Source organism: Lactuca saligna, chromosome 5 (assembly GCF_052625555.1).
Source record: "Lactuca saligna cultivar CGN05327 chromosome 5, ASM5262555v1, whole genome shotgun sequence".
Lineage (NCBI taxonomy): Eukaryota > Viridiplantae > Streptophyta > Magnoliopsida > Asterales > Asteraceae > Lactuca > Lactuca saligna.
Window position 1 is genome coordinate 38,368,003 of NC_136421.1, and position 72,089 is coordinate 38,440,091.

General features: G+C 39.7%; 2 protein-coding genes and 1 pseudogene across 2 annotated transcripts in view; 2 read left to right on the forward strand and 1 right to left on the reverse strand.

The window, feature by feature from the left end:
- Positions 1-19,515: 19,515 nt before the first annotated feature.
- LOC144997841 (bax inhibitor 1-like) lies at positions 19,516-21,094 on the reverse strand. The gene is made up of 5 exons (XM_078957704.1): positions 20,934-21,094; positions 20,217-20,360; positions 19,996-20,139; positions 19,757-19,912; positions 19,516-19,667 (listed from the first exon to the last, which is right to left on the reverse strand). The coding sequence occupies exons 2-5, from the start codon at positions 20,331-20,333 to the stop codon at positions 19,614-19,616; spliced, it is 471 nt and encodes a 156-aa protein (XP_078813830.1). The 5' UTR covers positions 20,334-20,360; positions 20,934-21,094; the 3' UTR covers positions 19,516-19,613.
- A 1,216-nt stretch (positions 21,095-22,310) lies between these two features.
- On the forward strand, positions 22,311-40,003 carry LOC145045218 (chaperone protein dnaJ 13-like; annotated as a pseudogene).
- A 31,863-nt stretch (positions 40,004-71,866) lies between these two features.
- The window catches only part of LOC145045221 (uncharacterized), a 1,041-nt gene continuing 818 nt past the window's right edge, over positions 71,867-72,089 (forward strand). The window contains exon 1 of the mRNA XM_078993564.1: positions 71,867-72,089. This exon is cut by the window's right edge and continues 818 nt beyond it. Coding sequence (XP_078849690.1) covers positions 71,867-72,089 — 223 coding nt within the window.

The following is a 72,089-nucleotide window of genomic DNA, read 5'->3' on the forward strand; positions in this document are numbered from 1 at the left end:
ATCATCAGCCCACTATAAAAGAATGGATGATTTACACAATCAACCCCATATATTTAATTAGTCTCTTTTTGTTTACTTAATTAATTCCATATTAATTCTTTGATTAATACTAATTAAATAATATTATTAATATATTAGATCTTATAATATATTAATAATCCTTGAGTGTCCTTTCTCTCATTTAGTCTATCCAAGTGTTGCAATGCCATGCAACCCAAATGGACCATGTCAACCGGGTCAAGTACATCCCAGAAATAGTTATGAACTTAGACACCTAATCCAATACGAGTACCATGATTCATAGCAGATTGGGAGGTGATAACATGATTCGAGTACCATGATTCGCAGTAGATTGAGAAGAGTAACATGGTTCAAGCACCATGATTCGTAGTGGATAGTACTTCTGACTTTACTAGTTGTCCCGTTGTGATTGTTTAGACTGAGGACAGATATGATAGAGTGTGGGGCCAGAGGGCCATGTTGAATGAGTTTTAGTGGGGCATACCTGGAGAGCGAAATTGAGGTAGTTCTGAGAGATATTTATTGGTGAGATTCTAGTTGGAGTCGTAAGACTTAGGGATGAGTAGTTTTGAGACTTTATGGAGGATTGCGGCCTGAGTTGAGCAATCGGCCGATAGTTGAGACGTCACTTTCTGTGATGAGAGTTGAGTTGTTCCCATTTCCTGTGAGAAGCAAAAGAGATATCGAGCTTCCGGTTTCAGAGTTGGAGGCAAACCCCTTGTAGTAGCATATGGTTGCGACCTTTTCACTAGAGTATTTAAGCAGCATGTATACTATGAGGTATTTCTTATACCATGAGACAATCATTAGTGGGGATTGAGATGGAAGAGAACAAGGAGGTGACTTCGTGGGTGGGGAATACTTTTTAGCAACAGTTCCAGGTGATTAAGAGGAGTAGACTGGGGCGGCGGCCCTCGTTTCTTATGTTGTGTATTTGTAACACCCGGATTTCCAGGTATATTATTTTAATTATTTATTTTTGTGAATCATTGATCTACTCGACGAGTTGGTGCTATAACTCGTCGAGTAGAAGCGGGGTGGCCACATAAGTTTAATGAAGTACTCGACGAGTCCAAGAGTAGACTCGTCGAGTAGGCACTGTGGGTGGAAACCTTAAATCCTTGGGTCCGTGCCCTATTTAAGGGACCTTATGGCCCTCATTTGCGGCCACCTTCACCCTTGAGAGCACCAGAGCACCTGAGAGCGTTGAGAGAGAGAGAAAGAGGAAGCTGTTTTCATCATTCTAAGTGTGATTTTTCAAGAAAGAAGGAAGGAGGGCAAGCAAGGAAGGTTGAGCAGCTCCGATCTACCACCATTTGATTAGAAGAGGCTGCTAAAGGTATTAATTTGTGCTCAATCTCGTGTATTTGGTGATCTACTTGAATCTGGGGTTTTCTTATGCCTTCTTTAGCTTGGATTCGAAGTATGTGAGGTCCCAATGTGGAGTTCTTCTTAGATCTGGACCTTAAGAGGTCCAGAGAGTCCTATCTATCTTCCTTTACGCTATTCCATTAGAGATATGAAGCTAGGTTGCCATTTTAGAGGCTATTTCACCAAAAGAAGCTCTTTGGGACATTGCATGAGTGTAAAGGTCGGACCTTTACGTGATTTTTGGGTATGGAAAGGTCAGATCTATAGGTTAGAGAAACAGATCTGACCTCAGAAGGTCATTTGAGTGTTTCCATGGAAGGAACTCGCCGAGTCCATTAGTGCACTCGACGAGTTGAGTCGGGGTTGCCCCGCGATTCATGACCGGTGGTAACCGTCGAGTGAAAGGTTAACTCGACGAGTCGAGTGAAGATCTATGAGGATTCGGAAGATGCCTGGACTTGCTGAGTCACACGAGTGCACTCGACGAGTCTGGTCAAAGTTTGACCGTTGACTTGAGTTGACTTCAGTTGACCATTAGGGTTTTGGTAAAGCTGGTTTTAGAGAGAGATTTGGGAGGGGTAGAATGGTCTTTTACCCACTCCTTAGAAATGAGGACAAGAGAAAGTATTGATTAGAGATGTTATTATGTTAATAGGAGGAGGCTAGGTCGGGTTATCGAGCATGAGAGGTTATCCGACATCGTATGAGGTGAGTCTTCTCACTATACTTTACCTAGCGTGGTAATTATGTATGACCGGAAGGTCTTATATGCTATGCAGAATATGTGATGCATGTTTTTATGTGCTATGTATGTGCTATGTTATGTTATGAGTAGTATGGTATGGACCGGAAGGTCATTATGATAATGGGCCGGAAGGCCAGTAATGAATGGACCGGAAGGTCAAGATGATGAGGATCGAAAGGTCATTATGGGTAGGACCGGAAGGTCTACCAGGGTTGTGGGACGGAAGTCCTCTGAGACACAGTGACCGGAAGGTCTTATAGCCTTGAGTGGTGTATGTGCGTATGTGGTATTTTGGGGAACTCACTAAGCATTCATGCTTACAGTTGTTGTGTTATGTGTTTCAGGTACCAGTGAGGATTGCGGGAAGGCACCGACATGATCTGTACACACTCATGGGGTTTATGTTTTGAGATTCTGGGATATGCTTTGTTACGATACATTGGATACATTATGTTTTGATATTACTTTGTGATTAAAAGTATGTTTTAAAAATGAAAATTTGTTTTGGAAATTTCCGTTGTTACAAGTTGGTATCAGAGCCTTGGTTTGAGGGATTCGGATGCACCTTCGGGCATATCTGAACTCAAACTGAGGATTTGAGAAAGTTTTTCATAAAGGAAACAATTTTTCTAAAAAGTAAAAGAATTTGAGAAAAGCTGAAGGAAGCAGTGTGTATGATCAACCAACACCTGAATGGTGATTTCCCAAAATACCCTTACATTATGTGTTATGAGTTATGTTATGATATGTTACGCATGCTAGAGTAGGCTAAGTATTCATATTAGGACAAGGGTGGCCTGATTTGTGATGCCTTAGCCTAGGAAGATTTCTGTTGCTATGAGATGCTTGAGAGGGAGTAGGTAGTAGTGAGGAGCTTATGAGAGGTCTACCGAAGGGTAGCCTATGCTAGCGAGAGGTAGAGTACTTGTAATCTGGGATCCTAGGAGGAGGACTTGGGATGAATACTGATGCGGTGTGGATGGTAGTATAGGGCCCGTACTACTGAAGACACCGGATCAGTGCGCAGTCTAAGTAAGAATCCTTAGGGTACTAGGGAACAAGTAGGGTTGAGTTATCGAGTGCGAGTATGCTCGAGCGAGTCTCTAATATTTTATGTTTGTATTACAGAGACATCATGGTTGGGACACGCCACAGACCTGAGACGAGCGGCGTGAGTGACGAGAAGCTTTGTCAGATGATCCACGATGAGGTGGCTGCGGCAATCTGAGCCAAGATTCCGGAGATGTTTGGGTCTATCAAGACCACATTGATTGAGACCTTTGATTAGCGGTACACAGCGGTTACTGAGGTTGCAGCTACTTGCAGCTACTGCAGCTGTTGTGGCTACTAGACCACAGGGGGGCGACTCGTTGTTGTTCCGGGAGTTCAGCAACACAAAGCCACCAGATTTTAATGTGACGCAGGATCCGATTACTGCGATGAGATGGATTTCTGATATCGAGGGATGCTTCTACACTTGATCATGTCTGGAGCATCCGAGGGTTCGGTTTGCACTGAACCAGCTTCGCTTGGGGGCGAAGGATTGGTGGAAGTTTGTGACGGCAGACTTCACCATGGCGGAGCTTACTGCGGTAACCTGGGAGAGGTTCACCACGATGTTTCGAGATGAGTATGTTCCCCCTGTGGAGAGGGAACGTTTAGCCTAAGAGTTCTTGTCCCTCATGCAGGGAACTGAGTCTGTGAAGGTGATTATAAGGATATTTCATGAGAGGCCATTGTTTTGCCCCGAGCACGTGTCATCTGAGCAGGCACGTATGAGCCGGTACTTGAGCATTTTGAGGAGGGATATCAGGGAGTTCGTGGCGAACTCATCATACCAGACATTTGCTGAGCTCTAGCAAAATGCCCGGAAGAGGGAGATTGAGCTGGAGACTCAGGCACGGGAGGAGGTAGAGTCTCAGGGGAGGGACCAGCGGCCGGTACAGTCTCAAACGGCAGCCAAGCGGGCAAAACCCGCCGATTCGAGATTTGGAGGCCAGAAGGGCCGTACTTGTGGGAAGTGCAGCAAGGGACATGATGGGGTTTGTCGATCAGGTGTTTGCTACAAATGTGGCAAGGAGGGGCACATAGCCAAGGAGTGCCCCAAGGGGTTCATGGTTTGCTTCCATTGCAACCAAACCGGACACCGGAAGGCCGAGTGTTCGCAGCTGCGGGGGACAACATAGGGAGCACCGCAGGGATTTTCCCCTGCTGTCGTGTGAGCTACTGAGGTACGGTCAGTGAAAGCCAAGGCACCAAAGGCTTACGGGAGAGCCTTCCAGTTGACAACGGAGGAGGTCCGCGCAGCGCCCGATGTCGTGGTTGGTATGTATTCTTTCATTTACTTATGCTGAGGTTGAGATATTGTGCTTATATTATGGTATGCATATGGACTTTTCTTGTGAGTTTTGTAGCTGCTTTGGTGTTATTTGACTCGGGTGCAAGTCGGTTATTTGTTTCGTTAGCATTTAGTCAACACATCAGTATCCAGCAAGAGGTGTTGAGTCAACCTCTATGAGTTTCCATAGCTAACGAGCGAGCGTTGTATGCTACGGATGTGATTCGAGGATGTGTACTCGAGATCTTCGGTGTTGACTTTCCGATAGATCTAGTCCTGATTTTGATGGGGAACGTGTGTGTCATAGTGGGCATGGATTGGTTGAGCCGATTTGGGGATGTTATACACTGCGAGCGACAGTTGGTGACGATACGAGACCCTAGTGGGGGAGTACTTATGGTGTATGGAGAGGGTACCCGTTTTGGGTCAGCGTTCTGTTCGGTTGCTAGAGCAAGGTAGAGTCTACAATAGGGCTGTAGTGGGTTTGTGTCCTATGTGATGGACACACAAGTAGCAGCGGAGAGGCCGAGATCAGTTAGTGATGTGCCGATAGTGCGTGAGTTCCTGGATGTTTTCCGCGAAGAGTTGTCGGGTGTGCCTCCCAAGAGGCAAGTGGAGTTTCGCATCGATTTGGTTCCGGGAGCGGCGCCTATCGCCACAGCTCCCTATCGCCTTGCACCACTTGAGATGCAGGAGTTATCCTCACAACTTTAGGAGCTTTTGGGGAAAGGATTTATCAGGACGAGTAGCTCACCTTGGGGAGCGCCGATCCTTTGTGTCAAGAAAAAGGATGGTTCACACCGGATGTGCATTGATTACCGGGAGTTGAACAAGTTAACGATCAAGAACTGTTACCCACTACCGAGGATTGATGATCTGTTCGATCAATTGAAGGGAGCATCTTGGTTCTCCAAGATAGATTTGAGGTCTGGATATCACCAGATGAGGGTGTGAGGGGAGGATATACAGAAGACAGCATTCAGGACTCGTTATGGGCATTACAAGTTCGTGGTGATGCCTTTTGGGCTCACCAACGCTCCGACAACGTTCATCGATCTCATGAACATGGTGTGCAGACCAATGTTGGATCATTCGTTGATCGTGTTCATCGATGATCTACTGGTGTATTTGAGATCGAGAGAATAGCATGAGGAGCATTTGAGAGAGATCCTTGGAGTATTGAGGTCGGCGAGGGTTTACGCCAAATTTTCCAAGTGCGATTTCTGGTTACGAGAGGTCCAGTTCTTGGGGCATCTCGTTAACCAGAATGGGATATTGGTCGATCCGGCCATGATTGAGGCTGTGATGAGTTGGGATGTGCCAAGATCCCCCACCGAGATCAGGAGTTTTCTGGGGTTGGCCGGCTACTATTGAAGATTTATAAAGGATTTCTCCAAGATTGTCATGCCTCTCACCAAGTTGACCCGGAAGGGCATTGATTTTTCATGGGGTTTGGAGCAACAAACCTCATTTGAGACTCTTCGCCAGAGGTTGTGTGAAGCCCCGGTGTTATCTCTTCCAGAGGGAATGGAGGTTTTGTGGTGTACTGTGATGCATCGATATCGGGGTTGGGTGCAGTGCTTATGCAGAGAGGGCATGTGATAGCTTATGCATCGAGGTAGCTAAAGCCTCATGAGATAAGATATCCCACCCATGATCTGGAGTTAGGGGTAGTGGTGTTCACCCTCAAGATCTGGCGTCACTATCTGTATGGGGTTCGGAGTACCATATACACGGACCACAAGAGTTTGAAGTATTTGATGGATCAGTCCAACCTGAATATGCGCCATAGGAGATGGTTGGATTACGATTGTGAGATCCTATACCACCCGGGCAAAGCTAATGTTGTAGCTGATGCTCTGAGCCGAAGGACAGAGAGCGCCCCGATTCAAGACACTTTTATGCGATTGACAATGATGACTCCGGTGCTGGACACCGTTCGGGAGGCCCAGGCAGAGGCTATGATACCAAAGAACCGCAAGAGGGAGCGGGTGATCGGGCAGTTGTCTGAGTTCGTTACCGATAACCGAGGGTTGATGACCTTTCAGGGTCGGATTTGGGTGTCGTATACAGTCGTGGCACATACCATTCTGATGGAGGATGCGCACAGATCGAGGTTCTCGATCCATCCCGAGGCCACTAAGATGTATTTGGACCTGAAGAGAGAGTATTGGTGGACATGTATGAAGAGGGATGTCGCGTGGTTTGTTGAGAGGTGCTTGACCTGTCGTAAGGTTAAAGCTGAGCACCAGCGTCCGCATGGCAAGTTGAAGCCACTTGAGGTTCCCCAGTGGAAGTGGGAACAAATTTCTATGGATTTTATCACCAAATTACCGAGGACCACGAGGGGCGTCGATGAAATTTGGGTGATCGTTGACTGGCTGACGAAGAGCGCTCACTTCCTTGTTATCAGTGAGATCTCTTCCGCAGAGAGGTTGGCCGAGTTATATGTGAGAGAGGTGGTATCGCGTCATGAAGTACCGATCTCGATTGTGTCAGATCGAGATATACGTTTCACTTCCAGGTTCTGGAAGTCATTCGATGAGGAATTGGGTACGAGGCTGCATTTCAGTACCGCATACCACCCACAGACGGACAGGCAGAGTGAGCGGATGATTCAGATGCTTGAGGACATGCTTCGAGCATGTGTGTTGGACTTCGGAGGAAGTTGGGACACGTACTTTCCGTTGGCTGAGTTTTCCTATAACAACAACCACCATTTGAGTATTGGTATGCCTTGATGGGCTTTGAGCATTCTAACACTTCCTAAGTGTACATGCAACCCTAATAAACCTTGGATCTATGTTTGTCTAAGATACATGCAAATAATTATTTTTCCAAGGTTCATATCCTAACTAGCATGGCATGGGGAACATGAATCAAATAAAGCTAGTAGAAATACTTACCTTGTAGTAGTAGTTGATTGCTTGGAGTTTTAGAGCCTAGCACCAATAGTGTGGATGCCTCAAATGGAAATCACAAATCACCACAAACTTGGAACTTTGAGAGAATAGTCACTACTATCTTGAAATCGGCCCTCTTGCTTTACTCACCTCAACTAGTGTGATTTCAAGAACCAAAGCCTCCTTTATATAGTGTGGTGGATTATTGTTACATCCATGTAAACCCTAATACCCATGTCTCTTCATTTCCATGAGATCCATGGGTTAAAGCTCCATGGAGTATCCATGGACTTTCCATGCACGCCTAGCCCATTCCAAATAAGCATTAGCCCACACTATATAAATGTAGAAGCCCATATTTAATTAGTAATACTTTTGATCTCTAAATTAATCCTAGATTAATTATAGATCAATACTAATTAAATAATATGATCTTATATTAATATATTAGAGCTTATAATATATTAATAAATCATAACTTATACTATTCTCAAAAGATTATCCATAAATTGTTCGGGTGAAGTGCAACCCAAATGGACCATGCCAGGTCGGGTCAAGCACGTACCAAATATAGTTATGGACTTAGACACTATATCCAACAATCTCCCACTTGGATAAGTCTAATAACTATAGTTGCAAGTATGACTTCAGGAACCGATCAGCAATCGTAGCTCTTTAAACTCTGTTGAACTAGAATGCGCCATTTTATATAAGTGATCATATAATCATCTGTTCTGGATATCAGCCGGACAAATACATGGAACATGGTCTTACTTATTGTCCAACATTTGTTTCCCAATTTCCGATTTGTTTGACATAGAACTTAACTGAACACATCACTTTAGTTATGACCGGGCCCGGTACATAGGTCAAAACAAAATCATCGAGGGGCCCAGATATCGCTTCTAATCCTAGAAGGAACAGATAAACTTCGACTCATATGTTTGTTCTACTACTCATTGAATTATACACAAAATCACGTTTTATAACATCGAGTTACCAATGCGTTTTCGTACAATCAATGCATAACCAACTTGTAAGTAACAAATCATATCTCTAGGTTTAAAGACTTATATTATTTTACCGTCTCACGATCACTCGAGATAAATTCCATGAAGTGATTCCAGTGAGCGTGGGTTGAGTCTAATGCTCAGAACTTATGAGCACTCATGATTGTTGTAGCCTATGTCCAGCACTTTAGACCTCTGTAACCAATCATGACAGTCTTGATTCATACCTACTTCCGACGTATGACCGACTGTAGAGATTCGAATAATATGATATACCAAACATAATTATTCTGGAAGTCAAAACATGCAAAAGAAATACAGTAAACAATTGACAAGTGATAGCAACACTTTACTCATAAATAACAGCTTTTATTTATGATCAAATGTCAATTACATTTTACAAATTTCAAGATTATCTAACTACTAAAACTAATATCATCCTTCAGCCCTATGCTTCGAGCATGCTGGAGATGCTTAGCCTGAGTCAGTCCCTTCGTGAGGGGATCTGCTGGGTTCTCATCCGATGATACCCTCTTTGCCACGAGGATTCCTTCTTCTATTCGATGTCTGATGAAGTGGTATTTTCTGTCAATGTGTCTGGATCTCCCATGATCTCTTGGTTCCTTCGCTAAGGCAACCGCACTATTGTTGTCATAGGAAAATCTCCATTGGCTCCTTTATAGCTAGTACAACTCCAAGGTCTCCGATGAAGTTCTTTAGCCATATAGCCTCCCTTGCTGCCTCGCTTGCTGCTATATACTCTGATTCACAAGTGGAATCAGCCACTGTATCCTACTTGGAACTTTTCCAAGTAATTGCCCCTCCATTTAGGGTAAAGACCCAGCCCGACTGAGAGCGGAAATTATCCCTGTCAGTCTGAAAGCTAGCATCACTGTACCTTACAACTCTCAAGCTATCACTCCCACCAAGGGTAAGGACCCAGTCCTTATTCCTTCACAGGTACTTGAGGATATTCTTTACCGCAGTCCAGTGTGCCTTGCCAGGGTTCCCCTGATACCTGTTAACCATGCTCAAAGAAAAAGTGACATTAGTTCGAGTACATGTCGTAGCATGCATGATCGATCCTACAGCTGAAGCATAAGGTAGTCGACTCATTTCTGCTATCTCAGCCTCAGTACTAGGGCTTTGTGTCTTATTCAATCTGGCATTACTCTGAATGGGTAACTCACCTTTCTTGGAGTTATGCATGTTGAATCTTTTCAACACTTTGTCCACATAGGTGCTTTGACTAAGTCCAATTAGTCTTTTACTCGTGTTTCTCAAAATCTTTATCCTTAGGATATAGGCAGCTTCACCAAGGTCCTTCATAGCGAAACACTTCCCAAGCCAGGATTTTACTTCCTGCAGGGTTGGGATGTCATTTCCTATGAGTAGTATGTCATCCATATACAGTACCAAAAAACTGACTATGCTCCCACTAGTCTTGATATAGACACAAGATTCATCTTCACTCCTTGAAAAGCCAAATTCCTTGACTTTCTCATCAAAGCAAAGATTCCATCTGTGAGGTGCCTGTTTCAATCCATAAATGGATTTCTCGAGTTTACACACTCTATTAGGGTACTCTGTACTGACAAAACCCTCTGGCTGAACCATGTAAACATCTTCAGCCAACTTTCCATTAAGGAAAGCGGTTTTGACATCCATTTGCCATATTTCATAGTCATGAAATGCAGCAATGGCTAACAGAACCCTAATAGACTTTATCTTGGCCACTGGTGAAAAGGTCTCATCATAATCAACTCCCGGAGTTTGAGAATAGCCCTTTGCAACCGGTCGTGCCTTATAAGTGTGTACATTACCATCCATGTCGGTCTTCTTCTTGAAGATCCATTTGCACCCAACTACCTTACGATCAGGTACATGGTCAACCAAGTTCCAAACTTGATTGTCATACATGGAATGTATCTCGCTATCCATAGCCTCTTTCCATTTAGCAGCCTCAGGGCCTGCCATGGCTTCCGTGTAGCTGTTAGGCTCATCCATACCTACTAGTGTCTCATCACTAATAAGTGTCTCACCTTCCGCAGTAATATGGAAACCATAGTAATGCTCAGGTGCATTCCTAACTCTCGTGGAACGTCTCAGAGGTACAGACTCGTCAATTGGCTCAACAAGAGTTTCCTCCTCAAGTTGAGGGCTAGGGTTTGAAGTTCCTTCACCACTTGACTCTTGAAGTTCTTCAAGGTCAATTTGCCTCCCACTGTTTCCTTGGCTTATAAACTCTCTCTCTCGAAAGACTCCTCTTCTTGCTACAAAGACCACATTATCACTAGGTCTGTAGAAGAGGTAACCAAAGGATCTTTGTGGGTAGCCGATGAAAATACACCTCTCGCTTCGTGGTTCTAGCTTATCATGAGTCTCGCACCTCACAAAAGCCTCGCAACCCCAAATATTGATGTGGTCTAGTTTGGGTACTTTACCAATCCACATCTCGTGAGGAGTTTTGGCAACTTTCTTGGTAGGGACTAGATTAAGGATATGGGCGGCAGTCTCTAAGGCATACCCCCAAAATGAGATTGGTAGCGAAGCTCGACTCATCATGGAACGAACCATATCCAACAAGGTTCGATTACGCGTCTCAGCTACACCATTCAACTGTGGTGTCCTGGGAGGTGTCAATTGTGAGACAATCCCACATTCCCTAAGATAGTCGAGGAACTCTGAACTAAGATACTCACCACCTCGATCGGATCGAAGCATCTTAATGTTCCTACCCAATTGATTCTCGATTTCCTATTTAAGTTCCTTAAACCTTTCGAAAGTCTCTGACTTATGCTTGACTAAGTAGACATATCCATATCTACTGTAATCATCAGTAAAAGTCAAATAATAACGATTAGCATCCTTTGTGGCATGTTTGAAGGGTCCACACACATCTGTGTGTACAAGATCCAACAAACCTTCACCCCTTTCACAAGAACCAGTGAAGGGTGACTTTGTCATTTTTCCAAGTAAGCATGATTCGCAACTCTCATCCGACTTTAGGTCAAATGACTCCAAGACTCCATCCTTTTGGAGTTGGCCTATGCGTTTCTTGCTTATATGTCCAAGATGACAATGCCATAATGATGCTTTATCCAAGTTATTATTATTAATTGAATCAATACACATCACATTATTTCCTAAGTTATCTACAACAGACATAACTTCATACACACCATCAGAAGGTAATGCTTTAAAATAAAGAACGTTATTAAAGAAAGCATCAATAGAACCAACTTCATTATTAAATGAAAAGGTAAACCCTTGTTTATACAATGCATGAAAGGAAATAATATTTCTTGCCATTTATGCCGAGTAACAACATTTATTCAAATCTAAATTAAACCCACTACTTAGCGATAAAGTATAAACTCCAATCTTGGTGACATGTGTAACTTTCCTATTCCCCATGATTAAGTTTATCCTTGCTTTCTCCACATTCTCACTTCTTCTTAGTCCCTGCAAGTCACAACAAATATGAATACCACAATCGTATCAAGAACCCAAGAGTTAGAATTAGGTGAGTTATTAGAAATGATAGTGTAAATACTTGCATGGTTGGGTTTAACTTTCCCATCCTTCACATCTTGCTGGTACTTTGGGTAGTTCCGCTTCTAATGTGCCTTTTCATAACAATAGAAACATTCAGCCTCTTTTGGGTTAGAAGAAGGAGTGATGAAACCTTTCTTGGTTCCACTTGAAGAAGAGCCATCAAGGGTCCTAACCTTGGTACCCTTCGAAGAACTCTTTCTCTTCTTCCCTCGTCCTTTCCCGATTGCCAAGACAGGGGCGGAGTTGGTAGGAGTAGGAGTAGTAACAACCGCCTTACCCTTAATACCGTTTTACGTGGTCTTTAAGAGTCCTTGAAGTTTGCTGAGTGTGACTTCTTCCTAGTTCATGTGGTATGTCATGCGGAATTGATCATAACATGAAGGTAAGGAGTGCAAAATGATATCTATTGCAAGCTCCTTGGGGAAGTTCACATTAAGCTTCAGCAAACGGTCCACAAATCTTTGCATTTTCTGCATGTGGCCCGTGATGGGTTCACCATCCTTCATGCGAGTTGTTATCATGGAGGAGATGATTTCATACCTCTCTTGACGAGCACTTTGATGGTATCATTCCATCAAGTCTTGGTGCATCTCATAGGGGTAGAAATCTTCATAGGATTTTTGGAGATCCGCGGTCATAGTGGCCATCATGATGCATGCCACCTTGGTGGCATCCCTTTCATGTGCCCTAAACTCAGCGATCTCTTGAGGAGTAGCAACTGTCTCATCAATCTCCTTAAGCTCCTTATCGAGGACATATTCCTTGTCCTTGTAGCGAGTAATCATTCTGATGTTTCTGATCCATTCATTAATGTTGGATCCATCAAAAGTGACTTTCCCACACAAGTTCATAAGAGAAAAGGAGCCACTAGGATTAGAGCCAGAAGCAGCGTTGTTTGCAGACGTATTGTAAGAGAAGAACGAAAGGATTAGTTTAGATATAGAGATAGTCCTTAATAAAACACCCAAATGTAGTATTAAGGCTAGGACCCAATCACAATATATTATACTTAGAAGAGGTATGCCGTAATCTAAGTAATAACATATTTGAAAGGTAGGTGAATGACGATTCACCAATTTCCACCAAAGACGAAATATTAAGAATATTTAATTTGGTTCTTAGAAACTCCTAGATTCTTTTGAGATTCAATGAACTTTTCAAAGGCATGTTTCAATCTCGAGTGTGCCCTCCAAGTTTTGTGACTGGGATGCCGATGATCACAAAACGAGGTGTGAAGTAACCATGCAAATCACTTGGTACCCTTAATGTTTATCCCTCAACCGATGTGCCGGTTAACCACACACGCTCCATCGATGCTATGATAAATATTAAGTCACCCTTTACTTACCTTGTTAAGTCCAAGTTAGTGTGCCAGTCAACCACACATGCTCCACTAACGACTTAGACAAAGTGTAAAGTGTAATTTCATGGATTAGCACCTTATTCACATTTTTCCTAAAGTAACTAAGATTGGGAATTTAATAAAACATTTAGTTAATTTATAATATTCATCATACTTTTAATGAGAATTTATAGGTCCTTGTCCTACCCGTTCGGCTAATGACCCTCCACCAGTCAAGCAAGCAGTGGGTGAGAGTGGACACCCATTAAGTTTCCATTTTATAGGTAACAACCTTATACCCACCTTATAGACTAGCTTCGTGAATGAGGCGTACTAGCGGTAAGACGACTTTGATCTTATACATATATATATATATATATATATATATATATATATATATATATATATATATATATATATATTATTATTATTATTAACTTATAATATTATAAGTATAAGGGTTGAATTTTAACTTTTAAAATTCTAAGGGTTGGAACTAAAGTTTTTAATATGACTTTACTTGTTCCAAAACTTGAGGGCAAGTTTTGTAAACTTTCAAAACTTTTCATTCTTGTAACTTATGAGTTAAATAGAGTAATAAAAATGAAGACTCTTCATTTTTCTAACTCTTGTGTTCTTTTAATGGTTTTAATTCAAGTGTGACTCTTGGTTTTCCATAACTTGAGGACAAGTTATGGACTCCATTAAAACACATTATGATCAAGAATTAAACTACCAAGTAGGTTGCAAGTAATTTCTATGATCATCTAAATTCATAAGATCAAGAACATGGATATCCATATCAAAGTTTCAAGACCATATGAACACATATAACCATGAAAAATTGATATTAGCCATTGTAAATGGATTAGAACAAACATTACACCATCTAAAACAAGTTTTATAACACCAAAACAGTTTATGGTAATGTTTTTAGTCCATTTCCAGCAGCAAAAGTTGAAAATCTGCATTCTGTGGCTCCTACTCGTCGAGTGCACGAACCTACTCGCCGAGTAGGATGAAGATACACATGAACTCGGTGAGCCCCCCCCCCCCCTATGGACTCGGCGAGTTCATCAGGCAGACAACAAGTTTTTCGACTTTTTCCAATATTTTGCATCAAGTATCAAACAAACAAGCCTAGGCTCTGATACCAATGATGGGTTTTGAGCATTCTAACACTTCCTAAGTGTACATGCAACCCTAATAAACCTTGGATCTATGTTTGTCTAAGATACATGCAAATAATTATTTTTCCAAGGTTCATATCCTAGATCTATACTGGATTGACTATCCTACACCTTGCTGCTAGCTACAGCCGGACCTGCAGGTCTGCGGGTGCCAAACGTCATTCCGTTATTACGACCATTCATATGTCGTTGTTACCAGTCGATAGTATGGTGCAATTTATCACATGATACCTTAATATAAATCCGGTTTAAGGTAGTTAGTACAACAGTAGTTCTTATAATACAAAACTACAGTACTACAATGATTTACCCATTACATATTTTAGTGATAACCTCATCCCTTAAAGGGAGTTTACGGCCAAGGAACATCTCTTGGGCCGTAAACTCCAAGTAAAGGCACAAATGTGTGCCTAATGTCCCCTTTAGCCTTAGACAAAAGCATAGAAGCTATCCTATTCACTACTATCTTGAAATCGGTCCTCTTGCTTTACTCACCTCAACTAGTGTGATTTCAAGAACCAAAGCCTCCTTTATATAGTGTGGTGGATTAGGGTTACATCCATGTAAACCCTAATACCCATGTCTCTTCATTTCCATGAGATCCATGGGTTAAAGCTCCATGGAGTATCCATGGACTTTCCATGCAAGCCTAGCCCATTCCAAATAAGCATTAGCCCACACTATATAAATGTAGAAGCCCATATTTAATTAGTAATACTTTTGATCTCTAAATTAATCCTAGATTAATTATAGATCAATACTAATTAAATAATATGATCTTATATTAATATATTAGAACTTATAATATATTAATAAATCATAACTTATACTATTCTCAAAAGATTATCCATAAATTGTTCGGGTGAAGTGCAACCCAAATGGACCATTCTGGGTCGGGTCAAGCACATGCCAAATATAGTTATGGACTTAGACACTATATCCAACATGCCTCCCTTCGAGTTGTTGTATGGGAGGAGATGTCGGACTCCTATTTGTTGGGGAGAGGTAGGGCAACGCGTGATGGGTAGCACCGAGATAGTGCTTCAGATGACTGAGCAGATACAGCAGGTCAGGCAGAGGTTGTTGACAACTCAGAGTCTCCAGAAGAGTTATGCAGATAGGCGACGACCGAGCTTGAGTTTCAGGTGGGAGACTTCGTACTCCTGAAGGTGTCTCCTTGGAAAGGAGTGATCCGATTCAGGAAGAGGAGCAAGCTGGGGCCCCAGTATATTGGTCCGTTCAGGGTGACCGCGAGGGTGGGTAGGGTAGCGTACCATTTGGAGCTACCTGCGGAGTTTAGCCAGATACATGATACCTTCCACGTATCCCAGTTGAGGAAGTGTATAGCTGACGAGTTGACGGTAGTGCCACTAGAGGATATTCAGGTGGATGCGAGCTTGAATTATGTTGAGAAGCCGATCGCGATCTTAGATCGGAAGATCAAGGTTTTGAGGAACAAGGAGGTGCCCCTAGTTCAAATCCAGTGGCAACATCGGAGAGGGTCCGAGTTGACTTGGGAGCCGGAGGTGGAGATGCGGGAGCAACATCCTGAGTTATTTGCGCAGCAAGAATTCAAGGGCGAAGTCAGATTCTTGTGGGGGAGAATTGTAACACCCGGATTTCCAGGTATATTATTTTAATTATTTATTTTTTTGAATCACTGATCTACTCGATGTGTTGGTGTTATAACTCGTCAAGTAGAAGCGGGGTGGCTACGTAAGTTTAATGAACTACCCGACGAGTCCAAGAGTAGACTCGCCGAGTAGGTGTTGTGGGTGGAAACCCTAAATCCTCGGGCATGTGCCCTATTTAAGGGACCATATAGCCCTCATTTGCGGCCAACTTCACCCTTGAGAGCACCAGAGTACCTGAGAGCATTGAGAGAGAGAGAGAGAGAGGAAGCTGTTTTCATCATTCTAAGTGTAATTTTGCAAGAAAGAAGTGTAACAACGTAAATTTCCAAAACAATTTTTCATTTTTAAAACATACTTTTATTCATAAGGTAATATCAAAACATAATGTATCCTATGTTATCATAACAAAACATATCCCAGAATCTCAAGACATAAACTCCATGAGTGTGTAGGGATCATGCCGGCGCCTTCCCGCGATCCTCGCTAGTACCAGAAACATATAACACAACAACTGTAAGCATAAATGCTTAGTGAGTTCCCCAAAATACCACATACACACATATGCCACTCGATGTTATAAGACCTTCCGGTCACTGTGGCTCAGCTGCCATCTACCTGAATATCCCCCAGGGGTACCACCGCTGAGTCGTCCACCAGACACTTTCGCAACTGAGAAACATGGAAAGTTCTATGTATTTGACTGAGTTCGGCTGGCAGATCCATCCTATACGCCACCTTGCCCACCCGGGCCAGAACCCTGAATGGTCCAATGTATATGGGGCCCAACTTGCCCCGTTTCTTGAATCGGATGACGCCCTTCCATGGCGACACCTTCAGGAGAACCATATCCCCGACCTGGAATTCCAGGTCTGATCGACGCTTGTCATTAGAGGAGTGACATTTGTGACCCTAAGCTTTCTAAAGTCAATACAAGGAGATTTGGGATTGTTATTGCTACATAACAATCAAGGTAATATCTTAAACCCATTCTTATGTTAATATGATTACTTGTATTCTAGAATTAGGGTTTATAGTCTTGGATAACTTGCATGTACAATAGAGAAACCTAGATCCAAGCATTAGGGTTTGTATGAGCACATAGGATGTTCTTATGACCAAAACCCATCAACTGGATGGTTATGGGAATTCAAAATGGAAATGGTAGAGCCTATTGAGTAAAGGGTTTGGATGTCGAGTTGCAGGATCTTGTGGATTAGTGGTATGTGACGCAGTATGGCTACGGCTGGGTAGTCCTGATTTTTGATTTCTTGGGAACCTAGTGGTTGGACCAGGTGAGAGACTGGTGGTCTCGGGGATTGGCTAAGGGTAATTACTTATCAGTCATGAAGGGGACGTCAGAAGTTATGGTGTATTATGGATCTCGAGGTAGTAGCGGGGTATCGACTCGTTTCGGAAAGGATTCTGAATCGAGGTTCATGCATGTTCAGTACAGGATTTTGTTTTAGTGTGATGAGATTCGGGAGCATAAGGATGCCAAGGGCATCAAATGCAGGATACCAGGGTAATGAATGGGTTTGGTTCGATGATACCTCAAGCCATCACGATGTGACTCGAGTTGGTTCTATCAGTAATGGGATAGCGGCATGTTGAACCAGGAGAAGACACGTCAAGGGAGGTAGGGTATGATGTAAGACCACAATTGTTTTTGTAGAATTCATTTTTGCATTTTTGGTCCCTTGAGTACGCTGGGCGTACTATGGGTACGCATAACATACTCTGCCTCAGTGATTGCGGAGGAGCCCCACGTATGTTGGGCGTATGCGTCTGAAGGACTAAACCCTAAATATCAGACCTGTTCCCTATTTCAATGCCTTTTGGCCTCTTGGATCAAACCTTATTAGTCTCTTTAGCCCAATTTCGTCTTCCTTCAGCTGAGTTAAAGTGTGAGAGAGTTTTGGAGCCTAAGAAGAGGGTTTTTGTGGTTACTTTGGAATTTAAATATATATCTATTTATGACTGGTTGTAGTAGGTTACCGTACAATTTGCATATATGTTGCATCTACAGAAAATGTATATTGAGAAACTAACTTGAGAGGATAGCTAATTGTCACTTTTGTTCACATTTGATCAATTTTTTTGTACACCTTTAGCCATCAAACTCTCATTTTGTGTTTAAATTATAACTTATGACCGGCCAATATTGTCGGTTTATCTCTTCAAATCGTAGAATACAACTAATACAGCCAAACCCTCACTAAATATGACAACCCCCAAACAAGATAACTGTCAAACGCATTTTAATGTCGTATCAATTTCATGTCAAAGTTTGAACACACACACAAGACCTCGCTTTTTTTACATTTGACAGCAACACGAACACACAAGAAAATTGGAATAAAATTGAAATTGAAATGTGTAGAAAATAGTTGTGAAGATTGTAAAAAAGATATAAAGAAGACACTAATTTTTTAAATACATAATAGAAGTTGCAATAATATAATTTTATTTGGAAAAACCTTAAGTTTTAAAAAACATATAAAAGAATTAAAAAAAAAGTAATTGGGGAATGTTTGTTAGAAGTTTGGACCAATTTGGTTAAAAAAATAAGTCATGAATAAAAAATTCAAAAAGAAACTTTAATAACAATAACAAGTTGAATCCACATTTGTGGTTCCGACCGGTCCATTCGACAACCCCTTACGCCTTACCAACTTAGCTAACTTAACTTTTTGTTAAAACTTGCCAAATAATATTAAAACAATCCCCAAAACAGCTACTGTTCACATGTAAATTTTGTTAGTAAGGAATTATAGGGTCTTTTACGCTAGAAGGAGTGACTGCGATTTCAAACCGCAGTTTTACCACATGGACCTGGAACACCGACGCCTGGGTGAGGTCTACTCCGCAAATTCTGATTGGTTGGTGCTCTTTGACAGTTCAACGGTCCTTGCATTTGAAATTACCACTCAAACTCACCATTTTACCATTTTTTCTTCAAATTTTTTCAAAATGTCTGCTTCCATAAGACCTACCAACGAAAAAACACACTCTAGAAACACTACAACCCTAATATTTTCATTTGATCAACCGATTTTTTCGCCTTCATATTAGTTGTGGGAATGAGGATCGCAGAGGATTCATGGAAGGCTAATAGATTTTTGGAAAGCAGAAGTAAGAGGTGTCATCTGGTCGGACAATGGATGGAAACAATATTGTTCATGAAGTTGTAAATTATATAAAGTATATAATAGAGAATAATATACGTTTTATATATCTTAATTAATAATTAATATACTGTATATTGTTTTTAGATATTGTAGGGACATGGATATTTTTAGAAAAATCAAAACCATTTTTAGTAAAATCAAAAACCATCTTGTAAAGTTTTAACATACGACAGTGGAATCTATGGTTTTTTTATTTAATAGAAAGGAAAATCCAAAATCACAATTAACTAATCTCTATATAATCGTCATAGAAGTTACACATGACCTGATGATTAAAAGAAAACCTATGTACCACACAATATAATAATTTCTATTACTTCCTCTGTTTCTTTTCCTTTTTCTCTTTCTCTTCAGACGAATACTCCAACTGCAACAGACATTAACACCACATTAAAGCCTATCCACAATAACTTTATGAAAAAAAACAATTCAAGTGGAATTACTAGTATATCTCACCGTGATGATAAGAATGCGAACAAATATAGCAATAAAGTCGGTAGAAAGCAAGAGAGCATCTGTCACGTAATCCAAATTTCCAAGATGAGCGCTTTCAATAATCTCCTGGGTGTCAACCACAACGTACCCAATAAACACCAAGAGCCCAAAATACATCTAAAAAACAAATTAAACATTGCTTAGTTGGAAAAAGACTTAGATAAAAAGAAAGAAACATAAGCTTATCTTTATCTTTATACCTGAATTATGAAGAGGGCAGCAGAATCACCAAATATTAATGATGCAAAACCTGCCCATACAAGGATTGAAAAACAAGAGGAGAGAAAACCTCCAAGATAAAGAAACACTCTGCGTCTTGCCATTAATACTGCGACTCTTTTTTTCTGGGAATATAGATGTTTTAGAATTACGTGAAGAATAAGAAGTCAAGATTGTAAATTGTTAAGATGATTGAATCTACCTTTTCATGTGTAGGAGAGGTTAGTATCGAATACAAGCAGCCCAATGTCGCGAAGAAGGTTAGAAAGCCTCCGATGTTCAATAGCATGTGAAGAATAACTCCAAATACAGATGCCATGAGAGCGCAACATAGTAAAAAGTAAACCTACAATTACATTATAGGAAGATAGTTTATAACAATTGAATTGACGGAGGGAAGTAAATGGAATTACATATAAAAATCCCGAATCTAAAGATTAGAAAACCTAATTGTTATTTTGATAACTGATTACTAAACAGTTGTAAATTAAACGAAAACACATGTGATAAGAACAATCTCTAACGGAAAAACAAACAATAATTCCTTCAAGATTACGCGATACGCAGACGAAGTTGTGAAACCAAAAAGATCATATAACATTTTCACACATTAGACAACAACAAAATCGAACTAACTGATTTAATGGTTTTTTTTCTTCCAAAACTCATTTATTAATTACGAAAGTCAGACGAAACACACATCCAAACAACCCCATCTCAATCTTTAATTTGTAGACAATAATAGATCCCCAAAACAGAAATGAAGCTTTAACACCCAACTATAATCAAATTTGCCAGATTTTGCCTTTTTCACCAATGTCTCCAAATATTCATCATTTCTCAAATATTTTAATTATAATTGCAAAACGACTTATTGAAAAGAAACGATAATCACTCATCTTAACAAAGTTTAGCTTACTTGTTTCGTTCCTTACCAGCTCATATGCTCCTTAAGAAGGCCAATCCCAGGCTCTCTGCTTAAAAACCCAAAATTTGGAAAATACCAAGACATAGTAAATGTGAATCTGTAAAAAGAATATTTTAGTGCTTATTTTAACTTAAAGTTGGCATAAAATTCATAACAAGGTTACAGTTTAGAATGTTTATCACATAACGCGGATTTACACAAATCAATGAGACAAATGGATCCTTTGGAGCTACTATATGTGAAAGTGCTACAATGAATATAAATGAAATTCAACACATGTAATCACCTCTGCCATAAAAGAATTCACAAAAAAATAGTATCAATAAAAAATTAAAATTAAACGAACAAAAGATATTAAAAGGTTGTACTAGTAACATATTCCATTTTTGTAGGCTTCATTTTCTTCTAATCTAGTCTGATTCGGTTTGTATATATAGCTTTGGGTGATTTTCAGTTTGAATTGGTTTCAATCCGATTTGATTCAACCTAAACCAGTGTTAAGTTCATTGAATCAAACTCAAGTGGTTTTAAAACCAATCCGGTTTCTAAAAAAAAACTTGTGTTAGTATGTCGGAGTGAAATGTGGATTGGATTCCTTTTTGAAAATGAAATCGAAATTCACATTATCAAATTATATATAAAGATTCATATAAAACCGTTATGTATTTACTGAACAATGAAATTTCAAAATTAAGGTATCACCTAAACTCATCACTAAAACCATAAGCCAAGACTATATATGGGTCCACAACAATTCTTCAAGTATGAAGTTTTTTTAAACTCATTAATTTCAGCAAATCTGACAAATTCAGTACAACTTTAGGATGATTATATTAATACTTAAAGAAATATACAAGTATGATTGTCGTAGGTTGACCTTTCAAAATCACGACCATCAATTTATAGTATAACCAAGTTGGGATTATATTAATACTTAAAGAAATATACAAGTATTATAGTATAATCAAAATCTATAATGTTTTTCTCCAACCTTTTCATCAACTAAAAGCCACTCTTATCCCAATTCAATGCAAATTAGAACCATGAAATTTGCATCCTACTTTCATTTTTTATTATTACAATGTTGAAAGTACAATGCTATACTTGTGTAAAATTTTCAAATTACAATGTCTTAATAAGAAAAAAAAAAACTGTTGTAGTCTATAAGTTTTGGATATTTTATAGTTTTCTATTTGATGCAGTTGCTTGATTGGTCTTTTGATTGGACTTACATGGTGAGAGGATTGGTACTTGATAAAAAAGTGAGGAAATATATTGAAGGTTTGTGTTTTTCATGTATAAATTTTGAGCCATATCATATAAAGATGAATCCCAGTGTTGTATATTTTTTAAAATTTTTTTTTACAAATGGACAGACATAAATATGTGAAAGTGGCATATCATGGATGTAGGTTATTGTCAAAAGATGAAAAAGTTGCTACATATGGCAACACTTTGGTTCTTGATGCATTTAATGAGCCTGATTATGCACTCGTTGATACCCTTTTCTCATTGGCTGAAGCTTATTTATTTGCTCAACTTGTTGACTTTAAAGATAATAATCAGGAAAAATCTCAGAAGAAAAAGAGTAAGTTGTGGGAATTGGAATTCATGATTCCATTTCATTGTTTGTTTGTTTTGTTCGGTTGCCAAATGAACATAATTCAATTCAATTTTTTCAGATTTCTTCAAATTCCATGTTGGATGTATTTCACCACGAATTCAATTTCATTTGTTTTTGTACTAAAAGACCAAAATACCCTCGTGTTTTTGCAGCAATTTTCGAATGTACAGAGATGTCAGGGCTGCTGTGGTTCTCTGCCATCGTGATGGAACTTTGAAGTAGATGGTTGCAAAAAAAAAACGACTTTCCCCCTTAAGTTCATACTTTTTACAATTTTGCCCTTGTTTATTTTTTTCTAAACTTTTTCAAAATTAGGTACATCAATGAGACAACTCATTAGTCCCAATGCTACAGATGCTTAGAACTTCTGGTTTTGCTGTATTCTTAGTGACACACAGGTTTATTATTATTATTATTTTACTTTTTAAAGTCTATCATCTCAGACCGTGATAGTAGATTCACTTCGAGGTTCTGGCAGTCATTACAAAGTTCCCTAGGAACTAGGTTGGACATGAGTACAGCCTACCATCCACAGACCGATGGGCAAAGTGAGAGAACTATCCAAACCTTAGAAGATATGTTGCGTGCATGTGTGATTGACTTTGGAAAAGCTTGGGATACTCATTTACCCCTAGTTGAATTTTCCTACAACAACAGTTATCACATAAGCATAAAGGCAGCTCCATTCGAGGCTCTCTATGGCCGAAAGTGCAGGTCCCCTCTGTGATGGGCTGAAGTGGGTGATACACAGTTAGCTAAGGGACGAGTTCCCGAAAGCACTCTCACGGGTCCGGAAATCATTCGGGAAACGACAGAGAAGATCGTTCAAATTCGTGAACGATTGAAAGCCTCTAGAGACCGACAGAAAAGCTACGCTGACAAGCGTAGGAAACCTTTGGAGTTCCAGGTGGGCGACCGAGTCCTACTGAAGGTCTCACCCTGGAAGGGCTTGATACGCTTTGGAAAGCGTGGGAAACTCAATCCAAGATACATAGGGCCTTTTGAGATTCTTGCAAGAATCGGCCCTGTAGCTTACAAACTCAATCTACCGCAAGAACTCAGTAACGTACATCCTACCTTCCACGTCTCGAACTTGAAAAAGTGTCTATCCGACGAGACTCTTGTTATTCCACTCAACGAGATCGAGATCAACGAGAGCCTCAACTTCGTGGAGGAACCAGTAGAGATCATGGACCGAGAGGTCAAGCAAACAAAACAGCACCGTATCCCGATAGTGAAGGTGCGCTGGAACGCAAAGCGTGGATCGGAATTCACTTGGGAACGTGAGGATCAGATGAAACTGAAATACCCTCACCTTTTCGCTTAGTTATTTGTAATTTCTTATTTGCTTAAATTCTAATTTCGGAACGAAATTCCTTCTAACGGGGGGATGATGTGACAACCCAAAATTTCCATTCTGTACAAACTATATCACTTCAATAGAAGTTGTAGCAGTCACAGTTGATTTTCAGACTCTTCGCGTAAGTTTGAGAAATTCAGGGTTTACACTTCAGGAAATATCAGGAGAGTGGGTGCACTAGGGTTTTGTGCAACACTGTTATTCCAACACTCTATTTTATTAGAGATCATTACAGGAATAAAAATATTTTCTGCCAAAATATCTCAGGACTATAAATAGATTTCTAAACCAAAATCATTCATTATTCACATTTCCGACTAGAGAAAAGCCATTTTCTCTCTGACGGATCTTCGGGTTTTTATATCAAAATGTGAGTAACTCTTTATAGTAATGTTAGAAAGCTTTATACGTGTCTATAACATGATTTAGAAGGCTAAAACATGAAATCTAGGAGTTTACACCCCAAGGTGTTCTTGAGCGGTAAACTCCCGAAACGAAGCCAAAACCGATACTTGTGTTAGGTTAAGGCCTTAGATGATTATGTAAGCATGTTAGGGACAAGAAAGCAAGCCACAATCCACCCAAGATTGGGAATTTACGGCCCAGAACTCTCTTAGGCCGTAAACTCCATATTCTAACACTAAATGGTGTTTTGAGGACACTAGGACTTTAAGGCTTGTATCTAGGCTATTTTCCCAAGTAGCACAAGGTCTTAAACACATCAAATGACACAAACAAAAGTGAGTTTATGGCCCAAGAGAAGCTTAGGCCGTAAACTCCATTTAAATGGACAAAAGTGTGTTTTCATGACACCTAAAGCCCTAGTCCTTTACAAGAAATTGTTACACACTTAATGGAAGGACCAAACCACATCAAAATCACTTAACCAAGTGAGTTTACAGCCAAGACATCATTCTTGGGCCGTAAACTCCTAAAAAGGGCACTAAGGTGTGCCTAATGCCTTCATATGCTAGGAATAAAAGTCTAGAACATATCCCACAAGTGCAAGAGGCTTGAAAACAACAAAAACCCACATTACTTAGAGTTTACGGTCGTAAACTCCTAATTTGAGTACTTCTAGATCTTAAACCCTTCCAAGGACTTAACCACTAAGTTAGAACAATTTAGAAAGCATTTGGGACTTCAAAACACACCAAACACACATGTTTGGGAGTTTACGGCCGTAAACTCAAGAGTTTACAACCGTAAACTCCATGTGTGATGGTTTATAGAGAGTAAACTCTCCTATAGGGTCCTTTGGAAACCCTAAACACAAATACCCTGTCCCACAATAGCTTAGATGCAATCCTTATGGCTTAAAACACTTATATAAAGTGTTTATTATGCCTAGGATGTCTTAAACATTATCAATTAGTCATTTGAGTCTAATTGAGTACATATATGTGTGATTATATGTTCATTAGGATCGTAGTGTGTGCACAAGTCCTCGCTTGACACCTAGCAATCCGATACCGTTCATTTCATTTCAATCACCAACTACAGGTGAGTTCATACCCCTAATCAATGTTTTAAATGATTTTAAATGCTTTAAAAGGGGGGAAATACAAGTAGAAACAAACATGTTATTAAATCATTATATGTATTTTATAACTGTGTTTGTCATTTAACAGATTTCACATACTACAAAATGTGATGCATGAAATGGTTTTAAATCTTAAAAACGCATTGTTATCAATTGTTTTACCTTTGAAATGTATATCAAAAATGACATCAAGTCATTGTTAATTATTGTTTCAAATCCAAAAGATGTCTTATAAAAACCATTTTACATTATTAAACTAAACTATGTATGTACACTTATGTTCTTATATATGTACTGATGTTATAGTTTACAGTTTTCATTTAGTTTCTCACACCCTTGAGTAGTAAGAGTGTATAAACCTACTTGAACAACCAATTACCTTCCAACAAACTATCATAGGGATAATTTGGAGATATCAAACATAATTCCTATTACAAGGAATCACACAAGAGTCAGTTCATTCATGAGTCTATACTAGTACATTACCTGATACATGAGTACCTTTACATTTGATTACATGATACATGAGTACGTTTACATATACTTACATGATACATGAATACCATACATGAATACTGTTACTTAGATACATTATCCTGTACTCACTTACGTGGATACTTGTACCTAGAGTTATTAGGAAGATTTATTCGTACCTTCTGTGTAAATTTTCCTGCCTATCCCAGTTCAATGGTATGTCTATACGGGACTAACCATTCCGGAACCCAGCTGTTAGCAACACTGGGTGATGAACATCTACGGATGTCTAAGGTTGTTTCTGATATTAGAGGTCAGTTACGGAACTAACCATTCCTCCATCTCCTGTTGCAACAGGGGATGAGATGAAAATCTTCGGATGATCATTAGGTTAACGTTGTTATGGGATTAACCCCCCCCCCTCTCCACCCTGCTGCCGCTACAGAGGGTGAGTGGACAATCTTCAGATGTTCATCGGGTATACCTTTCGCTTCGGCGATGTCGTGATAATCCTGGTCACCCAGGGTTAACACTTACATGATTATATTTTTCCTATTTACTTTATTTTGTGATACTTTCACATAAACGAGGAGTTAGACTAAGTACTCTAGTACTAGTCAATAGAAAGGAAAAGCTATCATCATACTTACAAAACATTCGGGTCTTGGTAGAAGACTACCTAGTCATTACAAAACATTCGGGTCTTGGTAGAAGACTACCTTGTCATTACAAAACATTCGGGTCTTGGTAGAAGACTACATTTCATACTTATAGAAAATAAGGGTTTTTCTAGGGTTTTCATACGTACATCAACATTTTCATTTAACGATTTACATGGCCTTTATAACAGATTTTCACAAACAAGGAAATGACACTTATATACTTATGAATTCACCAACTTTAAAGCTGATACTCGCTTTCAAAATAACTTGTATTCTCAGGTCATCAGTAGACAGGTACGGAGGCCGGGTTTTTGAGAAGACGGAGCAGACAAGTCTCGTCTTTTATTTTGATTGTATATTTTTGGTGTCTTACTACAATGAAAGAAACACACATGTATTAAAACTTTACTTATAATGCAAATGGATGATGTTGTTGCTTGTTTATTATATTACTATGTTGTGATACTGTACATGACGTCCTCCACCCCTGAACGTTTCCGCCGTTCGTGGTTTTGGGGTGTGACAACGTCGCCCTCGCTTACGCCCCGCGTCCGAAGCCAGTACGCACCGCGTACCCTCGCCCTGATCTACTCCGAGTGTTAGACAGCTGGACCCTCGCTGGCACTCTTATCCGATGACTACGCCCCGCATAGGTCTGAGGTACGCCCAGCGTACCGAGGCCTCGCAGGGCTATAAAAGGGGGCCGATTATCCTTCATTTTTCACACCTTTCTTCACTCTCTCTCTAACTTCTTTCTCTCTCTAAGTGTTCTAAACACCCACAAACCCTAGGGAACCTCCCTAGCACCCTAGGGAAGCCCCGAGGCTCCCGGAGTCCCGAGAAAAAGGAGTTTTTCGGTTTCGAAACGCTGCTCCAATTAAGTCCCGGTTTTCGATAAAATTTGCTGTAAGTATGCTACGCTTACGCAATTTTTAATATAGCTTTCAAATAATTATAGGAATGTTATTAGGTCCTTAAAATAATTATTTGGGCTATTATTATGAGTTATATTGAGCGTTATTAACGCTTAATAATAGTCAGACTAATTAATTTGTCGCAGTTATCGTTAGACTAAACCCTAGTGGTATTGGTACTAGGTTTTATCGAAGGAATATCGTTTTGAGAGTATCGAAGCGCTGTCCGAGTGCTGAGTCACCACCTACTCAGGTGAGTGCATAGTCCCTTTCATCTTACACATAGATATGAAGTATTTTAATATAAATTACGTGCTATGTGTGCATATTGTTAGAATACTTGTTGTCTACGCTGGATGAATGATTTATACATGTTTTAAATGATTTAAACTGTATAGTTATTTTATATCTACAAATATGATGGGATAAAACATGGGTAGATGAAATAGTTGGCAGGTGATGAAATAAAATAATGAGAGATAGGTGATGATAGGAAGGTGATGATAGATAGGTGATTATGAATCGGTGATGTAGGATACTACAACCTTGTCCGACAATTTGGAGATGTAGTCATCTACCAGACTATAAATGGCAACCACGGACTATCATAGACAACCCCGTGGAAACACCAGCGGGCTAGTAACCTGTAGGTGATGAATTACAAGTTCAGGCGATGTTGTAACTACGTATTCATGCGATGATAGTCTAACCCTTATTATGAATTACGACTCCAGGCGATGTTGTGGCTACGTATTCATGTGATGATAGACTAACCCTTATCATGATTTACAAGTCCAGGCGATGTTGTGGTTGCGTAATCATGCGATGATACCCTAACTCTTACTAGACACATATTGAGGGAGTAATCCCCGGATTAGTATTGTCTATGCAATGTAGGCGATGATCCTTAGGTAAAGTTCGTAGGAACAATCATATAAGGAAATACGATGTAAGGAGATGAGAAGTAAATATGATATAGGAGATGACCCTTGAGATAATATCTTTAGGGAAGACTAAAAGAAGATAATGGGGATGGGTAATTGGGTTGATTGTTTGATTGTTTAAACATAATAACTATATTATTGTGGGTTGAAAACCCTATGTACTCACCAGGTTTCCCAACCTGACCCACTCAGTTTATTTACATCACAGGTGGCGATATGAAGTGACATTACACTGAGAGATTTAAAGAGATGTAGATCACTAGTGTAAATAATTGTAAGTTCTGTTTATGCTTATGTTTCTGTATTAACGATGACATCCCAAACGTTTTAAGATGAATAAAAATACGTTTCTTCGAAAATGTTTTAATAACGTATTTATCGTGTTTTTCTGGGAACAAATTCCGCAACCTTTTTATAAAATGAAGTACTCTGATTTTTATAAAGCATAAACAAAATCGTTCTTTTCTGGCCGTGATTTTGGGGATGTCACATTGCGTGAGGAACAAAAAGATCCTTATTGATATACCTACAACTACAGAGGGTGTACTCCCAAGGTTATATATAATAAGGATCCCGTAGGCTAAGAATGTGTGGTTTCGCTCTACTTCCTTTTCCTCGTTGGGATGTGGATATTGAGTAGTATCACATATTCGAAGGCCTATCGGATCTAAGTTATATATGATTTGTATACCCTATGTAATCGTAGCAGGACTCGATATGGATCATCCAGTGAACTGTTAATAATCTCTTAGGATTCTTTAGACATTTCCATGCTCGCACGAACCCTGTAGACAACCCTAACCACTTCAGTACACGACAGAAGAGTTGATTCAGAACCAGAAGAGGTTCATTGAGAAAATTTCCTGTTCGGAAATAAATGAACCGGGTCGAGACTATTGAATTCACCAAGTGCCTATATCTTTTTAGGGACAGTGGTGAGAGATTCGCCTAAGTTTCCGAGATTCCAGTCATCCATCATGAAGTGGTGACACCCATGGTCGGGATTCAGAAGCAAGGCAGAGTAGAGATTCAATATGTCCATACGAGAAAAGAACCCTAGGTAACTACCCGAAGGAAACCAACGCCGATTCCAGTCAAAGATACGAGGCAGACCGAGGGAGCCAGTACATGGAACACGGGAAGTGCCTTTTCCTCGTATTCGTCACGCTAATACACCCATAAAATAATACAATTTAGTGAGTTAGTGGTTACACTACTCATGCTATGTGTTAGGTAAAACGTCGTTTGCCGTTGCCAGATACACGATTAGGGCGGATCCCCGCATCTCTATTGAGAGAATTTAGTCATTTCCCCTTGTGAGCCTCTCTTTCCGCAGTTTCGTTCCGAACCGTTCTCAAATCTCTCCAGGCCGGAGAGTGAAACCTTTCCCAGTATAAAGGTAACTTAGTAGGAACAACTCGCATCTTATGGCGTTTTTCCGATACTCATACTCCTACTTTGAATACCAGGACTACATCATAGGGATGTAGGTCGACACTCAGACAACCAATACCCGAGGCACGGGAAAGTTTATGCCTAATACATTCAAGACAGAAATGTCCAGGGTTAACCATCGTCTCCCATTACCTTGTATTCCTTTCCGTGTAGGAAAAACCATGCCACTGAAGAAGCGTAACCAGTCCACAAGCAAGAAACCTGCTCTCTTATTTGATGAAGCTACGTTCCAAGCTACAGTCTCAGCAGCCGTAGCAACTGTCGTGGCTCACCTGAATGCTAACACCGCCAATGTTAGCAAGGGCCCTGTCGGGATTTTCAATCCTGGCGATGGACAGCAGCAACCAACACTTTCATACCCAGTCACCCAAGAACGTTCATCGAACCCACTAAAGAGAAAATTCAAGATTGAGGAGGGAAGTACCTCGGCTCAAGGACCTTCCGAAGGGCAACGAGCTGAGGCAGTCCATACTCCTGTCAATCCTTCCCTCCCGACCTCAAGAAGACCATACCTAGGAGACTTTCCCCACTATAGCAAGTGCAGCTACCATCATCATGGTGCCTGCCTGGAACTCTTATGTGCTAGGTGCAACATGAAGGGGCATACTGCTTGTGTATGCAGAATTCCGGTGGAGCGTATTGCATCGATCACTAATGCGGCGACCAATCCCGTTTGTCACCTATGTGGTGAAATGGGACACTTCAAAAGGGATTGCCCAACTGAAGGAAACAACTAAGACACGGGAGGAGCTTGACTCTACTGCTTAGAGGGAAGCATCAAGGAGCTCGTTAGATTTTGGTACGTCTCTCGATCTTAGATAACTAAACTAAATACATTAAAAGATTAATTCAATGTAAATTCTTCCCAGTAAGGCGAAAGTCGCAGCACTGTTATAAAATTTAAAAATTCATTAGGTAAAACTATAATGGCTAAACATATACGTTACGGCCATGTAGATTTAAGATGGACAGACCTAGAGTGAGCGAATGCCGCCTCATTTCCTGTTACTTGTTTGGTTGTGGATTTAGGGCGGGGTCGCTCAGTCAACAGTCCTCCCCACCTTAAATATACATGACTAGTATATGTGAGGCGATTATAGAAATGCCTCGTGAGAATCCATTCATGAAAAGGTACTCTATTCGGAAACACTTAGGACTCTCTATAGTTCCGCGTCGACTCTATCGGTCCAAGTACCCGCGGTAGTGATACGTAGGATGAAACCCGAGACGCCTAGAACTTGTGTGCCTATTCGGCATATGACTTTATCGATCTTCACTTTATATCATGTCGAAGTGCGCCAACTTCGACGACTCTATTGATCATGGTTCGACTTCGTGCAACCATGTGTACATTCTTAGTGATGTGTAAAAAGAACTTTCTCCGTACCCATGTCGGCGCATAAAGGTTCTTTCGAACCTAAACCTAACTCAAATAATCAAACCTAATGCGACCCGTCAATCGTCCCTCTTATCTCAAACCTTCCGAAGTACCCAAGAGAGGGTACCGTACGCTGTTGACTGACCCCTCGTAGTTAGATGGACACCGAAGCGAAAGACACTGTAGATACTTCAGAAGACAATAAACATCTGGAGCATACTCCGTAGATTCCCCCGGGAGACCCTTCGCACCCCGCACATCTGGTTCCTGAACCCAGAGAAACGAACTCATGAGACTAACCACTATAACTAGGCATAGGCATAAAGGTGGCATATAATTGAGATCAAAAAGATTTAAGGTGTGCGTTTCCTCCCTACTCCCTGTTCGTTGTTGGGTTGTGGATTTGGGGTGGAGTCGCACAGCTGAACATCCTGCCGACCTTAATTGTATACTGCTTGCATACACCAAGTATTGGTGGTTAAGCCAAGCATGATCTCTACCACGGACCTCTTCACAAAACACTTTCACCCTATTCCATAACATAGGAGCCGGAGTCAAGAGAATCACTGCGGGTTGAGCTAGTAAAGTTCCAAGTGATGAGACCCTATACTCACTAGAGTTGACCTAGACCGAGGAAACTCAGAACCTTGGGAAGAGTAGTTGCAGTAGATGCTCGCACTACTCAGGCACTTCGTCCACCCTGTTGTAAACGAACAGTGCCTATCATCCTCCACCCTCTTGCATGGAGGAAATCATCGTCGCCCTGTAGACGATAAACAGCATTCTCCGAAGTAAACACTAGGACACCGAGAACCACAGGATAACCTTCGCAGCCAAGAATACTTGGTCAAAGTGCGAAAGTAGTTGCATGAAACCTCGTGACCCATATCCTTAATAGATTATAGACGTGACACCAGCCATGGTGTTAGTCGAAGGGTTATGTAGGAACATGCGCTTTCTGCACTAGAATAAACTAAAGTCTTGGAGAATCCCTGGACTATTAGGTGTTCCAAGAATACTATCTCACACAGAAATAGTAGAACCACCTCCCGAGATAGTCCAACACTCGTCTGGTGAAACCCTATCTCCCCGACCCTTAGGGTTTCCGTGTCTCAAGATTCGTTAGTGCAGGTCCATTTTGCACAAGCTTGAGATAGACACTCTACAGCAGACCGATAACCATAGTCACGCAACCCACTCGATGATCCAGAAAGCCTCTATCAGTCAGTTGACAGAAAACACGAAACCAAAGACCACTCGAGATTCCTAAGAACCAACCCGAAGAACTACACACACAGTACGAGGGAGAACGTTAGGAACTTCGGAATGGCGATCATGCCAGTGATGATCTTGCCATAGAAATATACTATGTTCTAAGTACTGAAAAGCTCTACCATTCTGAGAGCTTAGGACCATATGAGAATCCCCATGGAGACTTGGTCCAGCCCTTTTCAGGCTGCTACTACCTTCGGATATACCACAAGATTCACACCCGGTCGATCCACTTCTTAGACTTGATATGTGATTACCCAACGACACTCTTCTTGCCTCACTCATCTTGATAGAATCCATTGAGAACCCTAACCTTGTAGATACACCAGTTCGAACCCACTAGCTACACTAGACGGAATCCGCATCCCGTACGTGAAGGTCTGTCGGAATGACAAACACAGACTAGATTTCACTTGGGAATGCGAGGAGAACCGTATAGGAAGTACTCTCTTAGCCCTACTTGTCCATTCATACCTACTTCCTTGCCTAGACCTGAATTTCAGGATGAAATTCCCTCTAACGGGGGGATGATATGACAACCCAAGTTGTTCCGTTACATTTCCCCGTTACCATTAACGGAATATTCCAGTTTATAAAAGTGCTGTTAATTAGAGGTCGTCAAATTTAATAAACATTTCAAATGTTTATGTTTATATGCCGTTAAGTCGTGATAAAAGGAAATAAAAACACATAACACACATTTCCATTTATTTGGAAAAATGTTAAGTTTTATTATCACAACCACTAAATCGGGTGCGACCAAAAACCCTGTATAACGGCAGTATTGGGTAGAATTCCACTGAGATCCAACTCCCACCCATATATAAAGGGGAGTAAACTCCATTTGGAGCTTTTCCACCCTCTCTCTCTATAATCTCTCTCTAGACTCCTTTTCGACCCGAATCCGCAATCAAATGCTTCCAAATCGTAAGTCCGCTTATCCTAGCTTGTTCTAAACATATTGATTCGTGTTTATAGCTTAGAATTCGGACATAGAAGCTGTGAAAGAGGAGTTTACGGCCTAAGCTCCTCCTTAGGCCGTAAACCCCTTAATCAAGGTCAAAATAACCCAAACTTGTCCCTTTAAGCCTAGGAACAAATTAAAGAACTTTTCTAGGAGTGTTTAAATATTAAATCACATGATTTTAGAGCATAAAAGAGAGTTTATGGCCCAAGCACTTGCTTAGGCCGTAAACACCTCTAAACCTTCTCTAAATGTCCCAAAAACACTCCTAAATCACCCTAGGGATTAACACATAAATTAGGGGCTTATCCTCTTGGGTTTAGATCACTTAAACATAAAGATTTGGAGGATTAAAAGGAGTTTACGGCCCAGACATGTGTCAAGGCCGTAAACTCCCCAAACCAAGCCAAAATGTTGGTTTTTGTCCCCCAAATGGCCTTCGACATTTACCATAAAATGCTAGGATTGAAACAAGGGCTTAAACTCAAAGAATGGTGGGTGTATGAGAGTTCATGGCCAAGCCATAGAGCTTACGGCCGTAAACTCTCAAGGATTGGTCATTTAGGCTATAAACTCTAAAGGAGACCCCTTTTAGAACCCCAAACACCCCTATAGCCTTGAATAAATTACTAGAAGTGATATAAGGGATTGAAACTTCACAAAACTCAAGGAATAAGAGTTTACGGCCGTAAACTCCCTTAGGAGTTGTCCCTAGGCCATAAACTCCATTATAGTGCCCTTAAAGACCCTAAACCCACTCATGCCTTTTGGAATTGGACCTAGAATAATTCCATGAACAAGTAGAAGCCTTAAAACACAATAGAATCCCCTCACCATGAGTTTACGACCGTAAAATCATGGTGAGTAGTCCCTGGGCCGTAAACTAAGAGATAGGAGTTTACTCTCGGAGAGTAAACTCCATTCCTAAGCAATATACACCTTTAAACGCTACCCGGGACACCCAAACACTTATCTAAAGTGTTTTCCGCTCCTTTGAGTGCGTATACTTGTTTAATTAGTATTAAATATACTAATTGTATGTGAACATATGTTATCATATGTTAAATAGGTCATTGACTATGTTCGAGTCCTTATGTGACACCGAACGCCCAAACGGCACTTTCGTCGGACCTACTTACACCAGGTGAGTTCATACCCCTTAATGAACCTTTTAAATGTTTTTACATGTTTTATAGGGGGGAATACAAGTTAAACATGTCAGTTATCATATCAATCACATGTGATTGATAACCCACATGCACAAGATTTTACCACACTGTATACTGTTTTACCGAGTAGGATGCTATAAATGGTTTTCTAAAAGGTTTTCACTTGTTCAAGTACTTACTTTTACTGCTTTATCAAAGTTTCATTTCAAACTGATTTATGAAAGGTTTCCAAAGAATTTCTAAAATTTTTAAATCAAACATGTTTCACAAAGGAATACCAAGTCGTGATTTTCTTAAAATATAAAGGTTTTCCAAAGTTACATCTATGTTTTTATACTTCTACTCGATAACGTTTCCACTTCGAGATACACTTATACTTGATAACATTTCCACTTCGTGATACACTTACACCTGATGGACGCTTATACTTGTTCACACTCTTACTTAGTGATACGACTGTACTTCACTTATACTTGATATCGTCTCTACTTCACTTATACTCGATACGCTCCTACTTCACTCATAGTTGTCTCTACTTCGTGATACGGTTATACTTGTTCGACACTCCTAATTCACTTGCGACCGCTCCTACTTCACTTGTTAGACACTCCTACTTCATAAGAATCACTTCTACTTATTACACACACAGTCATAGTTAGATGTATGTTTGTGCTTATATAGATACATATAAGTAATTATTGAAAGACTTAGGAAGGCTCGCCCGCCCTATTTCTTTTTCTTCGTTGAGATGTGGTCTGGTGGGATCGGATGGTCGTCCGAAGGTCGTTTGGTTCATTAGTTATATACTATGTGTATAAGTATGGGCATATAGGAATTCTCTAGTCAGTTCAGTTAAGAGTATCTACATCTAGTTTACACTTACATTAGAAACACACTACCCACTATTTGGAAGTCTCTACCCACTATTTGGGATGCATCTTCAGGACACGGCCTTCTCCGTCATCTAGTTGGTGACCAGAATCTCCTGTAGGGAGAGCGGACATTGTGTGTATAGATCTATACGGGATTGACAACCCCGCACCCAGACTGCTAGCTACAGTCCTGGCCTACCAAGCCAACGGGTGATAAATGTCATATTTTGGATGCTTGTAGGGTGTCTGGTACTCTAGTCAGTATGGTTACGAGTATCCCGGGTTACCTTATAATTCTTTGGTCTTAAGGTAACGGTATCTTATCGGCAATTTACATTGTATGCTGGTAATTCATTTTCAGAGTCACACTGTTTTGACCTTACAAGACGTATCTTTCATTACTGTCTGGGGTCTGTTTTCTCTGTGTTGACCTTACAAGACGTATCATTCATTTGATGTTGTCTGGGGTCTGTATCCACTGTATTCATTGTATCTACTGTCTTCACTGTATTCACTGTTTTGACCTTACAAGACGTATCTTTCATTTGATACTGTCTGGGGTCTATATTCACTGTTTGAGACCTTACCAGTTGTACCTTTCATTTGGTACCTTCTGGGGTCTGTGCCTCCATTTGTTAGAATGGACCAGGCGTGTCGTTCATTCGATACTTTCCTGGAGTCTATGATTCCTTGCCTTAGTCAACAGTCCTCACTGATGAAGCATATATTATTCCCTGATGTCGTTTGCTTCCCTCATTAATCAAATTCAGTATTTTGATAATGATAGCAATTTAGGGAAAACTACTTTTTACCAAATAACACTGACCAGTCTTGGTAGAAGGTTGCTTTTATTAAAGAAAATATAGGATTTTCTGGAAAGAACTCTAATGCAATGTAAACACTTAAACTATTACTTCATAACATTATTTGACTAAATGACACTAAATACTTATGAACTCAGCAGCATTTGTAAAAATGTTGATACTCGCTTTTCAAATAACTTGTATTCTCAGGTCAGCATTAGACAGGTACATCCTCGGAGCTGTTGATGAAGATAGCTTAGTACCACACTGAATTTATTCTATTACTTGTATTACTTTGATGTATTAATGTAACCATGTAAAACTATTACTATTAATGCAATGTTTTGTTGTACTTTGATTACTATAATGCATGTGTTGTGATACTTGACATGACGTCATCCACCCCAGAACGTTTCCGCCGTTCCGGTTTTGGGGTGTGACAGTATACCATAGAAGTAAGGGTATTTTTGTATTTCTACGATTCAGTTTAGGTTTCGTATTCTTTATATGCGTTCAGTTTTGCAGTTGCATAGCTAATCGCATCCTTATTTAGCTGGTTTGGTTGCCCAGTTGATCAACTTAAGTTTCGTATTCCAATATTTTTTTATCAACTTGAGTGGGGTAGTTGAGACCTGATAATTAAAGAAAAGAGAAGAAGGAATCCCACTATCAGGTTTTTAACTTGTATATTGTCTAAACTGGTAAAAATATAAGTTGGTTGGTGTTTAAAGTAAAAAATTGAAGCACATTAATATGAAAATATATATAAGTTGGTTGTATAAAATGATATAAATCACATATTTACATTAATTCATATGTATAATGATTATGAGCAGAATGACCAAGAACTAAGAAGGGAGAAGAGCAACAAGTCCAACCGATAATCGGTAGAAGGTCAAGACTGACGAAACAGGCATACATGTTATTTCATGATGGTATAATTCAGAAAACCCAACCACCAACACCACCACGACTCTCCTCTTTCTGACTTACCTAATCAACGATTCCAATTTAATTTGTGTTTTACAGGTTAGAAGAAGGACGAAATTGACAGATGGAAACTTCAATAAGAATAATAAAGGTTATTTGATGTATGCTTCTTCAGGTTTAAATTTACAAAAAAGACAGACTTCATATTATTTCAAGTTTTTTTTATGTTTCTTCTTTTTTTCAGCAAAAGGAAGTAGCAACAGTGACCTTTCAGAGGATATGTGAAGCATATGAGATATTAACTGATGAAAACAAAAGACAAATATACGATATATATGGTATGGAAGGGTTAACCTCTGGTTTAGAACTTTGTCCAAAGTTAAATAAATTTGAAGAAATCAAAGAAGAACTTCAAAGACTAAAACGTAAAAGAGAAGACGAAAAAACCTCTGCTCATTTTCAACCTTCTGGTGTCATTCTAGCACAATTATCAGTTCCAAGTTTTTTTTATCAGGGCATGGTTTAATGAGAGCGTATGATTTCTAATCCTTTTCATTTTGTAATCTATATAACATTCTTTAAATTCTTGAAAAGATTGGTACCCATATCTATAAATTTGCAGAATGTCAACGAAGAGTGAAATCCAATCTCAAATATCAAAAACTAATGTTATTGCTATTGGTGGGACCCTGATGTAAAAGGAAGTGATGGTGATGCAGCTGCAAATGTTGTTTTTAGACATCAATTATCTTCTGTTTCCTCCATTGAATTCATCGCTTCTACTGGTTTAAGAGGATTAATTGGTTTCCCTTTCAGTGGTATTATTGGAAATGAAAACTTAAGATGCTATTTTTAATTTTAATTTTTTATTTATAATAAACAAAAAAATGAAAGTAGGTTGCTATTTGTTGATTCAGATAGGTGTCACGTCATCCCACTGCAACAATGGGGCTTGCCATGTCATTAAGAGATGGTTCTATAAATCTTTCAAACTTTTGGAATCGTCAACTCTCCGCAACATCAAACGCAAGTGTAAGAAATTAAGAATAAGAAGCTCTTTTTTTATTTAAAAAATAAACATTATTTTTTTATTATATATTTATTTTTGGAGTGTCTTCCAAATAGAGCTAAGTTTAGGCTCAGACCCTTCAGTTGCTGTTGGATGGAGAAAGAAAGACCAAAAAGTGGCTGCAGCAGGACAGATTAGGGTAAATTTTTGTTTTAAAAATTAGTTTTGTATTCATTATTTGAATTAATTTGTTAAAATTTGATATGTAGAGACATGAATTAAAGAAAAAAGATAGAAAAATCTTTCAAAATAGTATATGCTACTTTTCACGTTTCACAGTTCTTAATAATTTAAAAAAATTTATATATTTATTTAATGTCTTAAATTTTATAGATTGGAACAAGTGCAATTGGTGCAGTTGCTTGAGACACCCGTAGATTCTCCACAAATTCTCATGGGCGTATTACTGGAAAAATTGGCAAGGTATTATTTATTTTCCTTTTATTTTTTATACTTTCTTGTATATTGTTACAATTACAATAAATTTTTTTGTACTTAAACATTGACAAATGAAACCTAATTTATATATATATATATATATATATATATATATATATATATATATATATATATATATATATATATATTATATTTATTTGTAGTGGTGCACTTGAACTTGAAATAGAGGGTAGAAGAAAAATATCAAATTTTAGCACCATTAGAATGTTGTACACAATTGGGATTCAGGTACATTTTTTTTATTCTATTGTTCTAAAAATTATATACTTTACAACTTTTTTTATTATTATTATAATAATAACTCTTGATGGTAAAATAGTTAGAATGTAAACGAAATACATGCTTCACTCTCACTTTCAGTATTTTGACAAGAGGGAATTTTCACAGCTAAGTCTTCCCGGTCTCTACGATTGCTTGACTTAAACAAGTGTTCATCGTGGCCCACAGAAGTTGGTTGTTCCTGTAAGTTCAATTGTTACAAAATTATTATTTTTTTTTCTTCAAATTTTATATTTTAATGATATTTCATATTGTTGTTTTGATGTCTATATATGAAGAAATTCTTTTTGATTTTTCTTATCGTGTGCAGATTTTTCTTTTGGTGTAACTTTCACCGGTCTTTTTGATTCTTTTTGGACCAAGGCAAAACCCTACATGACAGAGATAACAAGGTAAGAACACCTGTCTAAGTTTGTAAATTTATAGTTATTTGACAACGTATGTCAAGTGTTCGATGAATTTCTCAAACGAAACAAACATCACAAAATATGAACTGAATGATTCTTTCCTTCACCTTTGTCAAATTTATGTATTTATTTTAGTTTTTTACCACTTCATTATAGGAAATGAAGACTTTCATTGCTCACTATGAGGCAGAGAAACTGTCGCTAACAAACATGCGCGGCGAAACCTGGGAACACCAAACCTACAAGACGGAAGTGATGGCACAGATGGATTCAAAACCATCATATGAAAGTTACCTGCATATGCAACAGGTGCTGCTTGACAACCACTACGAGACAGCAAAAATGACCAACACCATCCTTGAAATGCAGGAAAATATGACGCCCTTATCAACAATCTCAGACAACAAATCAAGAAACTCCCTGAAGACAAGCATCCTTATAAGTAATATGCTTATCTATTTAGTGATGTTCTACTGTAAATAAACAATATGTACCTATACAACCCTTAAGGAAGTAATCTTTTAATATGAATATTATGTTAGTATGTAAATGTCCTTATGCAAGAAATCTGATGTTGTAAATATTTTGTTGCTATGTCTAAGTCTTACGTAACTGTTATGCAAAACTGTGATGCAGTTTAATTCCAAAACCACAGCGCCAAAGGCGCACTGATTCCATTCTAGTTAATTATGGTGGCATGTTGCTCTTTATGCTATTAAATAAGTTTGAATCATAATCGTGGTCTATAAAATTTTGCAGGTGTATTTGGGTTGTATTTTTTAAAAAATAAAACATAAATACTGTCAATCATTATCATATAAAATTAAAATGCAATACAACTTGATAAGGAAAAACCCAAGACAATTTCTTCGTATATCAAAATTCTCAAAGATTAGGAAATTCTGATAATAAATATCAATTGAGTTGGAATAAAAATCGAAATGAAAACTATGTGTGTTTTAGAATTAATTGATAGTTATAAGTTAAAAGGTATAGTTTTATTTATACAACACTGAAAGTAGTTGGTAGCCTTTAAAAGTGAAAAACTAGATAAAAACCAAAACTTAAAACTTAAAATAAAAATTAAAAAAAATAAAAAAATTTGTTTAAATTAATTTTTGAATTATAAATTTTTTATTTAAAATAAAAATTAAAAGCTTACAGGTTTGGATGATTTTTAAAATTAACCAAAATCATGGCTAAAACTTCTATGATTAACCCTGTACTTTTTTTTGAGTATTTTATTTTAAACTAGTTTATAACCGTGCGAACCACGGGCTATAAAATTAATTAAATTTTAATAACAAAAATTTATAATTATTAATTAATTATTTTAATTAAATCATTTTAAATAAATTATTAATTAAGAGATATATCAAAATTTTTAAGTTATTAGAACTTCAAATTTAACATATAATTAGAAAATATAAATTTGAATTTTGAAATTGATGAGAATTGTTATCGAGATTTGAGAAAGCAAAGTTAGATTTGAGTGATTGAATATTAAGAACACGAAGAGTAAGTATTAATCAGATCTCATATTAATAAAGACTGATTACAAAATAAGCAGAAAAGAAATATCTGTTACGAAAAGTCCCTTTCTACTTCTAACCTCAGTCCCTATTTATAGGGAACATGAGTGTACAAAAAATATACTAAGTCTAGACATTTTCACTTCGCAAAACAGATGACTTAGTAAAATAACATAAAATCCGAAACTATACAATACACTATATTCGACTTTTACAATTTTACATCTACATTCTCCCCCTTTGTAAACAGTTGATGCTATTCATCCCATAAGCTTTTGAACAGCAGAGTGGATTGTCCTTCGCACTTCTCCATACCAAGAGATCACCTTCTTGAGATCTTGCTTGTCTCCTTCATTATTCTTCTTGCAATTATTCATACGAACAATAAAGTGCATATATTGCGAAGAATTATATCTTTCAATCTCTAAGACTTTGAACAAGAATTTCTTGGGTTTCCCTTTTGTGTCTCTTCCAGAAAACACCATGCCGAACGGTTTTAGGCATATTTCTCCAACTACATATTTCGACAAAGCTGATTGGGATAAAGTTTCTTCCCAAGGAACTTTTACTTCTCTTCCCAGCACATTAGGCACTTCATCATCTGTAAGAGCCAAACAATCGAAGTAGTTGTCGATGAATGTCTTCACATGTGCGAAGCCTACCTTGAAAACTTCAGTCTCAGAGCCTTTGAGATTATTTTCTTCCATATGCTTCAAGATCAGAGCCACTTGAATTAAATCATTGCAGTTCATCAATGGAAAATCAGCTATCGTGAAGTCATACTGCTTGTTGTCTGCTCTGATAACAAAATAACGAAAATTTTGAAGCATATCTTCAAACAATACGTCTTTCTTGATTGTCAGCACCTTTTTGATCTTCAATAAAGACCAAACGTCATCTGGATTCTTCCCCAAGACAGCAGGAAATCTGATTTTCATGTGAGGATAATCATCAGGGTTATCAAACTTCTCACTTATCTTGTACTGAGCAGTAATGAATAGCATTTCATTTATTGGAAAATTCAGCTGACAATTATCTGAGTTCGCTATATCATAACTCCTCTTCGGCTTCTTCTCAAATTCGTACATCTCCCTTCCTACAACTTTTGACTCTATTGTTTCGTAAGAGTAAAGCTTCGCAGGATCTCCTTTGTTCATTCTGGGAGGATCACTTGCTCTCTGCCTCATAATGCTCTATACTTGCCTCATTCTTTCCAATTCGGCTTCAGCCTCAGCTTTCTTCTCCTCCTTTGATTTTTCATATAAAATCCCTTTTCCTTTACCCACTGTATCTGTTTGAGGTTTTGAACTTGAACCTCCTTCTTTTTCTCCAATAACAATTCCTTTGGAAATCGTTTTTGTGGTTACTGTGGTTGAGGAAATTGGCTTCGTAAGTATGGGAAGAGTAGTTATAAGTTGAGTAGATATAACTTTCCCAACTATCTTCACATCTTCTTCCTTACTTGAGCTTTTCTCTCCCCCTTGCACCCCTGTGAAAGCAGGTGGGGCACTCCTTGGTAGTAAAGAAGTAAAATTTGCGAGTGGAGCAAGAGCTTTCTGAATTGCTTGTTCTAAAGTAAAAATTTTAGAGACAAGAACTCAGGAGTGAGAATTTGAGTTGTTGAAGATTACGAAACCATCACTTTAAGCTCAGACACCAACTTGGTTAGTTGATCAAGCTTCTCCTTTGTTTCTTCATTAGTTGCTTCATAATGAGGAACATCAGCAAACTTTTGTACTTTTGAAGAAACCTCCGCAATCTGCTTTTGAACTTCATCATTTTGAGCATGAATATCCTGAAGCTCCTTCGCAAGTTCAGATTTCAACTCTTGAAGCTGATAGTTGACATCTTCGCGAACTTTCTTCACATCTTGTACAAAAAGAACATGACGTTCTTTTGCAACAACTTTCAAATCCTTTACTGCTGAAGAAAAATTGCTCCCTTGTGCTTGAATGCGAAACTCATTATTTTTGTCGGATTGATCAACCTTCTCCACAATCCGCTTCTCAGCCCCTTTGATCATTACATCAACCTCCATAGCAAAAATAGAGGACATCCTGCCAAAATCAGCTTGCGACTGAATAATAGCATTTAATTTCTGATTCAGGATTTTAAATTGTTTTCCTGTCATAAGCATATGATCAGGAATATCCTCCTCCTCTGAATCAAAATGAATATCTTCAAGGATCCCTCCAAAGGCACCGCCTTCAGCTTCATTATCAGATAAAGGTTGCGAAGGTTGAGGATTTTCGGTTGACTGAGATGGAAAAAGTGTTGTGAATGGGTTTTGAAGAGCATGATCAAAAATTGATGAAGTGGTGGATAAAGTGGTAACGGGAATTGAAACAACTGGTAATGAAATAGGTAAGGTGATTGGGATTGTGGTTGCAACACTCAGGATAGGTGCCCCCGTATCAGATACGTTGACAACCGTATCAGAAATAGGTATCTCCTCAGAAACTGATTTGGTAGTGACTATTTCGAGTGGTTTGGAAAGTGGTAAAGTGGTAGAAATTTGCGAAGTATGAATAATCGGTAAAGAAACATTTACCATAGATGTTACTGGTGGAGTTCCTGGTACGATTTCTTCATCAGATGATTCATTGCGAATCACCATCTTTCTCCTTTTGACAAGTGTACATTGCATGTTTTTGGCAACGTCTTCAGCTCTTTGCCTCTTTGTTCCTGAAGAAACCGGAGCTGGAATACTACGAATAGTAACACCTTTACTACTCACCTCAGCCTTGCGAATTTTCTTCAATACCCCAGACTTAGAAGGTATGATTTCTTTCTTCAACTTAGATGAAGTTTCTTCAGTCTGAATAGCTTCATCTTGAATTTGTTGTGAGGATGAACCCTTCGCATCTTTCTTGATAAGCTTCTTCTTCTTTGACGAAGTAGCAACATCCAGTAATACTCCAGTCTGCTTTGATTGATCAACTGTTCGCAAATATCTCACCAAAACTTTGTGAGTTGGAGTTACTTTGTGAAGCATCACATCAGGAATACGAGCCACATGTGTAAAGATTGCTTTATCATCTTCTACTGTCTTTGGAAACTGATACAAAGAAAATTCTGCAACTTCAACATCCTCCATGACTGGAATGGCTTCTTTTTTATAGACCTTCTGCAGAATCAAGCTCCAATATCTTGCACAGGAAATTCCCTTTTCCGAATTTGTGTTTTCAAGACTTTTAGCAAATTCCTTCCATAATTGGGTTGCATAATCAACATTTACATCATAGTATAGGCCCATAACCATGGCATATACTTCCTTTCTTCCTATATCCAGTCCAACTGATCTTCCGGTTAGGCATCTAAGAAAAATTCCAAATAAGAAATTCCATATGCACGGCAACCCAGAATTGCGAAAGTCACTGATCTTATCAAGCTCTGGTTGATGGCCCATCTCGTTGAACATGTGGATAATTTGAGAGTTAACAGGTTTGACGAATGGAGGGTTGTTTGGAATCTGCAAGATTTCAACAAATATCTTCTTGGAGAGCTTGACCCGTTTGTTGTTGATCAAGTTGAATGTGATCACATCCGATGAATGATTGTATGATGTTGTTGAAGCTGCCAAGGTTAACCAAATCATCGGAACAGAGAAGGAACTGAACATGGCAGTTGACAGAGGTGATCATTTCAGAGCAACGATAAGCATCTTCAATTCTTCAGGATAAGAAGATACATTTGGATCAACTTGATAGTTTGTGCTTTGGATTTTCATCAGGGATTGAGAAAGAACTTCATCAGTGTCGGATTGAGTGGCTTCCATTGTTAGGGTTTTGAGAAAGATGAAGTTTTGATCAAGGTTTAGACTTTGAAGGTTTGTAAGAGTTCTGTTTGCGTAACCGTATATATTGTTCTTGATCCCCCTTTTATAGGTTACTCAAATTGATTTGAAATTAAAGCGGGATACATTTAATGTTATCCGATGTGGCACCTTGAAAATCGGATCATGACTGCAAAAGATGACCATGTTTCAAAAAGTAACTGTCCCATCTCCTTGAAAACCGGATAGAATACCAACCATTTTGAGTATACAGCCTGTCAAGTTTCCCGTTATAGAATTTGAACCGTTAAAACCCTTCGCATGGAGTCAAGGCTCTTTCACTTTTGGGATATAAAGTGAAGTCATATGCCAGATTTGCGAAATCATCAGTCTGAGTTGGTTTTACTTGGAACCTCAAGGATTTCGTGTGTGCATTGTGTCAACAAAATAAGATGAGAAACAAAAAACAATTTTGGAATGTTGTGATGTCAAAATTTTAATTTGACATGAATGCAGTAAAACCCCAGGCAAAGGTTGCTTCATTAATCATCAAGAGAGATAATCAACAGCTTGAGAGTTTAAGACTTTTGTGGGTGTTTTTGAAGGTTTTGAAGGAGGAAAGAAGTAGATCCAGAAGAAGGAAAGCCAACCAAGCAACTATTGTGTTCTTCCAGCAGTTCCTTTGAGGTATAACCCGTTTTCCCCATGATTCTATGCTTAAAACTTCATTTGGGTCTTTCTTGGTCAAGTCCCCAAGCTCGTATGTGCCTTATATGTCGTATTAAGACGTTTGGCCTCTGGATCTAGGCAAGATTGAGCTCCAGGAGCTCAGATCTGTTAGCTTTATGGCCCCATGTTGCTTGTTAGCCCTAGATCTACCCTTTTAAGGCATTTTGAGCCCTAAAATCCATATTGGTGAATATCCACACGTAAAGTTGGAAACTTTACGTGTGATTTGTGTCCTAGAAGTCCAGATCTATGAATGGCATGGACTGAAATCGAGCAAATCGGTGTATTTGGTGGATGAATGGCGGCGACTCGGCGAGTCGTATAGGTGACTCGGCGAGTCTGGTCGCGAGTCACCGATTTGGTCCCTTCATGATGTGTCGAGTTGAGCCGTGAGTCACAGGGGGTGACTCGGTGAGTTGGGAGTTGAACTCACCCATGTTAGGACTCGGCGAGTCAATGCCCTGACTCGGATAGTCCAAGGCAATCTTCATAGATCAAGAACAGACTCGGCGAGTTGTTCATACAACTCGGCGAGTCTTAGCATATGTGTTCTTCGGATGAAGATGAACTCGACGAGTTGTTCATACAACTCGGCGAGTAGGATGAAGGAGTTGAATGTCAGTTTAGAAGATGAACTCGTCGAGTCATAGCCCAACTCGACGAGTAGAATCAGGGACCCAGGACAATTGTCTGGACAGGGACTCAGCAAGTGGAGATCCACTCGGCGAGTCGGGTCAACTAAAAGTTGACTTCGAATTGACTTAGGGCTAGACCAGGGGAAAAATGGTCTTTTTACCTAAAGGACAGTTAGCAGTGTATGATTAAGTATATTGTGGGAATTACAGCCGGGGAGTTTCCGGAGCAGCAGCAGCAATAGTAGGTGATCAATTCTCACACAGACCAGCAGCTATTTCGAGGTGAGTTTCCTTCCAGTAGTAACGGGTCTAAGGCACCAAGGCCGGCCCGTATAGACGAGACGTTAGTATTAGAGTGTGGGCCGAGCCCGTATCTCTTAGTTGAGTTGATTATGATATATGCCAGTATGATAGAATTGTTTACACTTGTTGTCTGTGCGATACTTGTATGATATGAGTTGGCGGTTGAGTGTGGGTGAGGCCCATATCTCTCCGAGAATGGAGTGTGGGCTAGGCCCGTATCTCCCAGATAGCGAAGTGTGGGCGGGGCCCGTATCTTCACGAGTGTGGGCGGGGCCCGTATCTCTCAGAAAGCAAAGTGTGGGCGGGGCCCGTATCTTCACGAGTGTGGGCGTGGCCCGTATCTCCTAATTGCATGTTGTTTGTTAAATGCTTGCATGGTATGGGGTATTATGGGGGAGCTCACTAAGCTTTGTGCTTACGGTTTCAGTTTTGGTTTCAGGTACCTCCTCAGCTAGGCGAAAGGAGCCGGCGCGGTAGCAGCATGTCACACACACACTCTTCGGTTTCCGCATTTACGAGCTTTTCTGGGATTGATACTCTGATATTCTGATTAGTTGTATGTTTTGGTTTTCAGACATGGTTCAGTTTATATTATGGATGATCGAATGATGTTTTAGTTATTAATATTTTCTAAAGTAACGTTTTTAAACAAAAAAAAATTTTGATGTGAAAATTGGGTCGTTACAAGTTGGTATCAGAGCCCTGGTTTGAGGGATTCGGACACGCCTTCGGGAGTGTCTGAACTCAAATCGAGGGATGGAAAGATTTTCTAAAAGAAAATGTTCTCTGAAACTTAGAAAAGGGGTCATGAGAAAGAACGAAGTGTGTGACGTGCGCAACCGGCCGAGCTCAAGTAAGTATTCCCCATAGTACCCATACAAGTTTATGTTATGTTTATCAGCTTTCGTAGAACCACATGCTAGAATAGGACTAAGGATCTAGGAGTGATGCCTTATGTGCCTACTATTTGTGTTTCAGTTGTATGAGAAATTGCATGCTAGTTACAGAGTAGACAGTAAGTAGGATAGCCTGAATAGGTTATGCCTGGTAGTATGAGCTTAGCACTATATGCTAGCTCAGTTCCTGAAAGTGGATAGAGTTAATTGAGGTTGTTACCCTTGTCTGAATGTTGCTTGCTTCGTGCTTCGTGGGACTCTGAATAATGGGAGTTAGCCATTAGTCGAATGCGTCACATCACATGTAATCAGGATTGGATAATCTTAGAGTGTCGAATTTGATCCTACCGCGTAGCTCTTGTTTGAGTCCAACCGTTGTAGGACGAGTCCGGTACTCGAAGGATTATCTGAGCCTCATCACGTGTGATGGCATTCGAGTAATGGCCAATTGGCATTATAATGAGGCCTGCAGCAGCTGAGGACTGGTTAGAGTAGAATTAGAGATCTCCCTAGGGCAAGCCTAGGATGAGTATAGCTTTGATCAGCAGTAGTGAAGGGGATCTGGTGGAGTCGAGGAATTCCTTGGAGAAGGTACGGATAGATGTGGAAGGTAGTATGGGCCCGTACTACTGAAAGCAGAGGATCCGTACCCGAACCAAGGAAGGCTAAGATGAGACCAGGGAACCTGTAAGTAGTTGAGATCCCTCAGAAAGTAGCAGTATCACTAATGATTATTATGATGTTTTGCAGAATGGTGGTACTTCGACCGAGACCGACAGATGGTGGGTCAGGAGAGGGGTCAGGTTCGGGATCAGGCTCCGAGCCGATTGACGAGAGGCTACGTGAGTTCATCACGTCGGAGATCACCAGGGGCATCCTTGAGTCGACCCCCATTCTCTTTGGGTCGATCAAGGAAGGGATCATGGAGTTGATAGAGGATCGCCTACGGGCATTCAGGAGCGATTTAGCCTCTAGCCAGTCAGGATCTCGCACACTGTCCTTCAAGGACTTCAGGGGCAGTGGTGCGCTGGATTTCCATGGGGTGAAGGACCCCATTATCGCCAGGCGATGGATTGCAGATATCGAATCTGCCCAGTTGACTAGCTTCTGCCCCGAGGGGTCGAAGGTGAGGTACGCAGCAGGGTGTTTACGAGACCGAGCCCGGGATTGGTAGGAGTCAGTGGGTGACTCGTTGGGAGCCTCAGCTATCGAGGCAATGACCTGGTCGGACTTTGTGACCAGGTTCAGGGCAGAGTTTGCACCGGCGGTCGAGCTTCAGCAGCTGGCCAGGGAGTTTCTAGACATGAGACAGACGACAGAGACTGTGGCGGAGATCACCGCCAAGTTCCGGGAGAGGGCTTTATTGGTGCCCCAGTATGCCGGTGACGAGGATATGAGGAGGACTCGTTACCATGATATGCTACGAGCTGACATCCGGGAGCATGTTAGCTTTTCGGCTTGCCCTACCCTGGACTCTATGATTGCCAGGGCTAGGGAGAGGGAGATAGATTTGGAGCACATCCGGAAACGGAAACTAGAGGATGGTCAGGCAGGAGGGGCTTCGGGGAAGAAGCCCAAGGGATCAGACGGTAGGCCGAAAGGTCAGTCAGGATCGAGCCGCTGCGGGAAATGCGGCAGGACGCACGTGGGGGTATGTAGGATGGGATCAGGAGGCTGCTACAAGTGCGGCAAGACAGGGCACTTTAGCAGGGATTGTACTGCTCCAGTTTCAGCTATTCAGACATCCGAGTTGCTGTGTTTTCAGTGCAACCAGAGGGGCCACAAGAAGGCCAATTGCCCCCAGTTGACAGTTGCAGCGCCAGTGAAGGCGCCAGCTCCAGCGACCCTGCGGATCACGGATGGTCGGCAGGGCAAGGCAGAGGCTCCAGTGGTGAGGATTCGGGCATTTCAGTTGACTGCCGAGGAGGCACGCGCCGCACCTGATGTGGTGAAGGGTATGATTCTTCCCCTTTATTTTTTTTTTTATGATGATGATGTTATGTTATTGATATGTGCTCTATATGTATATGTATGCCTTAGGATCGTTCCATGTGAACGGCTTCCTAGTTCAAGTGTTATTTGATTCAGGAGCATCCCGATCATTCGTTTCCCTTGCACTTAGCAAGAAGTTTCATGAGCCATCGGGCTAGTTAGATTGCCCTTTGGAAGTGGAGATCGCTGACGATCGATCGGTGCGAGCATCGATGATATTTTGAGATTGTGTGCTGCGTTTGTTCGAGGAGCGCTATTTGGTAGATTTGGTTTCCATTCCGTTGCGTGGGAACAAGGTGATTATAGGCATGGATTGGCTGAGCCCCAATGGGGCGGTGATAGATTGCGCGCAGCAGCTAGTACGGGTCAGGACCCCAAGCGGGGGAGAGCTAGTGATTCATGGAGAGAGGCCTCAGTGTGGACCCACTGTATGTTCAGCTGCGAGGGCTAGGCGCTACCTCCAGCAGGGATGTGCAGGATATGTCGCTTATGTGATAGATACCCGGGAGGCGGGTAAGGCGACAGTGAGCGAGGTTCCGGTGGTTCGAGACTTTGCAGATGTTTTCCCAAAGGAGCTTCCTGGGATACCTCCGGAGCGACAGGTAGAGTTCAGGATTGACCTTGTCCCTGGCGCGGCTCCGATAGCCAAGGCGCCGTATCGGTTGGCCCCTCCCGAGATGCAGGAGTTGTCTACGCAGCTACAGGAGCTGCTAGACAAGGGATTTATTCGTCCGAGCAGTTCACCCTGGGGAGCCCCGATTCTGTTTGTAAGGAAGAAGGATGGGTCGCATCGGATGTGTATAGATTATCGGGAGCTGAACAAGGTAACGGTGAAGAACCGTTACCCGCTTCCGAGGATTGATGACCTATTTGACCAGCTTCAGGGGGCATCTTGGTTCTCCAAGATTGATTTGCGTTCAGGTTATCATCAGATGAGGGTCAGGGAGGAGGATATGCAGAAGACCGCGTTTCGGACGCGCTATGGTCATTACAAGTTCGTGGTGATGCCGTTTGGGCTCACCAATGCTCCTGCCCTGTTCATGGACCTAATGAACCGTGTATGCAGACCGATGCTGGATCGGTCTGTGATAGTCTTTATCGATGATATCTTGGTCTATTCCAAGACTCAGGAGGAACACGAGGAGCATCTGAGGGAGGTATTGGAGACCCTGAGGAGGGAGAGCTTGTATGCCAAGTTCTCCAAGTGTGAGTTTTGGTTGCGCGAGGTGCAATTTCTTGGACACCTCGTCAACCAGAACGGGATTCTGGTTGATCCGGCCAAGGTCGAGGCCGTGATGAGATGGGAGGTCCTGAAGTCTCCATCTGAGATTCGGAGCTTCCTGGGATTGGCGGGCTACTATCGGAGATTTATCCAGAATTTTTCCAAGATAGCCGTACCCCTGACACGGCTGACGAAGAAAGCCGTGGTCTTTCGGTGGGGACCCGAGCAGCAGGCTGCATTTGAGACGCTGAGACGGAGACTGTGTGAGGCGCCGATCTTAGCCCTGCCAGAGGGTGTAGAGGATTTTGTGGTCTATTGTGATGCGTCCGTTTCAGGGTTGGGCGCAGTACTGATGCAGAGGTGGCATGTCATTGCCTACGCTTCAAGGCAGCTCAAGCCTCACGAGGCGAACTATCCGACGCACGATTTGGAGTTGGGGCGGTGGTCTTTGCCCTCAAGATTTGGCGACATTACCTCTACGGGGTTCGGTGTACCATCTACACGGACCACAAGAGTTTGAGGTACCTCATGGACCAGCCGAATCTGAACATGAGGCATCGTCGGTGGTTGGACGTGGTGAAGGATTATGATTGCGAGATCCTTTACCACCCGGGGAAGGCCAATGTGGTGGACGATGCGCTTAGCCACAAGACGGTGCCGATCAGGGACGTTTGCTTGAGGATGACCGTGGTGACTCCCCTATTGGAGCAGATTCGGGAGGCTCAACAGGAGGCTATCAAGGAGGAGCATCAGAAGAGCGAGCATGTGGTGGGTCAGGTTTCCTCCTTTGATTATGATGGTCGAGGACTTTTGACACTACACCGTAGGGTGTGGGTGCCGTATCACGGAGGCGTGCGTCAGATTTTGATGGAGGAGGCGCACAAGTCCCGATTCTCTATTCATCCCGGGGCGACGAAGATGTATAGGGATCTTCGTCCGGATTACTGGTGGCCCTGCATGAAGCGGGATGTGGCATGGTACATCGAGCGGTGTTTGACCTGCAGGAAGGTCAAGGCCGAACATCAGAGACCGCATGGCAAGATGCAGCCGTTGGACATTCCACTGTGGAAATGGGAAGATATCACGATGGATTTTATCACTAAGCTTCCCAGGACTGCACGTGGACTGGATTCGATTTGGGTCATCGTGGATAGATTGACCAAGAGTGCTCACTTTATTCCAACTCAGGAGAGCATATCGGCCGAAAAATTGGCCGACATCTATATCAGGGAGATTGTGGCACGGCATGGGGTGCCTGTATCGGTGATCTCGGACAGGGATGTGCGTTTTACTTCCAGATTTTGGAAGAAATTCCATGACGAGTTGGGCACTCGTCTGCATTTTAGCACCGCCTTTCACTCGCAGACGGATGGCCAGAGCGAGCGGACCATCCAGACTCTGGAGGATATGCTGCGGGCATGCGTGCTAGACTTCGGTGGTAGCTGGGATACCTATCTTCCCCTAGCCGAGTTCTCCTACAACAACAGCTACCACGCGAGTATCGACTGCCCTCCCTTCGAGATGTTGTACGGACGGAGGTGTAGGACCCCGATATGCTAGGGTGAAGTTGGCCAGAGGGTCATGGGGAGCACCGAAGTGGTGCTCAAGACGACCGAGAGGATCCAACAGGTCCGGAGCAGGCTTCAGACTGCTCAGAGTCGGCAGAAAAGTTATGCCGACAAGCGTCGATCAGATTTGGAGTTCCAAGTCGGGGATATGGTTCTCCTGAAGGTGTCGCCTTGGAAAGGCGTCATTCGATTCAGGAAGCGGGGCAAGTTGGGCCCGCGATTCATCGGACCGTTCAGGGTCGTAGCCCGGGTGGGCAGGGTGGCGTACAGATTGGATCTGCCAGCCGAGCTCAGCCAGATCCACAGCACTTTCCATGTTTCTCAGTTGCAGAAGTGCTTAGTGGACGATTCAGCAGTAGTGCCTTTGGAGGATATTCAGGTTGATGCCAGCTTGAATTACATTGAGCGCCCAGTCGCAATCCTCGACAGGAAGTCAAGGGATTTGAGGAACAAGAGAGTGGAATTAGTGAAGGTGCAGTGGCAGCACCGCAAGGGTTCGGAATGGACTTGGGAGCCTATGGACGAGATGATGGAGCATTACCCCGAGCTGTTTCAGGAACGAGCAGTAGACTTCGAGGACGAAGTCTAAAATAAGTGGGGGAGATTTGTAACACCTGGTTTCTGGTATGTAAATCTTATTCGAACATTTCACATTTTAGCCTTGGACTCGGCGAGTCATGGGTTCGACTCGCCGAGTAGAGACGCGATCCAGGTCACGTTTTAAGTTGGCGACTCGGCGAGTCCATATCCTAGACTCGGCGAGTCGCCGCTGTTGGATGAAACCCTAAGTTTCAGGGGTTTGCACCCTATTTAAACGACTTAACTACCCCAAGCCCGCCCCCATTCACCCTTAGAGCCCTGTATACCTCGTCCTAAGCCATTCCTTGAGAGTTTGACACTTTTGTGGGTGTTTTTGAAGGTTTTGAAGGAGGAAAGAAGTAGATCCAGAAGAAGGAAAGCCAACCAAGCAACTATTGTGTTCTTCCAGCAGTTCCTTTGAGGTATAACCCGTTTTCCCCATGATTCTATGCTTAAAACTTCATTTGGGTCTTTCTTGGTCAAGTCCCCAAGCTCGTATGTGCCTTATATGTCGTATTAAGACGTTTGGCCTCTGGATCTAGGCAAGATTGAGCTCCAGGAGCTCAGATCTGTTAGCTTTATGGCCCCATGTTGCTTGTTAGCCCTAGATCTACCCTTTTAAGGCATTTTGAGCCCTAAAATCCATATTGGTGAATATCCACACGTAAAGTTGGAAACTTTACGTGTGATTTGTGTCCTAGAAGTCCAGATCTATGAATGGCATGGACTGAAATCGAGCAAATCGGTGTATTTGGTGGATGCATGGCGGCGACTCGGCGAGTCGTATAGGTGACTCGGCGAGTCTGGTCGCGAGTCACCGATTTGGTCCCTTCATGATGTGTCGAGTTGAGCCGTGAGTCACAGGGGGTGACTCGGTGAGTTGGGAGCTGAACTCACCCATGTTAGGACTCGGCGAGTCAATGCCCTGACTCGGCGAGTCCAAGGCAATCTTCATAGATCAAGAACAGACTCGGCGAGTTGTTCATACAACTCGGCGAGTCTTAGCATATGTGTTCTTCGGATGAAGATGAACTCGACGAGTTGTTCATACAACTCGGCGAGTAGGATGAAGGAGTTGAATGTCAGTTTAGAAGATGAACTCGTCGAGTCATAGCCCAACTCGACGAGTAGAATCAGGGACCCAGGACAATTGTCTGGACAGGGACTCGGCGAGTGGAGATCCACTCGGCGAGTCGGGTCAACTAAAAGTTGACTTCGAATTGACTTAGGGCTAGACCAGGGGAAAAATGGTCTTTTTACCCAAAGGACAGTTAGCAGTGTATGATTAAGTATATTGTGGGAATTACAGCCGAGGAGTTTTCGGAGCAGCAGCAGTAGTAGTAGGTGATCAATTCCCACACAGACCAGCAGCTATTTCGAGGTGAGTTTCCTTCCAGTAGTAACGGGTCTAAGGCACCAAGGCCGGCCCGTATAGACGAGACGTTAGTATTAGAGTGTGGGCCGAGCCCGTATCTCTTAGTTGAGTTGATTATGATATATGCCAGTATGATAGAATTGTTTACACTTGTTGTCTGTGCGATACTTGTATGATATGAGTTGGCGGTTGAGTGTGGGCGAGGCCCGTATCTCTCCGAGAATGGAGTGTGGGCTAGGCCCGTATCTCCCAGATAGCAAAGTGTGGGCGGGGCCCAGATCTTCATGAGTGTGGGCGGGGCCCGTATCTCTCAGAAAGCGAAGTGTGGGCGGGGCTCGTATCTTCACGAGTGTGGGCGTGGCCCGTATCTCCTAATTGCATGTTGTTTGTTAAATGCTTGCATGGTATGGGGTATTATGGGGGAGCTCACTAAGCTTTGTGCTTACGGTTTCAGTTTTGGTTTCAGGTACCTCCTCAGCTAGGGGAAAGGAGCCGGCGCGGTAGCAGCATGTCACACACACACTCTTCGGTTTCCGCATTTACGAGCTTTTCTGGGATTGATACTCTGATATTCTGATTAGTTGTATGTTTTGGTTTTCAGACAAGGTTCAGTTTATATTATGGATGATCGAATGATGTTTTAGTTATTAATATTTTCTAAAGTAACGTTTTTAAACAAAAAAAAATTTTCATGTGAAAATTGGGTCGTTACAGAATATAAGCCTTTTTGGGAAGAAATTTTCATGTGATAATTTCATTAAAGCTTTCTTCAAACACATAGAGTCATGTTGAGGCTCTTGGTCTACATACAATAGCATGCTTCTAGGGACATCCTAACTAGTTTTTAAAAGAAATTTGATACCTTCCCGTAGAAACACATAAGTATGACCTCTTCGCATTTTAGCCCTGTATTAAATTCTCAGCACACAAAGTTTAAAAAAAAACAAAGAAAACAAAAATATTTTTGTGATTTTTGAATTTTTCAAAATTAAAAAAAACACAACAACAAAAAAATAAAATCTTTTTGGATTTTTAATTTTTCAAAATGAAAAACATAACAAAATAAAATCTTTTTGGATTTTTGATTTTTCAAGATGAAAAACAAAATAAAATCTTTTTGAATTTTTGATTTTTCAAAATGAAAAACATAACAAAATAAAATCTTTTTGGATTTTGGATTTTTCAAAATGAAAAACATAACAAAATAAAATCTTTTTGTATTTTGGATTTTTCAAAATGAAAAAAAAAAACTAGTCGTAAACCTTACCTTAGTTGTTATGATCTCAAATGCAAAAAGATGTGGATGCGAAGCCATGCGAAGCCTCTGAATGAACAGTAACCTCTGAACAAATTTGACTCATAACTGCTGAACAAGACTTTTAGGTGTGTTTTGTTAAAATTGAATTCGCATTAATAATCCCCAAACCTGCTAAAATTCTAATAAATGATTTTTCATCAAGAGGTTTTGTAAAAATATCAGCAAGTTGGTCAGTTGTTTTAACAAAATGAATTTCAATATTCCCATTTTCCACATGATCTTTGATAAAATGATATCGAAGAGCAATGTGTTTTGTCTTTGAATGTTGTACTGGATTATGACAAATGAAAATTGCACTTTGCGAATCACAATACAAAGGAATCTTTTTCATGTTTATTGCATAGTCACGAAGTTGACTCTGAATCCAAATAATTTGCGAAGTGCAAGCAACAGCAGTAATGTATTCTGCCTCAGCGGTTGATATAGCCACACAAGTTTGTTTCTTTGATTGCCAACTCACCAACTTCTCATCCAATAGTTGACATCCACCACTCATACTTTTCCTATCCAAAGTACATCCTCCTAGATCAAAATCTGAAAAAGCTTGAATGAAAAACCCCGTTTTCACAGGATACCAAAGTCCTAAAGAAACAGTTCCCTTTAGATAGCGAAAAATATTTTTCACTGCAGTCAAATGAGGTTCTCTGGGATTAGCTTGATATCTAGCACAATTGCAAACCGAAAACATAATATCAGGTCTACTTGCAGTTAAGTACAATAAAGACCCTATCATGCTTCGATAAAGTGTTAAATCAACAGCAGGAGTATCTAACGAAGGAGTTAGTCTTGTTCCTACTGCCATTGGTACTCTGAGTTTTGTGCTATTAGACATTCCGAACTTTTCAAGCAACTTCTTCGTATATTTTTTTTGATTGATTAAGATTCCATCCCTGTTCTGTCTTATGTTTAAGCCAAGAAAATTATTAATTTTTCCCATCATGCTCATTTCAAACTGACTTTTCATTAAATTTTCAAATTCAATTGACAATGTTGGATCAGTTGAGCCAAAGATAATATCATCAACATAAATTTAAACAAGCATTAGATGACACCCAAATTTATTGCGAAATAATGTGAGGTCAACTGATCCTTGTTTAAATTTAGATTGTTTCAAGAAATTTGTAAGTGTTGCGTACCAGGCTCTTGGTGCTTGTTTTAATCCATATACAGCTTTGTCTAGGATATAAACATGATTAGGATGTTCATTGCTTATAAATCCTGGTGGTTGTTCAACATACACTGTTTCTTCTAGTTCTCCATTTAAGAATGCACATTTAACATCCATTTGATAAACATCAAAGTCTTTGTGAGCTGCATAGGCTAAAAATATGCGAACTGCTTCAAGTCTTGCAATAGGTGCAAATGTTTCTTCATAGTCTATGCCTTCTTGTTGCGAATAACCTTTAACCACTAGTCTAGCTGTATTTCGAATAATATTGCCATCTTTGTCGGTTTTGTTTTTAAAAATCCATTTTAATCCGACAATTGAAACATCAGAAGGTTTAGAAACTAATCTCCAAACCTTGTTTCGTTCAAATTCAACCAGTTCAGATTGCATAGCAACAACCCAATCTGAGTGTTCCATAGCATCCTTTACTGTCTTTGGCTCTATTTTAGAAATAAATACATTAAACATACATAGTTCTTGGTTCGCATTCAGTACCTCATTTTTCGCACGAATTTGAGCTCTAGTCAACACACCTTCTTGTGGATTACCAATTACCTGTTCTTTTGGATGATTTCTTGTCCATTTCTCAAGTGGTGGAAAATTAGAATCAAATTCTAATGGTGCATCTTCATACATATCTTCATTTTCAGATCCTGCAACAGAAAAGTTATCATTTAGTTCATGAAACTCATCATTTTTATCAAGATTAATTGTCTCTGTTTCATCATGCTCCCCCTCAACATGATCTTTATCTTGATGCTCCCCCTCAAAATGATGTTCTTGTTTATTCTGCGAATGCTCCCCCTCAACTTGATGATTCATAATTTCATTCTCCCCCTCGAAAGTTGGCTGACTTTCTTCATGAATACTCGTATGATCCTCCTCCACACGAATAGCAAGCGTACTTTCACAAGTTATTGTCGAATTATCAGTATGTTTTGAGGATTCTGATGTTTGATTATCAGGAGCCTTATTTTCTATGTCAATTGCCCTGTCAGGAATGCCGAAAATTAAGTCATAATCAAAATCATTTATTTCATAATTATCAACTGGAGTATTTGAATCCACAAGTATTGATTTATTTTTAAATTTACTATTCATTTGTTTAAGATAGTAATCATCAAATGTTAAATTGAAAGTTTCTTCAACTTTTCTTGTTCTTTTATTAAGCACTCTGTATGCAATTGAATTCTGTGAATATCCTAAGAATATGCCTTCATCAGCTTTAGCTTGGAACTTGGACAAATTATCTTTGAGATTCATGATAAAACACCTGCAACCAAAAACATGAAAGAATTTTACATTAGGTTTCCGATTATTGATTATTTCATATGGAGTAACATTGAATCTTCGATGAATGAATGATCGATTCTGAGTAAAACATGCAGTAGACACTGCTTCTGCCCAAAGATATTGAGGTAGATTTGCATATGTTAACATGGTCCTGGCTGCTTCACATAGAGATCGATTTCTTCTTTCAACAACTCCATTTTGTTGTGGAGTATATGGTGATGAGAAATTATGCGAAATGCCTTTGCTTGTGAGAAAAATATCAAGAGTTTGATTTTTAAACTCAGAGCCATTATCACTTTTAATTTTTCGTACATTCTTCTTCAGATTGAGTTCAATCTTTTTGATAAAATCTATCATCGTCTGAGCAACTTCAGATTTCAACTTGAGAAAAAACACTCATGTGAATCGAGAGAAATCATCTACAACAACTAAAATATACCGTTTTTATTGATTGTTGCAACAGTCGATGGTCCACATAAGTCAATGTGAAAAAGTTCCAATGGTTCTATGATATTTGAATCTATCACAATCGGATGACCTTTTCGATGTTGTTTTCCGAGTTCGCAAGCTGCACACAAAGAATCATTGTCAAATTTTAGTACTGGTAACCCTCGAACTAAATCTTTAGTTATAAGTTTATTAATATTTCGAAAGTTCAAGTGTGACAATCTTCTATACCAAAGCCAGCTGAGATCATTAGATGCTTTTGATAGTAAACACACAGCAGGTTTTCCCACAATTGGTTTGATGTCCAGTGTAAACATATCACCATATCTTTTGGATTTGAGAAGTATTTCATTTGACTTCGCATTTGAAATGATACTTCCTTCTTCATTAAATACAACTTGATTTCCAGTACCAACAACAAGTTGTGACACACTTATCAAATTATGTTGAAGTCCTTCAACATAAGCAACTCTGTTTACAGTGAAGTTTCCATTTGTGACTTTCCCATAGCCTTTCACTTGACACTTGTGATTATTTCCAAATTTGACTACTCCAGCTGATAAGTTTAAAATAAACTTGAAGATCGATTAGATCTATGAAACAGGTAGAGAAATAATTAGATAAACAATAAGAACAAGCAAATGGATCAAAAGGTGTTGAATGATTAATAAACAATCCTCAGAAGAGCTCGATAAAGAACATCAACTGTAGAGGATTTAGGGTTTACAGTAATCAACGAGAATGACGAAAACTCTAATCTATACGCATACATGCATGCATATATTTATATTAAAACCCTAACAGTTTATCTAAGAAAAAGGAAGCTAATCTAGATAAACATGGATTGACAAGCCCAAACCGGTTGTAAAACAAAAGGGCCCAAGACGCAACACATTAATCTTCAACAATCTCCCTATTTGCGTCTTTGGCACAGAGGCTTCATTCCCTTTTAACAGTAGATGGTTTCTTCACTGTTTCAAATATCCTCGGTATAATGGCTAGAATGTGATGCCTGAAAGTGATATACCACCGAAGCATATCTGTAAAATTCTTCTTGTCTGCTGTAGAGTTCTGCTTGCATCGGTGAACGATGATTATGATATGCTCCAGGTAATCTGTTGAAAACAGATGCTTGTCTACCAAAGCAAACAGAAACTTGTGCTTATCGCCCTTTGTGAACATGACCGTCAGATTTGTAGAGTCAATTTGCCCTAACTTCATTTTGTGCACATCTCCTGTCTTGGAAGTAGGCTTGACGGTCGGTTTCTTGTTCATTATCTTTGTTATTTCCTGATCCATAGTGGTAAGCTCATGGATATAGGAAGCCAACATTCTTAAGATGTTTCAGAATCGGTTCATACTCCCTTTGATTTGAGAGAAGAATGTTGTATAGCAGAATCCAATCATGAGGATTCAGACTGGGAAGATCTGCCAGAGAAATAAAATGTTCTGTGTTGGCCGTTCCTCTGTTGACTTTGAAATTAACGTTCACAAATTTCCCAGCCGGTGTTGGTTTCAGTACCTTGACCTTTACAATCTTCTGTGCACTCCATGTCAAGTACTGTGGTTGACCATACTTCAAATAAAAATCTATCAATTCTTTGTCAACCTTTAAGTTTGGATGAGGGACATCAGCAGTGACATCGAAGCAATGAAACGTAAAAGCCTTTCATGTGATCGACATGTCAAACTGCGAGTCTTTGGTATTCTCACACTCAAAAGATGGATCTAATTCAGCATTTATCATTTCTTCTGGTTCGGACAGACTGTCCAAGTCGTATGACATATCAGCATGCTCCCTCTCGACAAATGATCTTACAGGAATGTCTTGAGAATCTTGAGCTACGGTGGTTTCTTGTGGTGCTGAGCTTTCGGGCGTTGATGCACCTTCGGTTGGTGAGGCACTTTCGGTTGGCGAAGTGCTGTCGGTTGGCAATGTGCTTTCGGTTGAAGTTTGAGACCTTAGCTCCCCCTCAACTTGTGAGCTCGGCTGGGATGATGATGGTGGATCCTCCCCCTCGACTAATGGTGGATACTCCCCCTCGACTGACGCATTGTGTTGGGGAGGGTCTTTTGAACCTGATTCTTCTTCATTCATTCTTCTTGCAGCATCGTCAACAAGTTGCTTCAAGTGATCTACCCTGTTGTCTGCTGCACTGGCTTCAGAAAGAGTGGCCTTCTCTGGTTCATCAAAAAGCTCCATGAAGTTCTCGAATAGATTAGCAATCGAGGCTGTGACTTGGCCAGTTTGAGGAAAGATTTCTCCAGCTATGTCTTCGTTGGCCTTTAGCTTTTTGACATAGCTATCATCAAAAGTCACGTAGTAAGTTTCTTCTATTTTCCTTGAACGCTTGTTTAACACCCTGTATGCTTTGGAAGTAAGAGAATAGCCCAGAAATATCCCTTCGTCAGCTTTGACATCAAACTTGTTGCGGTGTTCTCTATAATTGAAAATGAAACACCTAGAACCAAACACATGGAAAAACTTCACATTTAGCTTCCTGTTGTTGATGATCTCATAAGGAGTGAGAGTGAAGCGCTTGTTAAGATACGGCCTGATCTGTGTAAAACAAGCAGCAGAAATAGCATCAGCCCAAAAATATAAAGGTAAGGAAGCAAAACTTAGCATGGTTCGGGCAACTTCACATAAGGATCGGTTTCGTCTTTCGACAATTCCATTCTGTTGAGGTGTGTAGCGAGCTGAGAAGTTGTGACTGATTCCCTTTTCTTCCAGGAATTCTTCAAATTCTTTATTTTTGAACTCCAACCCATTGTCGCTTCTGATGTTGCGAACGACCTTCTTCAGTTGTACTTCAATCTGCTTGATGAACACTTTTAGCTTGTGAGTCGCTTCAGATTTAAGCTTCAGAAAGAACACCCATGTAAAACGTGAAAAGTCATCAACAATAACAAGAATATACTTGCTAGCACCAATGCTTTCGATAAAAGATGGACCACATAAATCAATATGAAGTAATTCTAGTGGTTCAACAACTTTAGTGTTTATTATAGATGGATGACTTTGACGACTCTGCTTCCCCATTTCACATGCAGCACACAGATGATCTCTATCATACTTGAGCAATGGAAGACCTCTAATGTGACCTCCAGTAACAAGTTTGTTGATATCTTTGAAGTTGAGATGAGAGATTCTTCGGTGCCATAGCCAGCTTTCGTCAGATTGTGCTTTGGATAACAAGCAAATGGCTGGGTTTCCTTTGATGGGTTTGAGATTTAAAGGAAACATTTCGCCTTTACGCTCCGACTTGAGAATAACTCTTTTCGTCTTCTTCTCAATTATCTCAGAACCCTCATCGTCGAATGAGACTTGAAGACCGGTACCTCCAACAAGTTGAGATACACTGATGAGGTTATGTTGTAATCCTTCCACATATGCAACCTTCCTTATTGTGAAATCACCATTTGTAATCATTCCATAGCCTTTTATGGTGCCGAAGGAGTTGTTCCCGAATTTGACATTTCCACCATTTGAAAGAGATCTGAATTCCCTTAGCTCTTCCTTCCTTCCTGTCATGTGACGCGAGCAGCCACTATCAATGTACCATTCTTCGTCAAACTGCTCGTCACTGATAACCTGCAAAAATTAAGCAGATTTAGGAACCCAGAGCTTCTTCGGTCCACGTGAGCCTTTTACAGGAATAGGAATAGTAAGAGAGATGTCAACTAAATATGTTCTTTTTATTAGTGTTGTTTCATCTTTCTTTTTGATGGTGAAAACTTTGATTTTATTTGGATTTGACGCTTTTGGTATTGATTCTGGTTCAACATCTGAAACCTTCTGTTTTCCTTTTTGTTCAGCTGATGACTGAGTTTTTTGAGAAGGAACAGAGTGGAATTTAGGACAAGGTGGAGAAGAGATAGAAGATTTTGAAGAGTTAGAATGAGATAGCTCAGATTGGTATGACTTTTTGGTTGAAGATTCTAGGTGACTCTTTTGCTTTTGATCAACAGTAGGACCAACCCTAGAGTTTTGATCTCTTTTGATTTCCGAACCAAACCTGTGCTTTCGGTTGAAATCATTTTCTGAACCGAACCTATGCTTTCGGTTGTTGTTATGCTCTGAACCAAACCTCTGCTTTCGGATGTTATTGCTCTCTATCGATCCAACAGGATTTTTCTCTGTTTTTAAATTCCTATCTTGATGTGAGAAATAGGCATTTTGCGATTGCCAAAATTGTTTTCTTTCTGAGAGATTCTTCCTGTATCTTTGTTTCCTTTCTCGTTTTTGATTTCTCATCTGCTTTGGTTGATGATGGATGTTAGCTTTATGTTTTTGGTTTTCGTTGGCTGATCCACTCTGAACTGATGAAGTTTCACTTGGGGATGTGACTTCTTTTGCAGGAATTTCTTTCTCTTGAGGGACATCTTTTGTACCACTGGTACTTGCCACGTTGAAGCTATCAGGTTTATTCAAAGGTTCTGGTATGTATCTGCCTTTGCTTTTCCATGAAGTCCTTTCAGACAGACCTACCGTTTCATCAGCATTGTCAATGGGAGCTGACCAGAAGAACTCGTCACAGCCATCAGCATTGTCTTCGTTCACAATAGCTGTGAGTTCAGCAGTCTGATGTTCGGTTACACCTGTGACCTTGTACACCTGATTTGGAGTGGTTCTAACTTTTTGGTATACAACTGCCTTCTCTACAAGGATCGGGGACTTTTGTTGGGACATCCGAGCGAACTCCACAGAATTTTCTGAAATGAGATTTTTGTGGTTCTCGGGTTCGTTCTTGACAAATTCTGAACAATCAACCGTGTCCTCTACAGAAATTTCACTCATATTATCGTCCTCATTAAGCTCAGATGCATTTTCAACATCAATTTTATTTTCTGAGCTTAAGTTGACATTCAATGAGTCAAATTTTTGTATGGTTTCGGTTCTTAGCTTCAGTTTATCATTTTCATCCAAAAGGTTTTTGAGCATGTCCTTGTGGTCCTTGGATTTAATGAAAGATCCTATTTTGTCCAGTCCATACATATATGTTGGATTAACATCCTCAGACGAAATAACACTCTCACAATTATATGCTTCAGCATCAATTTCATCTTCCTTAAACTCAAGAAAGGGTAAAATCATGCGATGAATCTTTTGCCCTATTTCACAATTCAAATGAAGCTGAGTAATATTTGTATAAAGACGTTTGGCAATCAAACAAAAAACATTTCGCTGTTTCAAAAGCTTTAAATTGTCTCTTTGCAAATAAATGTTTTCATCTTTTATTTTGATTAATTCCGACTCCTTCAGTTCGATCCACATCCGTCGTTCCTCACTCTTCGAAGACACCCTGCTTAATTGGTCAGTTAGGTTAGAATTGGTGACCCGAGTTTGAGTTAAACTACTATCTAGATGAGAGATTCTTGAATTAACACTTTTTAATTCTTTTTCATATGAGCATTGTGGGACTTTAAATGAGACAAAAACTGATTGTACCTTCTTGATCAGTTCATTAAGTTCGTTGAACTGCACGCTGAGTGGTTTGGCAGTAAAGCACAGATTCTGTTGTTCCTTTGTGTCAGCATTCCCACCATCAGTGTTGTATCCCCTCATCTGAGATACGTCGGACACCATTAAGCATCTTCCTCCACTTCTCTCTTCTTTCACAACATAAGCCTTTCCATGTGAAGGCTTCCTCACTTCATCATCTTCGGAGTCGGTTGACCAGACCTCCACGCCACCGAACTCATCATCAGCTACCGAACCCTGCACAATTAAAGCATTCATAGGAGGGTTAGCAGTAGATTTCTTCATCCTTAATTCATCAAGCTTTTTCAGCAACACAGCTTCTTCATCATTTTCCTCATCCTTTTCTGCCATCTTTTTGAGGACACAATCTTTTGCATAGTGGTTCTTTCCTCCACAATAATAGCAGCTCACTCGCGAATCTCCTTCAGCCTTCGGTTCCTTCTTTGAATCTTCAGCCTTCAGTTCATCTTTGACTTTTTCAGAGCTATAACTCCCTTGCCAGTTTCGGTTCCTGTTAGTGGGGAATCTCTTCTTGATGAATCTCTTAGGGTTTGACACCATCATAGCATAGTCCTTAGACGTGAGATCATAATCATCCAAGTTGAGATCTTCGTCCTCTATCACCGCTTTGCTTTTCGACAGGAGGGCCAATGAACCTAGACATGAAACCACGTTTTTCTCCTGTAATACGATCTTTTCTTGAGATTTTAGGATGCCCACCAGTTTTGCCAAAGAATAGGATTTGAATTGCTCGTGCGCTTTAACTGTGGACACAACTGCTCTCCACTCAGATCTGTGTCCGTTCAAAAACGTAACCTTCTGTTCAATAAGCTTCCTTTCGATGTCATGTTTGATCATCTTGCTAAGAAGATGATTGAAGCGATCGAACGTTTGAGTCACTGTTTCTTCTGCTCCTTGCTTGAACTCACCAAACTCAGACAAGAGTAAGGTTTGAATGGAGTGTTCAAGATCTTCGTCTGTAGAGTACAGTTCACGTAGCCTGTCCCATATCTCTTTTGCAGTCGTGCATGAACTTACCAGCCTAAAAGTATCGTATTGAAGAGCAAATCTGATCAATCTTAACGCTTTGATATTGCACTGAAATTTATCTTTTTCGTCTTGCGCTATATCTTTAACATCTTTCAGAAGATCGTTATACTCCTTTTGAGTTTTAATAATCCTTGAAGTTGCGGAATGAGAAAAAGGTCCAGAGATGATTGCTTCCCAGATGAGGTATCCATTATCCTCAGATCCTATGACATAATCTTCAAAGTGATTCGCCCAGACTTCATAATCATGGGTGTACAGGATGGGAATCTTCGTTGTTGATCCAATGTTGTTTGAAATATTGATGGGATTGGATTGCAACTCGTCCATAATTGATCGAATAACATGTTCAAAGATCAGACTTGTAATATATCAAATTAGGGCAAAAACAATAAATATCGAGATACGTCAATTATGAGATGACGGCTCAATAAATATCAATGAATGCGGAATAACCCTAATCGAAGCTTTTTTACAGAAAAGAAGTGTATCGATTACACAGCCTCCTGCTCTGATACCAATTGATAAGTTTAAAATAAACTTGAAGATCGATTAGATCTATGAAACAGGTAGAGAAATAACCAGATAAACAATAAGAACAAGCAAATGGATCAAAAGGTGTCGAATGATTAATAAACAATCCTCAGAAGATCTCGATAAAGAACATCAACTGTAGAGGATTTAGGGTTTACAGTAATCAACGAGAATGACGAAAACTCTAATCTATACGCATACATGCATGCATATATTTATATTAAAACCCTAACAGTTTATCTAAGAAAAAGGAAGCTAATCTAGATAAACATGGATTGACAAGCCCAAACCGGTTGTAAAACAAAAGGGCCCAAGACGCAACACATTAATCTTCAACACCAGCATTTTCCAAGCTTCTATAATCTCGCAAGTTTTCCTTTCTTCCAGTCATATGACGAGAGCAACCACTATCAATATACCATTTCATATCATATTGCTCGTCACACATCACCTGCATTTATTGAAAGAATTTAGGAACCCAAGACTTGTTGGGTCCATCATTAGTAGAATGAAACAAATTCTTGGAATTTAAAAACCATGTTTTCACTTTGTTTGTAACAGAATCCATTATATCAACATCATCAGATCTAGATATTGCGATATAGTCATTCAATAGTTTTGGATTTCCATTGATTGTAATCTTATCCATCACAACATTCGCATTTTTGATAACTGGTTTCCATTTTTGAACCGGAACTTGCGAATTATGAGATGTTGAACTAGCAATTGAAGAGTTATTTGCGAACTTATCAAATGCATTCTTGATTTGTTCCTCTGAAAACTTCCCACTTTGATATTTTCTTCCTTTCCCTTCAAACCAACGATTGACCGTACTTACATCAGTTTTTCCTTTTGTATATGAAACATTGGTTGGTTTTGAGACTGAAGGATTTGGAAAATTTGGTTGTTTTGGTGAAAATTTCACTTTGGCTTGAGTTGAGTTTTTCAAACTTGATGAAGTATTCGTGAATTTGCCAACATTTTGAAACTTTTGATTATTTGCAAATTTTTGCGAATTCTCAAATTTTCGATTGTTGTCATATTTGCGAATATATGGAACTTTGTCAACAGAGTTTATTGGTTTATGAAAACTTGAATATGTTTGTTTATTTTTGTTTTGAAATTTTGATGATGTTTTTGAAATTTGTTCTTTTTCAACTCTTGGTTTGTCATTAGACACAACTTGCCAGAAATTTGCTTTTCTTGCTTTTCTTTTTGAAACGTTATTTTCTGTTGAATAATTTCCAACCATCAATTTGAATTCATGTGAATTTAGTTTCACTTCAGACCTTGATTTTTCAACTTTTTCAAAAATTTTGTTTGATTTTTCACCTTTAACCACCCATTTTTGTAATGGTTTTTGTTTTTGAAACACATAAGGATTTTGAGTTAAATTGTTTTCTTCTGTGTTTTGATTTGCGAAAAAACCTTCTGTTATTGACTTTAGATTATCTTTTTCAATCATTTTGTTGAATTCAGGATGAACTTTCTCAGCATTTCCAGTAGTGACAAAAACTTGATTTGGAAAAATGGTTTTATCAGTACCTACAAAATTTGGATATACCACTGTGTTGGTTTCCAAACAATGTGCGCCTTTGTCATTTAAAATTTTTTCAAATTCTTTTGTATTTTCAAACACTTGATCAACCACAACTCTTTGAGGTGTTTCATTTGAATCTTTCTTTTCTTCTTTGTTCTCATCAGTATCATCAGATTTCCAGCTTTCAACTTCCACATTATCAAACTTACAATGTTGCGAAGTTGAAGGTTTATCAATTTCATCCTCTACTATCTAATCAACTATTATTTCTTTACCTTTGATCTTAGATGTGATATTAATGATTGACAATTGAGAACAATCCACCTCTTCTTCCTCTTCTATCTCACTGATTTCACTCACATTATCTGAATTTTCATCAATATCAGCACAAATGAATTGTGAGGCAAGAGTTGAATTTTCGGTTTTCTTTATGATTTTCACTTGTTCACTCTTTGTCAAACTTTTATTGACAATATTAACCAACTCATCAGCATTTAGAAACTCATCAATTTTGACAATACCGTATGAATATCTATCATCAGGTATGTTGTCAAATTGAGCAATTGTACTTTCGCAATCATAAGAAACAACATCAACTTTTTCACATTCATACTCAAGAAAAGGTAAAAGTTTCCTATGTTGTTTTTTGCTAATGTCAGAAAATGATGTAAAGCAGTTAATTTTGCATACAATCATTTTGCAAAATTACAATATATGTTTCTTTGTGCTAGCAACAACCTAACATCATTTGTAAGATTATTCCTATCACAATCTATATTTTTGATCTGTAATTCAAGTTTTTCTACTCTGCTCCTCTTTATTTCTAATTCTCTCCGTGTCTCACCTAGTTACAAATTTAATTTTTGAGCTTCAGTACTAGCAGACACAATAACATAATCAAAATAAGCCACAGTATCATCAAATGAAACAATTTCAACATCATAAGCAGCTAAAGGAATATTAAAAGATTCAAGTATTGCACGTACCTTGGTTGTCATGGGTGATTTATCTGTGGATCTGGATACAAAGCACCTTCCTGAAATTTCCTCTTCGCAATCTTCAAAACTTGCGAACATTGCTCCATGTGTGGGATGCCTCATTTCCTCATCATCAGATCCTGAAGACCAGATCTGATACGTTCCATTTTCTTCATCAGCAGATTCACCCTTCGCAACCAAAGACACTCCTTTGGTCTTAGCACGTATCTCTTCATTCTTTTCAGAGTAGTATGCTTCATCTTTAACTTTTTCCTTCTTCTCTTCTTTCTTTCGCAGCATGCAATCGGCTGCGAAGTGATTTGCACCATTGCAGTAGTGACAGTAAATCCCTGAATCACCTTTCAACTTCTTCTCTTCTTTCGCATCTTTTTGTTTCTCATCTGCTTTCTCCAATTTCTTCCTCTCCTCTCCTCCAGTTCTTATGACAGCATTCTTCACATCACTAGTCTTTCCTTTTGGATTAAAAGGCTTTTTGAAAAACTTCTTAACTCTGTTGTTTGAATAGAATGCCACAGCTTCATCATCAGAGTTGATCAAAAATCCTTCTTCATCTGAACCATCTTTTTCATTAACATCATTTTCTGATACCTTTGAAACAAGAGCCAAAGGACCTCCAATAACCTGTTTTGATTCTTCATACATTTCTGAAACCTCACATTCATGTGTTTTCAATTGATTGTAGAGATCATTCAATTTAGTTGTATCAAAACTTTGTTGTTTCTTAATCATCATGCTCACACTTCGCCATTCTTTGCAAAGACCCATAATGAAAGTTAAATTGAACTCCATAAGAGACCTAGTGATTCCATACCTATTGCAGCGAAACATAAGCTCATTCAGATGATCATAGTAATTTTCAAGAGTTTCTGCATCCTTTTGTCTGAATTCCTTCAATTCAACTAGACATTGCTTCACAGAGTTGATCTTTGTCTTTTCGCTACCTTGATACTTCTCTTTTAGAGTGTTCCAGATATCCTTGGCTGTTTTACAACTACGGATGTAATTATAAACCACAGGAGGTAGAGCACCTCTTAGTTCTCTCATGCACCTCTTTTCATTATTCTTCAGTCGTTTTTGTTGTTCAGCAACTTCAGCAGATCCAGTAGATGATCCAATTGATTGAACATTAGCAGGCGCTTGCATTGTTCCATCAATACAATTCCAAAGTTCTTCATCAATTCCATTTAAGTAATCTTCCATTCTATCAGCCCACTAATCATAGTATTCTGGAATTAACATCGGAATTTTGGTTGAGGAACCAAGCAAGTGAGAGAAGGAAGTCATTGTATTCATGTTGAAGTTCGCCATTGATGAACACAGAAATTTTCAGAAAGCTTGAAAAACTTGACGAAATAGAGAATTTTATCAAATGAATTGATCACAAATCACTAATTGATTACTTGACTTAACAATTCAAAGACAGGATCAATTCAAATCTGAAGATCAAAAGTGATTTTCAAAACCAAAATGCACGGAAAATTTAGAGTAAAGTTGCAACTCAAAAAGCAAATGATTCTAATCACGAAAATCAAATCAAAGCAATTTGAATCAGGCTCTGATACCAATTGATGAGAATTGTTATCGAGATTTGAGAAAGCAAAGTTAGATTTGAGTGATTGAATATTAAGAACACGAAGAGTAAATATTAATCAGATCTCATATTGATAAAGACTGATTACAAAATAAGCAGAAAAGAAATATCTGTTACGAAAAGTCCCTTTCTACTTCTAACCTCAGTCTCTATTTATAGGGAACATGAGTGTACAAAAAATATACTAAGTCTTGACATTTTCACTTCGCAAAACAGATGACTTAGTAAAATAACATAAAATGCGAAACTATACAATACACTATATTCGACTTTTACAATTTTACATCTACAGAAATGAGTTGTCTAATATATCTACATGACATATGACATAATATTAATGAGGAGTTGTATTAGAGTGACACTTGCCAAAAAAATATTAAAAATATTCATTTATTAGAATATGGATGATGTTAATATTACTTTTTTTGCAAGGAGGTGTTTTTATTTGCAGCCTCTTTAATATAAATGAATCGTGGAACACAAATATCTTTCATTTAAGATCTGAATTCATTGTTTTTAAATTTTATCATTTATATATGTTCATTAGGTCATTTACATAATTTCAATGATTTTCTTTTGTCAATTACATGATATATTATCATATTTATGCTATGATTTTCATTTATTTTTAATTTCCTTTGAATTATATAAATTTTATTCTAGCAACTCTCCTTATTAAAGAACTTTTTTGTATAACTTCGAACAACTAAATAATATTATTGAATTCCCATATCTTTACATTGTGTGTTCTTGATTTCATAAGCATTACTTTGAGTTTTTATATATTGCTTTGATCAATTGGTTTTCTTTACTAATTTTATCCTATATGTGTACCAAACAATTCAATATTTTATTAAGGAGATACCTTCTAATTTTTTTTTCCTACCACCTTCATACATACATAAATTTGTGATATTTATCATATTTAATAATTTTAATAATTTTTTATTATATTTGTTATTATCTAACGATTAGTTTTCTTTTGGAACCGGTCAATGAGATATATTAATAGAAGGAGAACAAAGCAGCCATAGTCAGTGGCATACAAAAGTTCAGTTCAAACATAGAAGCAAATAAAATAGGTAAACTAAAGCATAACGAAGAATATTCAAAAAAACAAAGGGCCTTGAGACCATGATGTCCAATTCAGCCTGTCAAATTTTCTCCTGTTTTTCATCCAAAGATAAGCCACTGATTTAATGATGTAAATGACTTTATCTGGTGGTAGCCGGTTTTTCTTGAAGACCTTTTCGTTCCTTGATTTCCAAATACTCCATAATGTTCCATAATAGATAGCTAAGATTATCTTTCTCCTCTTTTTGCACATCCTCCATCGAGAGATGGAATCCAGTACATCATTTACCGTGTGGAGTGGTACCAATTGTGTATTACACCATTTTTATACCCCTTCCAAGACACTCCTAGCATAAGTGGAATCCACCAGAACATGATCAGAACCTTCTTCAGATTCGTTGCACATGGGGCAAGTCAAAACTTCTAGAAGTACCCCTATCTTTGCTAGCTCCGAAGCGACTGATATCCTTCCCATTTTCGCCCTCCAAATAAAACAATTGACTTTCAATGGGACTTCCTTAAGCCAACAAAATTGGCCATCAGCGACAAGGGGTTTGTAATCCCATCTTTGTCTAAGATCACGGACCATGTATGTTCTCGTCGAGGTAATTCCACATCTCCAAGTTACCCCATTAGTTGTAGGTTGTTTAGATATCACAGAACTGACAGGAATACCTTTTTTTACAAGGGCCTTTCTTATGCCAACAATGTTATTCCACACTCCAGTTAATGTTTTCTTTGAGTAGATATCATCAGGTTTCGACTTAAGGTTATGCAGGCTTGATACGACTTCTACCCAAAGATGATGTGGTTCAGTTCTCAACTTCCACCACCATTTCATTAATAAATAAATATTGAGACTTTTTATCGTACCAATCCCTAAGCCTCCTGAATCCTTGGGTGCAACCACCTTGTCCCACGAGACCCAAATCCAGGAAAACGAAATAGGTCGCTCTTCAAAAAAAGACGTCGCTCCCTTAGTAAATCGTCAACATTCGATTTATCAGGTTTTCCAGTACACAACTTGTTCAATGTAGGGGAAGAACACACCTCAGTGATTGGTCATCATCGTTCGAGCAGGGAACAGTCACTCTCCCCCAAACCACCTAGTTCTAACAATGCGCCAAGGACCAACGAAATTAAGGCTACAGCAAAAGTTGGAGCAATGATTGGGTTTGAAATTGATGCTACGAACAAGTTGTTGGCTGAAATTCTAGGAGGAAATGGTGAGATCAACGTGCCCCAATGAATTTTCTCTCGGTCAATACTAGAGGAATTGGGGAGACATACAAGGTGGATTGGATTAGGAGGTTGAAATCGAAACACAGGGTTTCATTCTTAGCAATTCAAGAGACCCAAATAATGGAGGCGGAGAATATCGATGTGAGAGGATGTTGGGGTGCAGATAATTTTGGTTCGAGCAGAGTCAACTCAACAGGAAGGTCAGGCGGTCTTCTAAACGTGCGGG

Bases quoted from the DNA above. Each gene is read 5' to 3' on its own strand.
- LOC144997841 (XM_078957704.1), bottom strand. From the start codon at position 20,333: ATGGCATCTGTATTTGGAGTTATTCTTCACATGCTATTGAACATCGGA. The intron at 20,140-20,216 runs GTAGATTCAATC...CTATATTCCCAG, and splicing joins CCTCTCCTACACATGAAAAG to AAAAAAAGAGTCGCAGTATT. The intron at 19,913-19,995 runs GTATAAAGATAA...TTTGTTTTTTAG, and splicing joins CTGCCCTCTTCATAATTCAG to ATGTATTTTGGGCTCTTGGT.